At 34.6% G+C, this 72,089-nt stretch overlaps 1 protein-coding gene and 2 non-coding genes across 3 annotated transcripts; 2 read left to right on the top strand and 1 right to left on the bottom strand.

The window, feature by feature from the left end:
* Positions 1-28,199: 28,199 nt before the first annotated feature.
* On the top strand, positions 28,200-28,306 carry LOC128286230 (small nucleolar RNA R71). Its single transcript, XR_008276774.1, has one exon. It is a non-coding gene; the product is annotated as a small nucleolar RNA R71 (small nucleolar RNA).
* A 7,262-nt stretch (positions 28,307-35,568) lies between these two features.
* Positions 35,569-60,868, top strand: LOC108477608 (uncharacterized). The gene is made up of 6 exons (XM_017780128.1): positions 35,569-35,692; positions 35,812-36,068; positions 59,315-59,473; positions 59,549-59,755; positions 60,152-60,284; positions 60,375-60,868. Exons 1-6 carry the CDS (start codon positions 35,569-35,571, stop codon positions 60,866-60,868), a joined length of 1,374 nt encoding a protein of 457 aa, XP_017635617.1.
* Positions 60,869-63,988: 3,120 nt separating this feature from the next.
* LOC128285949 (small nucleolar RNA R71) lies at positions 63,989-64,095 on the bottom strand. Its single transcript, XR_008276496.1, has one exon. It is a non-coding gene; the product is annotated as a small nucleolar RNA R71 (small nucleolar RNA).
* Positions 64,096-72,089: the final 7,994 nt, after the last annotated feature.

Raw genomic sequence — 72,089 nt, 5'->3', positions numbered from 1 at the left:
AGAAAATGGTTGGTAGTGGTGGGTCTTTGGTAGTTAAGCAGTGGAAGAATTACACTCCTATCGTGATTCTACAAGAGAATTTGATTTATGATTAACTATTCCAAAAATAATATTATTTTAATAGATTTAATATTAAATTTAGTTTAATACTTATCTTAATAGTATTTTATTAATTTAATATTAAATTGATTATTTTAATATTAAATTTAATTTAATGTTTATCTTGTAGATAAGTATTCTATTAATTAAATAAGATTTAATATTAAATTTATTCTAATATTTACCTTGATAAATATTATATTAATGTAATATTGAAGTGATTAAATTTAATATTTATATTGATAAAGAGAGTCTTGGGTCATTATTTTTCACACACTTGAACTCAAAAGAAAATTGTAGAGAGAAAATTATCTGAAGAAATTATTTCAAAAAATTTCTAGAGATTTTTTTCTTATTTATAACTTGGCCCAAAAGTTTAGAGAAATTGCAAATTTCCCCACTGATAAGTTTTGTGAAAAAATTTCTAATTTGAAGTAAGCTTACACTCCGTGGATGTGAGTTTGAGGATAACAAAGAAGACTACTCGGTCGAAGCGTTCATCCTAGACGAATAAAAATGTACAATTTTGATTAAGTGCTTATTACTTTAGACATCACAACCAAGTTTTTATTTTGGAATTTTTTTAAAACTCTGATTTTTTCCTAAATTTATTTTCCAATGTGTTTTCCAAAATCGATTTTCCAAAAATTGGTAGCAGATCCAGGTTGTGCTATATTTATAAGTATAAATAGATAATCAAAATAAATTTCTCTTCTTCTTAAATGATTTGATTTCATAGAGAGTGAAATTCTTTAGATCTTATGCATTTTTGAGTTATATATGAGAATGGATGCGATATTATATATTTGTTATATTTTTTTCTACCAAGGTTGTGGTTTGTATAAATAGACTGGACTATCATCTCCACGTAAGACTATTTTGTTTTAATTGATAGAATTCTTATGAGCTAGAAATGGGCATAGGACTTAAATGTAATTTTTCCAAAAGAAGTCCATGACAAGAAGAAGATCGAGTGAAGGTGGTTGAAGACCCCAGGAATGCCTTGAGGCTAAAAACTATGTAATTTTACCTTTTCATTTATTTTCTAGAAATAGAACCATGGAAACCTTAGTTGACAATTTTATTTTATTTACCTATCTCCTTATATATCTCTTTTATAATTTTTTATAATATTTATACTATGTAATGTTATAATTGTGATATATATATGAGATGGTCCAAAGTTGATCGATTAAAAAAAAATAAGAAGTGTGGTAATGAGAATGTGCAAACCTAGGATTCACTTTTTTTTTTCCCTCAAAAGAAAATCTATGAAGAACCAAAATTGTTTTTTTTTTTTTTTTATAATTGATTGATTCTTGTGAATAAATGTACATGAATATTATAAAATTGCCATAGCATATGTTGGGAAGCATGTCATATAGATTAGGTAAGAATGCCATTAGGACTATTGTACGATCATTCTTGAAATATGAGATAAAAAAACCTTGAATGTTATTTTAAAATATTTAATGGGAGAAGGTCCTTGAACAAGACCTACAACCTCCATTGATGGTCCCTAAGTGATAGCATGATAAAGTTTCAAGTCGGTTCCTACTTTGGCCTCACCCCAAGGTAAACTTTATCATGTAGGGTCATCGGATGAGATTTCCTTTTAAAGACAACTAGTCAAGCATGACTCTCAGTGAGATTGTCCAAAGATAACTCAAAAAGGACATCATGTTCATGATAGGTGTTGAGTTAATAAGTTACACATTCAAGATCTTTTCTTAAATAGTTTTCCAAGAAACAATATTTAAGTTAGAGATGATGGTCAAATGTTAAACAATCATTTGTTCGTGTGGAGTTTTGAGAACTAAGATTGCAATATCCTGAATTAGGGCTTAATCGGAATAGTGGTTTCGTGACCACAAATCTGAGATAGAAATAATTATTTTACAATGATTTTGATGTTTATGATATGATTGCATGATTGTGTGAAAATTTCGTGATGAAATTCTATGCCTAAAGTGCTTAAATTGAAAGTAGGGACTAAATCGAATAAGTTATAAAACTTGCATTCTAGAAGTTTTTAGTATGAAGTTGTTTTGGAATATTAATGAGGAGGTCTTAAATAGCAATTTGACCAATTTTAAGTTCATGGAAAAAATTAGGACATAGAAGGAATTTTTGGAAAGTTTAGTAGTAAGGGTATTTTGGTCATTTAGTTATTAAAATGAATTAAAAACAAAATTAAAAGCCAATTTTTGTCCATCTTCTTCATTAGGCCGAAATTTCAAGGGTTCTCCATAGCTAGGGTTTGTTTCAAGCTTCCAAGCTCCATAGTAAGTGATTCCAAACCCCGTTTTTAATGTTCTTTACGTTTTTAGAATCCCGGAAGCTCGATTAAGCTTATGCTAGCAATAATTCAACCTAGGGTTTATATTTGGAAAAATACCCATAGGTGAAATTTGTGTATTTTGATGTTTTATGATAGAATATGGGGTTTTAAATTATGTTAGATAACTTGTGCTACACGGTTTTTAGTGAAAATAAGAAAAAGGGCTTAATCGGCAAAAATACCTAATAGTCACAAGTATATGTTAGAAAGAGAATTTGATGTTGCCATAGAAGGGAAAAGTGATCAGCATGTTATAAAACATAAGAATAAGAATAAAGTTTAATTCCTGAGCCTAGGGGAAAAAGTGTAATTATGCAAAAGTTTAGGGGCAAAAGTGTAATTTTATTAAAGTTCTTATTAAATGCTGTTTTGATGAATGTATGTATTAAATAAGATTAATTTGGTATTATAGATCAAGAAAAACGAGATTCAAGTCATGATCGAGGAAAAGAAAAGATTGTGGACTAAATTGCAAAATCTTTATATTTTGGTACCAAGGTAAGTTCATGTGTAAATAATGTAGCATAAATGTTATTTTTAAGTTATTAATGTTAATTATATGAGATGCTGATTTTTAATCGTGAAATATTATGCTTTGTGGTTAATGTTGAGTAATATGCAAATTATGTTTACTACTTGATAAATATGAATTGCTACCGAGTATCGGTTCCGATATTCCATGGAAGACGGCAAATGTGAGATCGAGGGAAAAAGCCCGTTTGAACCTTAGGAATAGATTAGGATACAAGTGACATGTCACTAGGATGGTTGAGCATCCGAACTCGTTGAGTTGAGTCCGAGTTCACTTATGGATGCAAATGTCCGAACTCGTTGAGTTGAGTCCGAGTTCGTGAGATGTAACTAGGCATCCGAACTCGTTGAGTTGAGTCCGAGTTCATTTATGGATGCGAATGCCCGAGCTCGTTGAGTTGAGTCCGAGTTCACTTAGGGGCGGGTTACATGATTTCTTGATTACATATGTGGCACTTATGTGCAAATTATCCATGTATCCGATTTGTATTCCGATGTGTTCAACGGGTGAAATTTCTAGTTTAATGGAAGAGCACTTAAGATATAAGTGACATTTTGGGTAAGTGTTGTGAAATGGACACTTTGGACAGGTATGTTCTTAACCCTCGGGTTGAAAATAGATACAACAACGATAAGGTGGTAAGATGATGAATGATGTTTAAAGATGTGATATATGTTTTGGTGGTACCATGCTAAAGTTGTTTGGTATATTTGTATTGTTATGTTACTTGTTATTTACATATGAACTTACTAAGCATTTATGCTTACTCCTTCCTTTTCATTCACTGTATTTTTGAACAAGCCAGCTCGAGAATCGGGATGGGTCGAAGGTTCGATCACACTATCCAAAGGACTTTTATCTTGGTAAATGGCTTGTACAACTACTTAAGTATGGCATGTATAGCAATATACCTATTCTGTGTAAATAATTTTATGATATGGCCATGTTTGGTTGAGAAAATGTTTGATATTGATAAGTCATGGTGATGGCTAATTTAGATCATGTTTGATATCATGGAAGTTTAACAAGTTATCTAGTTCATAAAAATTCATGGAAAGATGAAACTTGCCTTAAAATGTAATATTGTCAGCAGCAATGACATGAATTTGAAAAATCACTAAAATAGTATAAATGGAACTAAATGATGAGTAAGTTATGAAATTGAATCTTAATGAGTATATTTTCATATGGATTGAACAAAACAGGAATATAAATTATATTTTATGAGATATTTAAACTTTTACGAAATAGGGCCGAGTGATTTCTGGATCCCTGTTCGACTTTAAAAATTTATAATAAATTTTACTAAAATAATTAGAAGTTGTTATTTATATTTACAGATTCCTTATTGAGTGTAGTTTTAAAAGAAACAAACCTCATAGTCATTTAAATTTTGTACAGAGATATATCTGATTTGTAATACACAGAGGTCAGAGTAGTAGAACCCTGAAATAGGGGATACTTTAATTAATAAAATGTACTAATTGGACTAATAAAAAAATTATAGAAAAAAATTAGTAAATATATATATGAGTCTAGATTAAGGGAAAATTTGCGGATCTTGATTTTGAGTTTTGTAACTCGAGATATGATTTTTCTTGTAACTGTGACGCGAGTAGCTGGAAAGCTGTCAATGTAGAAACAAATGATTTGAAGTTCTTAAATTGATAAATTATGTTCGGTAACCCCTCAAGCTCAACTCCGGTGATGGTCTCGGGCGTGGGGGAGTTACATTTAGTGGTATCAGATCAGGTTTAGTCGGTTCTCGGACTACATGTTGTATGTACGGATTTTGCTATACATGCCATATGTATGAATTGTGATAGTGTGACGACTTCTGACCTTTTTAAATGATTTTTATATAGTAAATGGATCCCGATCCAGCTGTGGCAGATGAAGTAGAGAGTAATGCGCCATATCCGGCTGAAGGGGCAGGGCCGACTAAAAACCCACCTCCTACTGTTGGTCAGAGAGGAGGAGAAAGGGATCGGGAAGCCTTTCTCCAAATGATGAGTGCATGGTACACTGAGTTCGTTCGTACGAACCCAAATGTACGACCTCCCCTACCTCCCCAGTTCCTCAACCTATGCCTCCAATGCCTCAAGGAGTGGATATGATAAAATTTCACAGAACCCCGTTGATAGAATTCAGTAAACAAGAGGTGAAGAATTTAGAGCAAATATTGATGATGATGCAGGAAAGCGAGTTCGCTTGAAAATTCTCGTCGGTATTTGATGAATTATCTTGTACACCAAGAATGTTTGAAATGTGCTACATCTTTGTTGAGAGATTCAGCCTATAATTGGTGGAAGACTTTGATTTCGGTGGTACCGAAAGAGAGGGTAACCAGAATTCTTTCAAGAAGAGTTTGGAAGAAATATATTAGTGAAAGATTTATTGATCGAAATGTAAAGAGTTTCTTGAGTGAAGCAAGGTAATATGACGTCTCGAATATGAAAGAGAGTTTGTTCGATTGAGTAAGTATGCGGGAATATGTTCCTCTGAAGCCAAGATGTGCCGACGATTTGAAGACGGGCTCAACGAAGACATTAAAGTATTTGTCGGGATCCTTGAACTGAAAGAAATGGTAGTTCTAGTTGATCGAGCTTGTAAGGTGAAGAACTACTTAAAGAGAAGAGGAAGGTAAAGGTGAGACACGAAATTGGAAGAAAAGGCCAATGAGTAAGGCACCTTCACAAAGAACCCGGAAAGTCAAGAAATATGAATCCTCATTCCCAAGTTTCAATTGGGCAATCATATGGAAATTTTAAGAAGCGAATGTGGGTCCTAAATCTCGAATACTTCTGCAGCCAAGGTAGGGAACTCGAGATTTGTTAAACCCGAAAGTGCCGGTGTGGTAGAAATCATTTTGGTCCGTGCAGAGCAAATGAATGTTTTGGATGTGGTTCTCCGGATCATTTTACTAGAGACCGCAGAGAGAGTCGAGAAAGAAAAATTTCAGAGTGTAAAAGCTAGTGGTGCAAACTCGAGGGAAGGTATCCGAGAAAAGTGGAAGTGAATCAAGCGAGAAGAATGTAGCCGAGATGCAAGAGATTAAATCGAGGAAGAGCTCGGCTAGAACTTATGCTATTAAAGCACGTGAAGATGCTTCCTCACCCGATGTGATTACCGGTACATTTTCTCTTTATGATATTAATGTTATTGCTTTGATTGATCCCGGTTCTACTCATTCATACGTATGCATTAAACTGGTGTCTAGTATGAATATACCGTTGAGAACACGAATTTATGATTAGAGTGTCGAACCCTTTAGGCAAATGCGTGATAGTTGATAAAGTAAGCAAGAAATGCCCTTTAATGATTCGGGGTCATTACTTTCCGGCCGACTTGATGTTGTTGCCGTTTGATGAATTTGATGTTATTTTGGGTATGGATTGGTTGACATTACATGATTCTATAATAAATTGCAAAGAAAAGGTTATAGAATAAAAGTGTGAAAGTGGTGAAATTCTGTGGGTTGAGCCAGACAAATCAGAGGCATTATCTAGTATGATTTCTTCGATGTCGGCTCAGAGATATTTGAGAAAGGGTTATGAAGCTTATTTGGCGTATGTAATTAATACAAAAGAAGTTGAAAAGAAAGTTGAATCAGTGCCGGTTGTGTGTGAATTTGCGGACGTATTTCCAGAAGAATTGCCGGGTTTGCCTCCAGTCAGGGAAGTAGAATTTGGTATTTATTTAATACCGGGAACAGCTCCAATCTCGATTGCTCCATTGCTCCATATAGAATGGCACCAACAGAGTTGAAAGAATTAAAGTCGCAGTTGCAAGAGTTGACTGATAAAGGCTTTGTGAGACCGAGTTTTTCACCTTGGGGTGCTCCCGTGTTATTTGTGAAAAAGAAAGATGGTTCTATGAGATTATGTGTTGATTATCGGCAGTTAAACAAGGTGACAATAAAACCAAGTATCCGCTGTTTAGAATTGATGATTTGTTTGATCACTAAAAGGAGTGACATGGTTTTCAAAGATTTACTTGAGATCCGGGTATTATCACCGCGAGTAAAAGAGTCGATGTGCCTAAAACTACTTTTAGAACAAGGTACGGTCATTATGAATTTTAGTTATGCCATTCGAGTTGACAAATGCTCTCTTGTGTTTATGGATTTAATGAATCGCATATTTCGCCCAAACTGGACAGATTTGTTGTGGTGTTTATAGATGATATTTTAATTTATTCAAAAGATGAGACAGAGCATGCTGAGCATTTGAGGATAGTTTTACAAACTTTAAGAGATAAGCAGCTGTATGCTAAGTTTAGTAAAAGTGAATTTTGGCTCCGGGAAGTTGGATTTTTGGGTCATATTGTTTCAGGTGATGGTATAATGGTTGATCCTAGTAAAATTTCAGTCATTGTTGATTGGAAACCACCGAAAAACGTAATTGAAGTTAGAAGTTTCTTGGGGCTAGCTGGGTATTATCGGCGGTTCGTAAATGGATTTTCTATAATTGCTGTTCCTATGACTAGACTACTCCGAAAGGATGTTAAATTTGAATGGACAGAAGAATGTCAACAGAGTTTCGAAGAATTGAAAAAGTTATTAACTCAAGCACCGGTGTTGATACAACCCGAATCGTAAAGAATTTGTGGTGTATAGTGATGCTTCTCTAAATGGTTTGGGGTGTGTACTCATGCAAGTAGGAAAAGTGGTGGCTTATGCTTGAGATGCTTAAAACCTCATGAGAAGAATTATCCTACTCACGATTTGGAATTGGTCATGTGGTATTTGCTTTGAAGATTTGGCGACATTATTTGTATGGTGAAAAGTGCCGAGTATATACCGATCACAAAAGTCTTAAATACTTGATGTCACAAAAGACTTGAATTTGAGACAATGAAGATGGTTGGAGTTATTGAAAGATTACGAGCTTGTTATCGATTATCATCCGGAAAAGCGAATGTGGTTGCCGATGCTTTAAGCGAAAGTTGTTGTTTGCTTTGAGAGTTATGAACACTCAGTTGAAAATTTCAAATGACGGTTCGATTCTAGCAGAGTTAAGAGCAAGACCGATGTTTTACAAGAGATTTCAAGCTCAAAAAATGATCAAGATTTGCTAGCCAAAAGAAAATAAAGGTGAAGTCGATACGAGATCGATTTGAATCGGTTCGATGGTTGTTTGATGTTTAAAAATCGGATTTGTGTACCAAAAAATGATGAGTTGATTCAAAAGATTTTGCATGGAGCACATAATGGTTGTTTAGCGGTTCATCCGGGCAGTACGAAGATGTATAATGACTTGAAGAAAATGTACTGGTGGAGTGGAATGAAAAGAGATATTTCCGAGTTTGTATCAAAGTGCTTAGTTTGTCAACAAGTGAAAGCTGAACACCAAGTACCTTCGGGATTACTCTAGCCTATTATGGTTCCTGAATGGAAATGGGATCGGATTACTATGAATTTTATATTAGGGTTGCCGTTAACTCCAGGGAAGAAAAATGCCATCTGGGCAATAGTTGACAGACTGACTAAATCGGCTCATTTTATTCCTAAGACGTCTGATTATTCTCTTAATAAGTTGGCTGAATTGTATATCCGAGATTGTTAGACTTCATGGGATACCTTTGTCAATCATTTCGGATAGAGATCCGAGGTTTACCTCACGGTTTTGGCAAAAGTTGCAAGAAGCATTAGGTACAAAGTTAAATTTCAGACCGCTTTCATCCACAAACCGATGGACAATCGAGAGAGTAATTCGAGTCTTGAAGACATGCTCGATGTTGTGTATTGGAATTTCAAGGTAGTTGGGAAAAGTATTTACCGTTGGTAGAAATTGCTTATAATAATAGTTATCAGACAAGTTTGAAGATGGCACCTTATGAAGCATTATATGGTCGTAAATGTTGGACGCCATTGTATTGGACCGAACTCAAGGAAAATCGATTTATGGAGTTGATTTAATAAAAGAAACCAAGAAAAGGTGAAAGTGATTCGAGATTGTTTGAAAGCTGCTTCAGATAGACAGAAATCTTATGCGGATTTGAAACGAAAGGAAATGGAGTTTCAAGTTGGTGATAAGGTATTTTTGAAAGTGTCTCCATGGAAGAAAGTCCTTAGATTTGGACAAAAGGGCAAGTTAAGTCCGCGTTTTATTGGACCATATGAAATAATTGAAAAAGTTGGACCGGTAGCATATCGGCTAGCGTTACCACCCGAATTAGAAAAGATTCATGATGTGTTTCACGTATCTATGTTACGCCGGTATCGTTCGGATCCTTCACATATAATTTCACCGACAGAAATTGAACTGTGACCAGATATGACTTATGAAGAAGAACCGATTAAGATTTTAGCTCGAGAAGTCAAACAACTAAGAAATAAAAGTGTTGCACTTGTGAAAGTGTTGTGGCAAAAGCATGGGGTAGAAGAGACTACATGGGAACCTGAAAAACTATGAGAAACCAATACCCACACTGCTTTAGGTAAGATTTTTGAGGACGAAAATCCTTAAAAGGGGGGAGAGTTGCAATATCCTAATTAGGGCTTAATCGGAATAGTGGTTTCGTGACCACAAATCTGAGATAGAAATAATTATTTTACAATGATTTTGATGTTTATGATATGATTGCATGATTGTGTGAAAATTTCGTGATGAAATTCTATGCCTAAAGTGCTTCAATTGAAAGTAGGGACTAAATCGAATAAGTTGCAAAACTTGCATTCTAGAAGTTTTAGTATGAAATTGTTTTGGAATATTAATGAGGAGGTCTTAAATAGCAATTTGACCAATTTTAAGTTCATGGACAAAATTAGGACATGGAAGGAATTTTGGAAAGTTTAGTAGTAAGGGTATTTTGGTCATTTAGTTATTAAAATGAATTAAAAACAAAATTAAAAGCCAATTTTGTCCATCTTCTTCATTAGGCCGAAATTTCAAGGGTTCTCCATAGCTAGGGTTTGTTTCAAGCTTCCAAGCTCCATAGTAAGTGATTCCAAACCCGCTTTTAATGTTCTTTACGCTTTTAGAATCCCTAAGCTTGATTAAGCTTATGCTAGCAATAATTCAACCTAGGGTTTATATTTGGAAAAATACCCATAGGTGAAATTTGTGTATTTTGATGTTTTATGATAGAATATGGGGTTTTAAATTATGTTAGATAACTTGTGCTACTCGGTTTTTAGTGAAAATAAGAAAAAGGGCTTAATCGGCAAAAATACCTAATAGTCACAAGTATATGTTAGAAAGAGAATTTGATGTTGCCATAGAAAGGAAAAGTGATCAGCATGTTATAAAACATAAGAATAAGAATAAATTTTAATTCCTGAGCCTAGGGGCAAAAGTGTAATTATGCAAAAGTTTAGGGGCAAAAGTGTAATTTTATTAAAGTTCATATTAAATGTTGTTTTGATGAATGTATGTATTAAATAAGATTAATTTGGTATTATAGATCAAGAAAAATGAGATTCAAGTCATGATCGAGGAAAAGAAAAGATTGTGGACTAAATTACAAAATCTTTATATTTTGGTACCAAGGTAAGTTCATGTGTAAATAATGTAGCATAAATGTTATTTTTAAGTTATTAATGTTAATTATATGATATGCTGATTTTTAATCGTGAAATATTATGCTTTGTGGTTAATGTTGAGTAATATGCAAATTATGTTTACTACTTGATAAATATGAATTGCTACCGAGTATCGGTTCCGATATTCCATGGAAGACGGCAAATGTGAGATCGAGGGAAAAAGCCCGTTTGAACCTTAGGAATAGATTAGGATACAAGTGACATGTCACTAGGATGGTTGAGCATCCGAACTCGTTGAGTTGAGTCTGAGTTCACTTATGGATGCAAATGTCCGAATTCGTTGAGTTGAGTCCGAGTTCGTGAGATGTAACTAGGCATCCGAACTCGTTGAGTTGCGTCCGAGTTCATTTATGGATGCGAACGCCCAAGCTCATTGAGTTGAGTCTGAGTTCACTTAGGGGCGGGTTACATGATTTCTTGATTACATATGTGGCACTTATGTGCAAATTATCCATGTATCCGATTTGTATTCCGATGTGTTCAACGGGTGAAATTTCTAGTTTAATGGAAGAGCACTTAAGATATAAGTGACGTTTTGGGTAAGTGTTGTGAAATGGACACTTTGGATAGGTATGTTCTTAACCCTCGGGTTGAAAATAGATACAACAACGATAAGGTGGTAAGATGATGAATGATGTTTAAAGATGTGATATATGTTTTGGTGGTACCATGCTAAAGTTGTTTGGTATATTTGTATTGTTATGTTACTTGTTATTTACATATGAACTTACTAAGCATTTATGCTTACTCCTTCCTTTTCATTCACTGTAGTTTTGAACAAGCCAGCTCGAGAATCGGGATGGGTCGAAGGTTCGATCACACTATCCAAAGGACTTTTATCTTGGTAAATGGCTTGTACCACTACTTAAGTATGGCATGTATAGCAATATACCTATTTTGTGTAAATAATTTTATGATATGGCCATGTTTGGTTGAGAAAATTTTTGATATTGATAAGTCATGGTGATGGCTAATTTAGATCATGTTTGATATCATGGAAGTTTAACAAGTTATCTAGTTCATAAAAATTCATGGAAAGATGAAACTTGCCTTAAAACAGAATATTGCTGCAGCAATGACATGAATTTGAAAAATCACTAAAAATAGTATAAATGGAACTAAATGATGAGTAAGTTATGAAATTGAAGCTTTATGAGTCTATTTTCATATGGATTGAACAAAACAGGAATATAAATTATATTTTATGAGATATTTAAACTTTTACAAAACAGGGCCAGAGTGATTTCTGGATCCCCTTTTTTGACTTTAAAATTTATAATAAATTTTACTAAAATAATTAGAAGTTTTTATTTATATGTACAGATTCCTTATTGAGTCTAGTTTTAATAGAAACAAACCTCATAGTCATTGAAATTTTCTATAGAGATATATCTGATTCGTAATACACAGAGGTCAGAGCAGTCGAACCCTGAAATAGGGGATACTTTAATTAATAAAATGTACTAATTTTCCCTATAAAAAATTCTAGAAAACAATTATTAAATATATATATGAGTCTAGATTCAGGGAAAATTTACGGATCTTGATTTCGAGTTTCGTAACTCGAGATATGATTTTTCTTGTAACTGTGACGTGAGTAGCTAGAAAGCTGTGAATGTAGAAACAAATGATTTGAAGTTTTTAAATTGATAAATTATGTTCGGTAACCCCTCAAGCTCGACTCCGGTGATGGTATCGGGCGTGGGGGCGTTACAAAGATTCATGAATTGATTGGATGTAATCCATTATCTTACTAGTTAATCATGAAACCTTAAGGTGACATGATTGATGGGTGTGAGAATGATCGTAACAACATAGTTTCTTTCAAGGTTTTAATACAAGACACATGCATCATACTGCATTCTTGATATGTTGCTAAAATGAAAATATTTTCTTAATACAAAGATAGTAATTAGTGAATCTTTATTTTTTCAGTTCAAATATGTCTCATACTCCTCTTATTAGCTTTCTTACTAAGAATAAATCAAATGAGGATAACTTTTGAGAATGGAAACAGAACTTGCTAATAGTTTTTAGCTGTGAGAAACAAAAATTCATTCTTAATGAAACATGCCCTCCTGAAGCTCAGCCTAAAGCAAGAAATTATGGGAAAGATTTTGACTTAATTGCTTGATGTTATATGTTAGCGAGCATGAGTAGTGTGTTGCAAAAGCAACACTAGAATTTTCGTATCACCAAAGAGATCATGAAAAATTTAGAGGATTTTCTCAGAGGTTAAGTCGCATTGGCTCAATAAACCGCTATTACATATTTGATAAACTCTCAACAGAAACCCGACACTCTGATCAAAGAACATATGCTTAAGTTTATGAGATTCTTTACAGAAGCGGAGGATAATGGGGCTGAACTAGACATGAACACACATATTGAAATAGCGTTCAAATCCTTAACCAATGAGTTTCCTAGTTTTAGGGCCACTTACAACTTGGGAAACAAGACACTTACCTTAACTCAGCTTATGAATAAATTACGATCCTATGTATTTATGCTAAATAGAGGTAAACCGGTTTAAGAGAAACCTAAGAAAAACTTATTTGTAGGCCCCTCATCCTCTAAGGGGAAGTACAAAGCTACGGGAAAGAATAAATCGACTAAGTCTTCAGTTCCACCTCGTGTGGATAGGTAGAAGGCTAAGAAGTCAAAAGATCCTAAAAAGATCAAATGTTTCTTTTGCAACAGGAAAGGGCATTTTAGATCAAACTACTAGAAGTATTTGGATTACCTTACTAAAAAGGAAAATGTATGAAACTCTTAGTGGTTGAAGCTTTCTTAAGGGAAGAATCAATTGACAACTGAGTTATTGAGTCTAGAGCCACTAACCATGTGTGTGTTTTTTTATAAGTGTTCAACAAAATAAGAAGTCTACATGACAAGATCCTCTTATTGCGGATAGGAGATGGGAGCTTTGTTTCAACTTAAGTAGTGGGACAAGTTATTTTACATTTTGATAATTTTAGAAAGATTGTTTTTAAGAACGTATTTTATGTACCCTCATTTTAAGAGGAATTTAATTTTCGCAGCATGGTTATTTTATGACAAGTATACCATGACATTCAATAAAGGGATTGCTATTCACAAAAATCTTTCTTTAATCTGTAATGGATGGATGAGAAAAAATCTTTACATTATCTAGCCAAATAACTACTCGATACTTTAAACTAAAATAGTGAATAATAAGCTTAAAACTTCTCACTCTAAGGTGGGGTACCTATGGCACTTAAGGCTTGGCAATATTAACCAAAAAAGAATCATTAGACTCATGAAAGATGATCCCTTAAGTATGCTTAAGGAAGCTAGTCTTCTACAATGTGAATATTTCTTGAAAGGCAAAATGACTAAGAGGTCTTTTAATGTGAAAGGCAAAAGGGCCAACCAACCTTTAGAATTTGTACACACTAATATATGTGGTCCTACGAGCATTAGTGCCCAAGGAAGTCACAATTATTACGTGACTTTCATCGACGACTATTCTTGATATGGATATGTGTATCTAATGCACTGCAAAAGTGAAACCTTTGATAAATTTTGAGATTTTCATGCAGAAGTGGAAAAAAATTTAGGTTTATCCATAAAAAATCTTTGATCTGACCAAGGTGGGGAATACTTGTCTAACAAGTTCTTAGGATACCTTATAAAGAATGGAATTTTATCCCAGTTGATTACGCTGGGCACTCCATAGTAGATTGGAGTAGCTGAGTGAAGGAATAGAACCTTGCTTGACTTGGTTCGTTCAATGTTAAGCTATTCACAACTCCCTACTTCCTTCTAGGAGTATGCGATACAAATGACTTGCTATAATCTGAATGATCTGCCATCCAAGTCTGCTTGTAAGACACCTTATGAACTTTGGCATGTAAAGAAACCCGCTCTAAATTATATGGAAATGTGCCCATATTGTAGTAAACATATAACTGTTTTCTATTTATTTGAACGATAAACAAATAAAGTTAATTTCACATTTCACTATTATGTTTTTTGTATTTATGTCTTTTATATTTTGCATGCATAGCGAAATTGTGACAAGCAAATATTTGCTCATTGATTGTCTAAAGCTCAAACTGAAGATAAGTGGCATTGTAAAGAAAGTTTGCATTACGAGAATATGGGAAATGTGCCCATTTGTAATAAACATGTAACAGCCTGTTTTTAGTCAAATCAAAATAGTGGTTTCGGGACCATAAATCCAAAGTTTCATTTAGAAATTTTAAGGTCTACAGCATGAATATATGATTGTGTGAAAGTTTCATTTAGAAATTTTATTGTTTGGATGCTCAATTCGGTAAAAAGGACTAAATCACGTAAAGTGCAAAAGTGTTGTTCTATTAGCTAAAAGTGTCTAATAGCTATAGAACCATAAAGTTAAGGTCCTTAAGTGGTAATTAGACCATTATTATAATATTGGATGATGGTGCCTTGGTAAATTTGAAATAATTAATGTTTATTAAGGTTATTTTTATAATTTAGTTATTAAAGGTTAATTAAATAAAATAAAACAAAAATTTAGTTCATTATCATCTTCCCTAGCCGGTTCTATCAAGAAAATCCATTTTAGGGCTTGGATTTTTGGCAAGCTATTTTCCTTCAATTAGGTATGTATTTTGCTCCGTTTTTAATGATTTCTACATTTTTGAGATCGTTGCAACTAGGTCTAGCTAGCCTAGGGACTATTTTGCAAAATTTTTAAAGGTTTTGAATGTTTTTATTGATGAATAAGCATGTATTTTGAAGTTTCTTGATAGATTATTAATGCTTTTTGATAGATATACAAGTTTTGTTAAGTGATTGTTAGGGAAAATGCAAACTAGGGGCTAAATTGTGAAATGTGTAAATTTATTGCTTAAAATGTGTAATAAATGAAAAGTATGGGATACTAGGGGTAAAATAACAATTCGAATAGCATGGGTTGTGATTAAATTTCGTGAATTTGTAATTTTGTGAAATAAGGACTAAATTGTAAAAATGTTGAAATATTAAGGGAAAAGTGTAAATTGTTTTAAAGTGTGTTTTGGACTAAATTTAATAGAGGGATAATTAAATGAGCTGAATTTGATATTATATAGATCAAGAAAATTGGAATTTGGAATTAGACTAGGGAAAAGACAAAGTACTCGATTAATCGACCAATTTTATCGTTTTTGAACCTGAGGTAATTTCATATATTGTAAGCTTTAATACAAATGTATTCCATATGCTTTGATATTGCATAAATTGTGAATACGAGACTATGGATATGATCGATTGTGATTCAACGACGATTCGACATTTGAAATCCCAGTTGAACGTTAGTAATAGTTTAGGATACTAGTGACATGTCATTAGGGGATACATTGAGTTGGCTTCGGGTCATGATATTAGCACTTCGGGTACGAGTTATACCGATTTGGCTTCGGGCCATGAATATCGATTGATTTGGCTTTGGGCCATGATATCAGTATTTCATATATAAGCTACCCTGATTTGGTTTTGGACCACTGTATAGGTAGTTAGTGTGCGAGAGTCTTGAGTATCCGACTTCTATTCCGAATGGTTCAACTAGTAAGCGAAAGATGTGATCAAGTATGAGAATGATATGAGATGGTACAGGTACGTACGTGATATGTATAAGCTTTGGTTCGAAGAAACTTGTGAAGAAAGTGATTAATATCATAATTGTGTATATGAAAGGTTTGTTAGCTAATATATGCTAAATGTTGATATATATACATTCAAATTTTTGAATTATAATCATGATATTGAATTGAGTTTATTTTATACAAGCTTACTAAGCTTTATAGCTTATTTTGTTTATTTTTTCGTGTTTTATAGTGTTATCAAGCTAGCTCAAATTCGGGGATCGTTAGAGATCGCTTCACACTATCCACCTATTACTTGGTACCTATGAACTTTGGTATTTTAAGTATATGGCATGTGTAGGGACCTTGAGTCATTTTTGGTATATGTAGCATGATTTTTCCCATTTGTGTTGGCTTGTGAATATTTAGTGTTTCGTTTGGTTAGCCATGTAACTTGGCTTATTTTCGCAATTATGTGGTGTATGTATATATATGTATTAATGCCTCTTAGTTATGTGGTTCATTTTTTCTTGAGAATGGATTGTTAAACGCAACCTTTAAGATAGCTAATGGTTGATAAATTGAGAAGGGTTGCGCTTGTGATTTTAGGCTAAGAAATGCTTAGTTGAAATGATACATATGAATACTTTGGAAATTTGAATTGGTATAATTTGAATAGGCAAGAATATGTTATTATAAGCATGATAGATGTTGGCATTGAAATGGTATAAATTTTATTCTTGGTTGTGGATATTTTGGTTGTTTATAAATGCTATAAATTGTGCATTTGGTTTGATGTAGGTGTGTGCCAAATTTGGGGTGGCAAAATAGCTTGGTAAATAGCCTATTTTTGGCCACATGGTTATAGACACGGGCGTCTATCTTAGCCGTGTGTGACGCACAGTTATGTTACTTGGCCGTCTGTCCGTTGGTGTCGGATTAGAAATCAAGTCAGTATGCTCAACACTACTTCACACACGGGCGTCTGACTTGGCTGTGTGGCATAAGTCAGTATACCCTATAGGTTTGGCAAGGCCTAGCACACAGGCATATATGGCCATTTTTAGGGCACACGGGCGTGTGTGTTGGCTGTGTGACCCAAGTCAGAGAGTTACACAGGGTCAGGCACAGGCTGGGACACGACCATGTGCTACCATTTCGAATGTCCACACGGCCTATCACACGAGCATGTCTATTGGTCGTGTGAGACACACAGCCTGGCCACACGGGCGTGTGCCCTCTGTTTTGAGAAATTTTTTTCAAGGTTTTGTGAAAGTTTCCTAAGTTATTAGTTTAGTCCTGAACCACTTCCAAAGCATGTTTTGGGCCTCGTAGGCTTGTTATAGGGACATTGTGTTTATGTTTGAATAATGTTTGCATGAAATGTGAAATTATATATGAATTGAATTTTTAAATGTTTTATAAGTCCGATAATGCTCTATAACCCTATTCCAGCGTTGAATACGAGTGAGGAGTGTTACAAAACATGTAATTATTTTCTATGTATTTGAACGATGAATAAATTAATTTAACATTTCACTGTTATGTCTTTTGTATTTTTATCTTTCATATTTTGCATGCATAGCAAAATTGTGACAATAAAATATTAGCTCATTGATTGTGTAAGTTCAAACTGATGGTAAGTGGCATTGAAAGAACATTTACGTTGTGAGAAAGACAACTTACTTCAGTAGATAATCTAAACGAGTTTGTAATCCCTTAAAAGAATCAAAGTGAACACTTGATTCAAATACTAAGAAGGATTGTTATGTCGTTTACAATTCCAATTGAGGAGATGACTAGTCTTGGCTATCGTAGTAGTTGATTCCACGAGTAGAGACATAGATGTATTCATTGGTAGAATGATACATTAAACTGGACCCAAAATGAATTAATTCTGAATTCATTTCTGAATGAATTCAATTATGATATCAATGATGTGATTTACCTAAATCCTGAGTTAGTCACTGGCCATGCATATGTAACTCATGTGCTTTGATAAAAGTGGGGGCTTCTTCTATAAAGATGATTGAGCCAATAACTGGTATGTTGGGTACATGACTTGTGTATGGCATGGATGTACTAGCACTAGTGGAATTTATAGCTCAATTAGAGAGTTAACGATATCCTCTTATTGGCTTTGTGTGGATTGATAAATATGGAACGAGGTCACAGGTTGCTCATTCTTGAACAAACAATTTAATCATGGCCATTTGTTTACAGTGATCATATTAATAATTAAGAAGATACAATGGTGACAATGAGATAAAATATGATTGTATTAAGTGAGCAAATTTGACTAAAAAGAATCAAGGATATCATGTAAGGGTAACACAGACATGACGAGGTATTGGATAAACCAGTTGGATGAATTGTTTTCCTAAAGAGTAACAATAAGGAGTTTTCAATCATGGTACTTATTGTAAACTGACTTCATGATTAAGTAATTGTGAATTATCAGAATGATGCTTCTAGATAGAATTGCAATTACTTGAGCCTAATTATATATGTCCATTTGGTCCCTTTACTAGCTCAACAAAAGCTTGATCAGACAGCATTTGAATTAGAAAAAATTATTCGACTTTGAAAATAATTTAACTAAGTCAATTTATTTGATGTGGAATTAAATTAGGTGGTCGTAAGAATTTTTCAATCAGAAATTTTTCTTGAAAAATTAATTTGGAAAATTGAAGTGATTTTTGGGAAAATGAATTTTGATTAAGTAAAATTTAATTAATCAAATTAATTAAATTTAATATGATGTTTTGGAAATTAATTTTCAAGTCAGACAATTGGCCTAATGGGTAATTGAACTTATAAATTGGACCTGATATCGTAATTTGGGTCCGTAAGCCCAAAACCAAGACCCAAAAACTGGTCGAATCGGGCTTGATATGTAGAATCGGGCTGACAATCCAACCAGTGGCTGGATTGTATCAGTCGAGCCGTCACTGGCCCAGATCGAACCGACAGCAACCGAACATGCTCAGGGTGTCGGCAGCTATGATAGCTGCATTTCGGTGGCCGAAAATGGTTGGTGGTGGTGAGTCTTCGGTGGTTGAGCAGTGGAAGAATTACGCTCCTATTGGGACTCTACCAGAGAATTTGATTTCAGATTAACTATTCAAAAAATAATATTATTTTAATAGATTTAATATTACATTTAATTTAATAATTATCCTACTAGTATTATATTAATTTAATATTAAAGTGAGTATCTTAATATTAAATTTAATTTCATGTTTATCTTGTAGATAAATATTATATTAATTTAATATTAAAGTGATTAAGTTTAATCATAGTTGAACTTTCTAAGCTCTATATAAAGAGAGCATTGACTCATTATTTTTAACACACTTGAAATCAAGAGAAAGTTGTGGAGAGAAAATTCTTTGAAGAAATTATTTTAGAAAATTTTTAGAGATATGTTTCTTATTTACAACTTGGCCCAAAAGTTTAGAGAAATTATAAAATTTCCTAACTGGTAATTTTTGTGAAAATTTTTTTATTCGAAGCGAGCCCACACTCGGTCGACGTGAGCTTGAAGATAGTAAAGAAGACTACTCCGTCGAAGCGTTCATATTAGCCGAATTGAAAAGACAAAATTTTAATTAAGTGTTTATTACTTTAGATATCACAACCAAGTTCTTGTTTTAATTTTTTTTTAAACCCAGGCTTTTCCCTAAATTTATTTTCCACTGCGTTTCCCAAACTCGATTTTCCAACAATATTCAACCATTCAACCATCGCATGTTTAAGTATCAAACTTACCAAAACATTTCCTAAACATAAACTAAGTATATTATCTATCAGACCAAAATGAAGTATCAACCGAAACACCATGCCTAGCATAATATTTTTCTTAACTATGAAGTTGTAATGACCCTGTAGTCAGAGGTGTCAGAAAGTGTATTTTCAGGACTCTGTTTCTATAAACTGAACTCATAAATATTTTTAATAAATATTTACGGAGTTATATTACTGGTGAATTAAATTTTGGATAAGTAATTTTCATGAAATTAGGAGTTATTAAGGTACAGGGACTAAATCGCGTAGGTGTTAAAATCGAATTATAGATCGAAATAAATTAAAAGGGCTAAATTAACAATTATACCATCATTTTAATTATAGTGGAAGGACATTAATGTTATGTATATTATATATATTATACATTTAAGTTAACTTTAATATATATATATATTATAATAACTAAAAAAGAAAGAAAAAGAATTAAAAAGAACTAAAGTAAAATAAGTGAAATAAAAATAAAGTGGAAGGGGATGGAGTTATTTACATGCAAACATTAAAATAAAAAGAAAGAAAGGAAGAAAATAGCAAGGGACCACATGTTTTAGGGGGTTTGGAGTTCAAATCTAAAATTGGTTAGTGCAGTTTAGTCTTTTTCTTGTAATTTTTACGTTTTTGAAATTGCGGTACTTAGAACTAGCCTACCCATGTTACAATTTTTAGTTTTCTTCAAGATTGATGATGTTACCATTGTTAATTAGTTAAAGCTTTAGGGATTTTATATATATATATATATATATATTTAAGTTAGAAGTGGAAAAGGACTAAGTTGTGGAGTTAATTGTTAATTTTGAGCAATAGGGACTAAATTGTAAAAATTTGAAATTAAAGGATAGAATTGAAAATAGGGAGCTAAATTTAGGTTAGAGTAAAATTAGTTGATACGTGATATTCGTGATAGGTTTTAAGTATTTATATTTAATCGTTGTTGGAACTAACTATTATCACGATGAAGGCAAGTGTACCTATTGAATAGTGGTATAGCTTTAGCAAGACCGGATTGTTGAACCCAAAGGAACCAAGAGTACTAGTAATTACTTTCTTTTTATTATATAACCTAAAAATTAAGGGTTTTGTTTATCTAGGTTAATTAACTAAACTAAGGGTGCACAGAGAGAAAATTGGGAAAACGTTCTTAGGAAAACTCGATTGATTAAGACAATACCCAAGGAAAAATCCACCTAGACTTCACTTGTTATTTGACTCTGAATTAGACAATTTATTCATTTGACTTGATCTGTAGAAATCCCTAAGTTACATTATTATCTCTCTAGAGACTAATAACGTCTAACCCTAGGTTGATTAATTAAAATTCTTTCTAATTAACGCCCTAGTGTTGCATAAACTCGATCAATGGATCCTCTTATTAGGTTTTACCCTAATCCGGCAAAATCTTATCACCCTATCTCTAGGCGTGCAATCAACTCCGTTTAATTATGGAAAATTTACTCTTAGACAGGTTTTATTCCTCCTTTGAATAAGAGCGTTAACTTGAATCAATATCCTAAAATATTAAAACAAGAATTAATAACACATAATTAAGAACAAGTCAAATATTTATCATACAATTCAGATAATAATAACAAGATCCATTCTTAGGTTTTATTCCCCTTAGGTATTTAGGGAGTTTAGTTCGTAATTATAAAAGAAAACATCTCAGAAGAATAATGAAAACAAAACATAAAGAAAACACAAAACCCCTAAATGGAAATTGAAGGGAGATCTTCAGTCTTGACGATGAATCCGACTTCTGATATGGACCAATCGGCTTCCCTTGAGTAATTCCTTGCCTCCTACTCGGTGTGTCCCTTCTAAGTGCCTCCTCAGGTGTTTAAATAGGCTTTGGAATGCCTAAGAGCCCTCAAAAGTGGCATTTTCTGAATAGGACTATACTTGGGCTAGGGAAGGACACGCCCGTGTGCGATTATCCAGCCCATGGTCAAGGCTGTTGAATAGGCACGAGCGTGTATTCTACCCGTGTAAGTCGTGCTTTGATCCTGCCAAATGGACACGGCCGTGTGACACGCCCGTGTGAGGAATTCTAGGCCGTGTTGATTTCCCATGTGGGTTGATTTTCTCTGTTTTCGGCCCATTTCTCGCTCTTTTTACTCTCCTATGCTCACCTAAGTATAAAACATGAAATTAAAGAATTAGGAGCATCGACTTCACCAAATCTAAGGAGAATTCATCCATAAATGTGCTAAGCATGGGATAAAAATATGTATAAATTACGGTTTATCAAATACCCCGACACTTAAGCATTTTCTTGTCCTCAAGCAAAATCCTCAAATCACAATCAAAATAAATTCTTCTCAATTTATAATCCCTATCAATAATATGTCAAAATAATCCATAAGTGATCATACATTGGAAATTCAACTAAAAGTACATCAAAGTTTCAAACATTCCAAGTTGAGCATTTTATCATGAAAACATAGGTGTCCCCCCTCATCTAAGTAATCACCTTTGATCAAAATATCATAGAGTTTAATATCCTCACTAAAGGTTCACTCAAATCACTCGAGGTGTTTAAGGGCATCAAAAAAAGCATTCATTAGTCAATATGAAAAGTTATTACCATAGGCTTGCTTGAAAATCAAATCTCCACCACTATATATTGAGATGACACATCAATCAAAAAGGTCTTTAGAGGGTTGTAGTGTGGCTTTAGCTAGGGGGTGTGGTCACAAGCTGAAAGAAAAGGTTGGAACCGAGATTAAATTGAAAAATCACCTAGCTAGAAAAATAACTTGTCATCAGTTGAATACAAGTGAGCTTCTTCTCAGAATATAGATTAACACTTAATCTCAAAAACGACGAATTACTACTAAAATGTATGTAAGTATTTTATTTTATTTTATTTTTTTTAAGAACAAGTCAAATAACATAGAACATTGAAGAGTAAAACATAGCTAAGTAATTAATTCAAATCAAATCTCGACAAAAATAGGGATCAAATTAGGGGATTTCAACAATAATGGGTTATGGGTTAATATTGAGGGTAAATCAATTAATGGCTTGTTAGACTCAAAGGGGTTTACTAAGTGTTAATTATGAAGGTAGGCTTTTGTGGAGTGAGTGGGTTAAACCTAAGTGCCTTTATCATCTCGACATATCAAATCAAATGGTATGGTCTTGACATGCATAATCAAGCAAGTTCTAGAATAACAAATCAATACTGACGTACTCAAAGCAACAATAAAAGTGAGCATGAAAGAAATAGATGCTCTAAAGGCTCAAGATCTCACAAAAATTATGGCTTTTTGATGTTTAAACCTATGAATTTCAACTCAAGATAATACCTAAACTTGGGGAAAACAACCTAAAAGTTTTAAATTCTCTAATGTCTTAAAGGTTAAACGATCAATGCATAAATGCCTATGTTTTAATTAAAGACATATCAATAAAAATCATAACTTAATCAAAATTCATTCTAATAGTGGTATGAGAAGATCACATAAGAATGAGACAAAATTTAGGGATTTCTGATAATGATATAAAAGACCCCCAAAACTGAAGATCTACATTGCCCTCAATGTAAAAAGTTAGATTCATAATGATATAGATATAAGATCATAAGATAGCGAGAGAAGTGAAACTTCCTGAATGATGAATGGACTCCTTGAAATGGAGTTATGGAGAATAATCGACCAATGGGCAATGATAAAATTGGAGGAGGATACTCCTGTGGTGGTAAAGGTTGGGTTCCACAACCACAGTGTCCATCGAAGAGGTTATCGTAGTGGTCGGGCAGGACATGGTAGTCGTGGAGAACCTTTTCCAATAGAGTGTCAAGTTCCTAAGTGATGGCGAGCTTTGGAGCTCTTAATAACTGTGAAAAAATCAAGAACTTTTTTAGAAGATAAATAGGAGTGGAAATACTTGTAAAGAAATAGCCGAAAGCATAATTTGTTCAATATAAATTATAAAAACTAAATAAGAAAAATAAGCTTAAAGAGGAATAAAATAAGAAATAGTGTTAAAAAGATAAAAGTAAAAACATAAAAAATAATAATAAATAAAAGTTTTTAAGCATCTTCATCGCTAGATGGTTCACTAGGTGGGGGTGGCGATGAGATGTTGAAGTGCTGACAAATCTGATGTAGAGTCCCATCAATGTGATCAAAGCGCTGAAAACTTTGCTGCTCAAATCGTGTAAGGCGCTCAGAGATGTCAGACAGTGAAGCCGCCGCATGAACTGGACGATGAGAGGGTGGTTGCTGAGTCAGAGGGTCCTCGTGACGTGGACGGAGATCATCAGTAATGTCTTTTCGGTCCTCTTCCTCGGTGGACTAGATGAGGCGGTACTGAGGAGGGTAGGTGCCACATCATTTCTCGATCATCCTCATATGGAGCATGCTCGAGATGCCCTATGGGGACATCTGGCCGATGAGAGTGAGGGTGGACAATTGTGCCGCTGTGTTGAGGAGCCTGAAGTGCCGAGCCAATCGAGTTACATAGGGCCTGATCGAGATGACTTCTCTCCTATGTCGCTCCGTCTGATAGCGGATGGCGAGGGCGATGAAGTAGGTGAGGTCAACACGTGCCCATTCACCATGCACAATAGAAAGTAAGCGTCGTGAGTGTTGACGATGCCAGTGCTCTCTCGCCTCTCTGTCAGAGTGTGAGCCAAGATAGCGTGTAGGTACCTCAAAGATAGAGGGAGAGTCGATGCCTTGGAGTGACTAGGATTGTAGGTGGCCGAGGTAGGGACGAGGGCGTTCCAGCACTTTGAGGGTTAGTAGTGGATATGGTGATGGAGGCTGTCTAAGTCTTCCTCATCCATGAACTCCTCCGTGTATAGGCCCAATGCGATACCGAACTCGGGGACTCTCAACTGGTAGACTAGCCCGCCGAGACGGAACTGGACCATTCCAGGATCATTGAAGTTGGTCATGACGGTCTAAAGATGGAACTTCGAGCAGAGTTCCAATGTGAACTCGAGATATTTTGGCTTGACGATCTCAAAGAAGAGCCCTTACGGGTCAGTCGTCAGGACGGCTCGGACCGCGTCAGCCAATTGAATCTATTCAAGTGCGGCCCAGTCAATGCAGCGGCCCACACCTAGAGGTCAAGCTCATAATATCTGATATAATTCCTCTTGGGGTCCCAATGGAACCTAGAGGAACGGATGCCTAATCTCCGCGATAGGACCCGAGGATAACGCTGCTCCTTTCCTTTTCTTTGAAGTAGGGACAGCGATTTTCTTACCATGATTTGACATGATGTATCTGCAAGACAAATGAGGAGTATACCATAAACTAACTAATTCAAGAAGTAATCATGAATGTAGTTAAACTAACCAATCCAACCAACTGTCAAACACTCAACAGTTTAATCTAGATGATAGAAGTTTATATAGCAAATGACGTAAGAAAAGCATGATTATTTTCAACATGAAATGAATGAAATAGAATCTATAGGAACACAAGAAAGAATGAATGTACCAGAAAGTATTGACTAAAAAAGGCAAAGAATGAAAGCATATTTCTATAGTGAGAACTATGAATATTCATAAAAAATTAGCCAAGTAACACCATAAGAATCATAAAATTAGTAAAAGAGATGAAGAAAATAGAGAGAAAAAAGTAAATAAACGCAATATGTTGGTGGAAGAAGGAGCTTGGGTCTTCGGAGGAGAGCTGTCATCAGCGTACGGGCATGGCGAGGAGGGCATGTGAACTTGCAGCGGATAAGGTTAGGGATTTTGGGGAAAGGGATGATGAATATTGATGGGTTTATATAGATTTTGGGGTTTCGAAATTTTCAAATTTGGGTGTGTTTGACATTCGGTCCACGCCCATGTTCCTTGGGCATGTTGGTGCACATTACCGTGTCACACGACTGTGTCCTTCTTCATTCGCTTCTCCCATGCCCGTGTATATAGGTCCACGCCCATTTTAGTTTGACAGTGTTTACCAGGAGTGAATGGCACGGGCGTGTCGCATGCTCGTGATAAATTCTCAAGTTCAACCACGGTTTCAAAACACAGGTGTGTCACATGCCCATGTTGTTTTGGCAATTTTGCCCACGGCCATATCGCATGGCCGTGGCAACGTACCGCATCCCGTGTTAGGGAAAAATTTTGCCTTTTTTTACACGATCGTATTGCACAACCGTGTCTCCTCCCGTGGTGTTAGCACGGCCTAAGGCACGCCCGTGTGCCTGGCCATATGGATTAGAAAACTTGTGTTTCAATGACTTAGTTAGTGATTAATGTTAAAGACTAAAATTTTAAAGAGGTTAACATCGTTAATGCTCGGGTTGCCTCCCGAAAAGCGCTTATTTATAGTCTAAGCTCCACTTACCTCTCTTGTTGCATGATCATGGTGGTTCAAGGAGTTTACACTCCTCATCCCTACTATCAGTTTTATCAACATAAGGTTTAAGACGAGTACTATTTACCTTGAATGTGCCAAATTTGGGATGAATTACCTCGACTGTACCGTATGGAAAAATGCTAAGTACCGTAAGAGGGATTTCTTCATTTGGTTCAGAAGTGGTAATACGAGGGTCTGCTACGTCTAATAGCACTTTGTCTCCAACTTTAAGTTGATTGGGGGAAGAATTTAGTTTGTCATGGCGTGGTTTTGGTTTATTGTGTGTTTTCAGTTTATGTGTCTGCCATTCATCTAGTTCCTCGATTTGTAGCCCTCGTTCATCATAGATAGGTCCTTTGTTGTTGCTTGAGCATGGCTCATGTATGTTCTTCGAACCTATTTCCTGCAAAGTAGGTTGCACCACATGGTTAGTTTTAGTAGGATGATTTATACCACTACTTTTAATTTTTGATGCGTTACTCGAATTACGAGCTTGAAGGGTGATTATTTCGTCTCCCATACGAAGTGTGAGTTCACCTGTACCAACATCAATTATTGTTCTAGCAGTTGTTAAAAAGGGCCTCCCTAAAATTAAAGGAACGTTACTATCCTCTTCTATGTCTAAAACAATGAAATCAACTGGGAATATAAATTTGTCAATTTTAACGAGTACATCTTCAATAATCCCCCTAGGAAATCTAATTGTTTTATCGGCTAATTGAATACTCATCCTAGTTTGTTTGGGTTTCCCAAGACCTAGTTGCTTAAACATTTTGTAAGGCATGACATTGATACTAGCCCCTCAATCAGCCAAAGCATTATTAACATCTAGGCTACCAATTAAATGGGGAATCATAAAACTCCCTGGATCTTTTAATTTGTTGGCCAACTTATTCTGTAGTATGGCTGAGCAAACCACATTTAGCTCCACATACAATGCCTCATCCAACTTCCTCTTGTTTATTAAAAGCTCCTTGAAGAATTTGACTACGTTTGGCATCTGCGAAGAGCTTCAATAAATGGCAAGTTAATATATAACTTCTTTAATAATTTAAGGAATTTATGAAATTGTTCTTCTATGCGGTCTTTCCTTATCGCGTTTGGGTATGACACACGAGGTTTGTATTCTTTACTTATCGATTTTTGGTCATTGTGGTCCACCTCACGTTTACCTTTACTTAGCACGGTTTCTTGCCTCAATTCTGGTTCAGGTGCAACTAACCCTTCCTCATCATGAATGGTAATTGCATTGATTTTCTTCTTTGAGTTAGATTCAGTGTTACTCGGTAGGCTACCTTGTGGTCGTTCAAATATCAATTTAGCGAGCTGACCTATCTAAGTTTCGAGCCCTTGGATCGACGCTTGTTGATTTTTAAGTGCTGTCTCAATATTTTGAAAATGAGTTTCTGACACCGAGATGAATTTTGTTAGCATCTCTTCAAGGCTCAGTTTTTTCTCTTGTTGGTTGGGTAGTTGTTGCAAGCCTGAAGGCGGTGGTGGTTTCTGATTTCCTTGGCCTCCCTATGAAAAATTTGGGTGGTTCCTCCAACCTGTATTGTAAGTGTTACTATAAGGATTATTTTGAGATCATGGATTATTACCCATGTAATTTAACTGCTCATTCTCCATGTTGTGGCCATAGGGTGGGTATTCTGAATTGCTTGATCCACCTCCACTTGCTTCGCATTGCATTACTGGGTGAACATGTGAAGATCTGAGAAAACCGTTAAATTTTCTGTTCAAAAGTTCTACCTGATTAGAGAGCATGGTGACCGAATCGACGTTAAAAACACCGGCTATTTTCGTTGGTTTTGTCCTCATGACTTGCCACTGATAATTATTCAGCGACATCTCTTCTATAAATTCATATGCATCCTCAGGTGTCTTATTATTGATAGTTCCACCAGTAGCTGCGTCAATCATTTGTCCAGTTGAAGGATTCAGGCCATTATGAAATGTTTGAACCTGTAGCCAGAGTGGTAACCCATGGTGAGGGCACCTTCTCAATAGATCCTTATACCTCTCACATGCATCGTAGAGTGTTTCTAAATCTATATGTAGAAAAGAAGAGATATCATTACGTAATTTGGATGTTTTAGCCGGCAGAAAATATTTTAATAAAAACTTTCATTCATTTGTTCCTAAGTAGTGATTGACCCTCGTGCCAACGAGTTCAACCACTATTTAGCCTTATTCCTCAACGAAAAGGGAAACAGTCGAAGGCGAATGGCATCATCAGAAACACCATTGATTTTAAAAGTGTCGTAAAACTCTAACAAATTTGCCAAGTGAGCGTTGGGATCCTCGTCCTGCAAACCATTGAACAGAACAACTGTTGGATCATTTGAATATTTATGGTTTTAGTTCAATATTATTTGCAGCAACAGCAGGCCTAACTATGCTCGATTCAGTTCCTGTTAAAGAAGGTTTATCATAATCATACATAGTACGTAGAGCAGGATTCTGATTAGCAGCAATCGCAGGAGGTACCGGATTTTCTTGGTTTTCAGCCATCTCCTCGGTTGTGGTTGAAATATCGTCCTCTTTCTATTCTTTTGTGTATCTTAAGCTTTGCCTTATTTCTTTTCGGTTTCTGCGAACTGTGAGATCGATCTCACTATCAAATAGTAATGGTCCCGACGGGTTTCTTCTAGTCATACACTATAAAAACTTGCCAGGAACGAATAATAGAAAAATTAGAAAGGAAAATAAAAATTTAAATAAATAAAGTAAAATGGCTAAAGTAATAAAAATCGAGTGTTCCTAATATCTTAGTTCTCTGGCAAAGGCGCCAAAAGCTTGATACGTGATATTCGTGATAGGTTATAAGTATTTATATTTAATCGTTCTTGGAACTAACTATTATCACAATGAAGGCAAGTGTACTTATCGACTAGTAGTATAGCTTTAGCAAGACCGGATTGTCGAACCCAACGGAACCAAGAGTACAAGTAATTACTTTCTTTTTATTATCTAACCTATAAATTAAGGGATTTATTTATCTAGACTAATTAACTAAACGAAGGGTGTACAGAGAGAAAATTGGGAAAAAGTTCTTGGGAAAACTCGATTGATTAAGACAATATCTAAGGAAAAATCCACCTAGACTTCACTTGTTATTTGGCTCTGAATCAGACAATTTATTCATTTGACTTGATTCGTAGAAATCCCTAAGTTATATTATTATCTCTCTCGAGACTAATAATGTCTAACCCTAGGTTGATTAATTGAAATCTCTTTCTAATTAATGCCCTAGTGTTGCATTAACTCGATCTATGAATCCCCTTATTAGGTTTCACCCTAATCCGGCAAAATCTTATCACCCTATCTCTAGGCGTGCAATCAATTCCGCTAAATTATGACAAATTTACTCTTAGACAAGGTCTATTCCTCCTCTAAATAAGAGCATTAACTTGAATCAATATCCTGAAATATTAAAACAAGAATTAATAACACATAATTAAGAACAAGTCAAATATTTATCATACAATTCAGATAAAAATAACAAGATCCGTTCTTAGGTTTTATTCCCCTTAGGTATTTAGAGAGTTTAGTTCGTAATTATAAAAGAAAACATCTCAGAAGAATAATGAATACAAAACATAAAGAAAACCCAAAACCCTTAAATGGAAATTGAAGGGAGATCTTCAGTCTTGATGATGAATCCGGCTTCTGATATGGACCAATCGGATTCCCTTGAGTAATTCCTTGCCTCCTACTCGGTGTGTCCCTTCTGAGTGCCTCCTTAGGTGTTTAAATAGGCTTTGGAATGCCTAAGAGCCCTCAAAAGTGGCATTTTCTGAATAGGACTATACTTGGGCTAGGCAGGGACACGCCCGCGTGCGATTACTCCAGCCCGTGGACAAGGCTGTTGAATAGGCACGAGCGTGTATTCTACCCGTGCAAGTCGTGCTTCGATCCTGCCAAATGAACACGACCGTATGACACGCCCGTGTGAGGAATTCCAGGCCATGTTGATTTCCCATGTGCGTTGATTTTCTCCGTTTTCGGCCCATTTCTCGCTCTTTTTACTCTCCTATGCTCACCTAAGTATAAAACATGAAATTAAAGAATTAGGAGCATCGACTTCACCAAATCTAAGGAGAATTCATCCATAAATGTGCTAAGCATGGGATAAAAATATGTATAAATGACGGTTTATCGTTAGTATAAAAATTTGAGGTTAAATATGGATTTTTAAAATTAGTCTTGGCATAGGGACTAAGTTGGAGATTAAGCAAAATGTGGTATAAATTTTGAAATTTAATAAAAATTGAGTTGTGTATTATTAATTTATTTAATTACTTAATTCTGTAGCAAACGCCTTTCGGAGATCCTCGAGTAAGAAGAGGAAAGACAAGGTTGACGTCGAGTAGCTTGGAATACACGGTTTGTGTTTCTATAATCCAAACGAAATTGTGAATTATTGCATATTGAGTTGTTTGTGTATGGTATGTAATTGGGGTGAGAACTCTTTTACATTTGGGCTGAATTGAATTAAATGATGATTTAAATGACTCGATTATGAATATTGAGATATGTGATGTTCCTATGACTGTCGAATTGAATACATGTATTGAGAAAATGTGGTTACTATGAAATTGAATGTATGCTTATTTGTGATAATGTACATTTATAAAGCTAAGACATTGGTTGTATTGAAAGGTAATATGAAAGCCTATTAATTGTTTCAGGTTAAGTCGGATATAGATGCCATCCTATAGGATAGGAAGAGTACAGGGAGTACTTCGACTTCGAGTCGATGAAGCACTGGGTTCCAATTTACTTTGGTTTAACCGATGAAACACTTGGTGTTAACTTATTATAACGTGGAGCGCAATTACTTGCTTCAGATTTATTTGGTGAGGCATAGGGTGCCAAACTAGTGTGTTGGTTGGATCTATATATCCGTCCGAGTCTGAGTCATGTTAATAAGGGAAAATAAATGATAAAATCAATGTGCTTGATATTTGAAATGACAAAGGATGAGATGTGAAATGAAATATGAAATGGTGGATTTTGTTGTGAATAATGATGAATTATGAGTAATAAACTCATAGATTGGAAATGGAAATGAATAATGCCTTTCTTTGAGATGATTTATTAGATGCCTTATGCAATGCTATTGCCATATATTAAAATGTGTTATATATATTGGATGTGAACAAAAATTTAAAAAATTAGTATGATGAACTTGATATTCTATATATCATTTCTTTATTGCATTTTATATTTTTATTTTTATTTTTTACATGAAGTTTTAATTGTTCAGATTATAGAAATACCACTGAGTTATACTCAGTGTACGTTTGTTATTCTCATGCACAAGTTAGATATCTAGTAGATCTATCCTCGACTCAACATCCAATGATGATCTCGAACTCAAATATTGGTGAACGATCTCTTTTTGTTTATTTTGGCATGTGCCTAGGTTAAATATGATGGTTTGGGTTATTTAGTATTACGGTGGTCCTCTAAGGTATGTAAATAATTATATATATTTGTGTTTGATGGAAATGGTAAATTTAGTGAATAGTTTGAAAGTGTTTTGCTTTAGCTTATGGCAGGTAATAGGTGAAAATTTGTATATGTCTTGATTATGTGTTTATATGTGATCTTGTTTTAGACCTTGGTGTATTGTAGTCTTGTCGTTCTAGTTGATCACTTCATATAAACCTTATAAAGTGTTTGAGTTATGGTATAAATGAATATGTTTTAGATGGTAAGAGGAATGGTAAGTTGATATAAGTCAATATTTGTTTCTTTGAGCTTAAATGCAAAACATTTGGTCTATGCTTGTGACATGAGAACATAGCCTTCATTTTGGATTGATTAGGTGTTTCAATTGAGGTGCCATATGAGGCACATTGGTTAGATATTTGGATGTTAGCATAGGTAAAATTATAGTATTTTGCTTCATGGATGAACTTGGCATGAAATGAATTTGTTAAGGATGAGATTTTACACTTTTGAAATAAGGTATCGACATTTTGACATTTGGTATTGATACACGACCATATGAAAATTTTTTAAAACAAACAGAATGCTAAATCTATATAAATTTTTATTTGAATATCGATACTTTTTCATATAGTATCGATACCATATAATAATTATCGATACCTAAGTTTTGATATAGCGAACAAAATCATAAATTGGTATCAATTTTTTGTAAGATACCAATACAGTATCGATACCAACTTTGAAATACCGATACTAACTTTTAAACTTTGAAATTTTACTCTTTAAACCCTTTTCATGCCTAAGCTATTACAAATGGATTCTTATTTTATTGAAATTACTATGTTTGAAAAATATATAAATCGGTGTATTATGTATAATCTTATTATCTGTGTGTTAATAGTAGTAGTTGAGATTTAAATACTAAATACTAAATTATTTGTATTGAATAGTATGGATTCGTAACATTCTATTGCCCAGTTCCGGCGATCGGAATGGGTGAGGGGTGTTACATTTAGTGGTGTTAGAGCTTCAGGTTTAGATGACTCTTGGACTAAATCGAGCTCAGAATTGAGTCTAGAGGTACATGCCAAAGTTGAGTCGAGTCTGAGTCTAAGTCGAGATTTGGATGCTGATTATAATTGTTTCTGTTTTATAGTTAAAATATGTCGTATGAACTAATAACGAAGTTGATTAGGAGATTCATATTGGCAATGATTCTACTGAGGAATTAGATGAGACTGAGTCGTTGTCATTGAATGTTAATTCAGCTAGTGTCGACTTCTTGACATTATTAGAGTTAATAATGATGGTTCAGGTGATTCAAATTTACTTTGAGCTATTGCTGATGCACTTCAGTGTGTTGTGGGAGTTACTCCTACTGTTGTACCTGTACATGTTGTTCGATGGGCTCCAATTAAAGAATTACGAAGATATGCTGCTATAGAGTTTCTGGGTATAAAAGGGGTTGATCCCTCGACTGCTGAAGTTTGGTTGGAATCAACTAAATGAATTTTGCTTCAACTTGAATGCAGCCCCCGAGCATGTGTAATCTGTGTTGTTTCTCTACTACAATGAGAAGCATATACATGGTGGCAGATGGTAACACGTCACGTACCTGCGGAACTAGCAAACTGAGAGTTCTTACAAAAGGAATTCCAGAAGAAATATGTTGGGGACTTGCATATCAAAGACAGAAAACAAGATTTTCTATTGTTGAAGCAAAGTGAAATGTCGATGGCTGATTATGAATGAAAGTTTTTGGGGCTCAGTAAATATGTTGTTGAATTTGTGCCATCTGAAGCTGAGTGTTGCAAAAGGTTTTTACGAGGGTTACATGATGAGCTTAGAGACAGTTGGTATCACATCGAATATCAGAGTTTGTTTATTTGGTCGAGTGAGAAAAAATGGCGGAACAAACTTTGGGTCTTGATAAAAAGACTGAGACTACAAGAACTGCTGGTAAACGGACAAGAACTATTTGTTTGCATCCACAATCAAAGCGAACTAAAGATTCTTCTGGTAATTGGAAATCAACCTTTAAATTTGACAGATTTGACAAAAATCGAGATCGACAACTGACTGTGTCTATAGGTAGTGTGCTAGGTTTGTCTCGAGATGTTGAGATACCGGATTGTGAGCATTGTGGGAAGAAGTATTGAAGTGAATGTTGGAAATTGACACGAGCCTATTTACGATGCAGATCACAAGAACATTTTGCTCGTGAGTGCTAGAAAGGTGATAATGCTACTCTTGTTTCTACTCAGAGGTCTGTACCTACATCTAGGGGTCATCAAACAAGTGATGGTGGTTTTGTTTCTAGAGGTGGTACTAAAAAGGGGAATGATGTTGTTACTCATTAGTCAGATGCCAGAGTACCAGCTCGTGCTTATGTTGTACGAACTCACGAGAAGGGCGACGCTACTGATGTTGTAGCAGTTATCTTTTTACTTTTCTTTGCACCTGTTTATGCTTTGATAAACCCAAGATCTTCACATTCTTATATTAAATCTGAATTGGTCAAGTTGGGAAGTTTAAAATCTAAGACGTCTAGAGTATCTATGGTTGTGTCAAGTCCTTTGGGGCAGTCTGTGCTAGTTTATCAAGTGTGTAAGCGATGCCTATTAGAAATTCAAAACATATCTTTTCCTGTTGATTTGTTGATAATGCCGTTTGGAAATTTTGACTTGATTTTGGGTATGGATTGGCTTACTAAGCATGGAGTATTTTAGACTTCTATAAAAAGAAGTTTGTAGTTCAGGGTGCAAACAGTATTATGATTGAGGTGAATGGTGTTCGAATGAGTGGTTCAACTCATTTCATTTTGCAGTTTGAGCTAATCAACTCCTCAATTAAGGTTGTGAAGCTTTTTTGGCCTATGTCATTAACTCGAATGTTGATGATAGTCAGATCAGTAAGATTCAATCTGTCTATGAATGTCTTAAGGTGTTTCCCAAAGGATTACCAGGATTGCCACCAGATCGACAGGTTGAGTTCGCAATTGAAGTGTTTCCTGGTTCGGTTTTGGTGTCAATATCCTCTTATTTTCTATCACCAATGGAGCTAAATGAATTGAAATAGCAATTGCAAGATTTATTGGACCACAACTTTATACAACCTAGTATATCGACCTGGGGAGCTCCAGTATTATTTGTTAAAAAGAAAGATGGTTCGATCCGACTTTGTATAGATTATCGAAAATTGAATAAGTTGATGATCAAGAATTGATACCCCCTACCTTGTATTGATGACTTGTTTGATTAATCGAAAGGAGCTTCTATCTTTTCCAAGACCGATTTGAGATCAGGTTACAATCAGTTGAAAGTAAAAGATAGTGACGTACCTAAAACAATGTTCTGTACGCTTTACGACCATTATGAATTTTTAGTAATGCCTTTCGATTTGAAAAACGCTCCTACGACATTCATGGATTTCATGAACCGTATTTTTCAACCTTATTTGGATCAATTCGTGGTAGTTTTCATTGACGACATTTTGATCTATTCAAAATCTGAAGCGGAGCATGAACAACATCTACTGATTGTTTTACAAGTGTTACGAGAAAAACAGTTATATGGGAAGTTTAGCAAATGTGAATTTTGGTTGTTCAAAGTTATGTTTCTTGGGCGTGTTATTTTGACTGATGGGATTAGAGTAGATCTGAAAAAGATCGAGGCCATTGTTTAGTGGAAAGCACAAAGAAATGTGTCGAAAGTTCTCAGTTTCCTTGGTTTAGCAGGTTACTATAGAAGATTCGTAAATGGATTTTCAAAAGTAGTTATGTCGATGACAAAAATTTTACAAAACAACATTCAGTTTATTTGGAATAATCGGTGCCAAGAAAGTTTTGAGAAATTAAAACATATGTGACTGAAGTGCTAGTTCTAACCATGCCTGAATCAGGAAAAAAGTTTGTGGTATTTAGTGATGCTTCTTTAAACAGTTTAAGATGTGTTCTTATGCAAGAAGGGAAGGTGATTGCATATGCGTCTCATCAGCTAAAAACACATGAACGTAATTATTCGACACAAGATTTAGATCTAGCTATTGTGGTTTTTACTCAAAAAATGTGGAGGCATTATCTGTATGGTGAAAAATGTTACATTTATACTGATCATAAAAGTCTTAAATAGCTCATAACTCAAAAAGAGTTGAATTTGAGACAAGTCCTTGGATTAAACTTCTGAAAGATTATGATTGTGTCGTTTATTACCACCCTGCTAAAGCTAATGTTGTGGCTGACGTGTTAAGTAGGAAGGCAGTAGTTGAGTTGTGTACAATGATTTCTCAACTCAGTAATTGTGATGATGGTGGGTTGTTGGCTGAATTGAAAGTTAAACCAGTGTTGTTTGATCATATCAAGAAAGCACAACTTGTTGATGCTAAATTGGTGAGAAAAAAGGAAATGGTCCAGAATAGCTTGTTGGAAAACTTTAGCATTGATGATTGTGATTGTGATTGTCTGAGATTTTGGAATCAAATCTGTGTCCCAAATGTTGTTGAATTAAAAGAGTTGATACTTCACGAAGCCCACGACAACCCTTTTGCTTTTGCATCTCGATGGAACAAAAATATATCGTGATATTTGAGAGTTGTGTTAGTGGCTCGGGGTAGAAAGAGAAATAGTTGAGTTCCTAGCTAAATGTCTAACTTGTCAGCAAGTTAAAGCAGAACATTAGGTTCCCACTAGTTTACTTCAACCTATTTCTATTACTGAATGGAAATGAGAGCGCATAACAATGAATTTTGTAACAGGGTTACCGTTATCTCTGAGCAAGAAGAATGCAATATGAGTTATATGTTATTTACTTACAAAATCAACCCATTTTATTGTTGTCAAACAGAATGGACACTTCCGAAACTTGCTAAAATTTACATTCAAGACATTGTCTGATTACATGGTGTGCCTATGTCGATTATCCCTAATCGAGATCCCCTATTCACTTTGAGATTTTGGAAATAGTTGCATGAATATCTTGGTACGAGACTTAATTTCAACACAACTTTTCACCCTCAGATAGACAAACAATTTGAGTATGTTATTTAAATTTTAGAAGATATGCTTCATGCCTGTGTAATTCATTTTGAATCAAGTTGGGAATGTTATTTACCCTTGGCTAAATTCGTGTACAATAATAGTTTCCAATTGAGCATTCAAAAGACTCCGTATGAAGCTTTATACGGTCATAGGTGTCGAACACCTGTTTGCTAGTCAAAGTTGATGAAAGAAAAGTGGTTGGCCTTGAATTGATACATGAAATAAAAGATACAATTAAGATAATCAGAGATGGATTGAAAACAACCTTTAATAGATGGAAATCGTATGTAGACTTGAAACGTCCAGATATTGATGTTTCTGTTGGTGACAAAGTATTTCTAAAAGTTTCACCTTGGAAGAAAGTCCTACAATTTGGCTGAAAAGGAAAGTTGAGTCCTCATTTTATCGGACTATATGAGATCACAGAAAGAGTTGGACCTGTTGCTTATTGGTTGGCATTAACTACAGAATTATAGAAATTGTACGATGTTTTTCATGTGTCGATGCTTGGGACGTATCGATCAAATCCGTCTCACATTATTTCAGCAAAAGATGTAGAAACTCAATTTGATTTGTCCTATAAAGAGGAACCGGTTGAAACCTTAGCTCGTGAGGTGAAAGAATTGTGTAATAAGCATGTTCCATTAGTGAAAGTCCTGTGGCGTAGTCATAGTGTCGAGGAAGTGACTTGGGAGCTAAAAGAGACGATGAGATCCCAATATCCGCATTTATTTTCAGGTAAATTTCAGGGACAAAATTTATTTAGGGGGTGAATTGTAACGACTTGATAGTCAGGGGTGTCAAAAAGTGCACTTCTGGGACTCTGTTTCTATAAACCAAACTCGTAAATATATTTAGTAAATATTTGCAGAGTTATATTAGAGGCAAATTAAATTTTGGATAAGTAATTTTCATGAAATTAAGAGTTATTAAGGTACATGGACTAAATCACATAGGTGTTAAAAATCGAATAATAGATTGAAATAAATTAAAAGCGTAAAGGTGCAATTATACCATCATTTTAATTGTAGTGGAAGGCCATTAATTTTATGTATATATTATATATATTATACATTTAAGTTAACTTTAATATATATATATATATATTATAATAAAGAAGGAAAAGGGATTAAAGTAAAATAAGTGAAATAAAAATGAAAGTGGAAGAGGGTGGAGTTATTTACATGAAAACCTTCAAAGAAAAAAAAGAAAGAAAGAAAATAGCAAGGGAAAGCACGACATAAGGGGTTTGGAGTTCAAATCCAAAATTGGTTAGTGCAATTTAGTCCTTTTCTTGTAATTTTACATTTTCGAAATTTTGGTAATTAGAACTAGCCGACCCATGTTACAATTTTTAGTACTATTCAAGACTAATGATTTTACCATTGTTGATTAATTAAAGCTTTAGGGATTTTATTGATAGATTTTTAAGTTAAAAGTTGAAAAGGACTAAGTTGTTGAGTTAATTGTCAATTTTAAGCAATAAGGACTAAATTGTGAACATTTGAAATTAAGGGCTAAAATTGAAAATAGGGAGCTAAATTTAGCTTAGAGTAAAATTAGTATAAAAATTGAGGTTAAATATGGAGATTTAAAATTAGTCTCAGTTTAGGGACAAAATTGAAGAATAAGCAAAATGTGGTATAAAATTTGAAATTTTATAAAAATTAAATTATGTTTTATTAATTTATTTAATTATTTAATTTCGTAGCAAACGTCATTCCAAAATCCTTGAGGAAGAAGGGGAAAGACAAGGTCGACGTCGAGTAGCTCGGAATATATGGTTTGTGTTTTTATAATTCGAACTAAATTGTGAATTATTGCATATTGAGTTGTTTGTGTATGGTAAGTAATTGAGGTGAGAACTCTTTTACATTTTGGTTGAATTGAATTAAATGATGATTAAAATTACTCGATTGTGAATATCGAGATTTGTGATATTTCTATGACTGTCGAATTGAATACATGTATTGAGAAAATGTGGTTACTATCAAATTGAATGTATGCTTATATGTGATAATATACATTTATAAAGTTGAGACTGGTTTTATTGAAAGGTAAAATAAAATCCTATTAACTGTTTCGACTTTGAGTCGATGAGGCATTGGGTGCTAATTTCTTTGGCTTAACCAATGAGACACTGGTTGTCAACTTATTATAGCGCGGAGTGCATTTACTTACTTCGGATTTATTCGATGAGGCACAGGATGCCAAACTGGTGTGCTGGTTGGATCCATGCATCCGTCCGAGTCTAAGTCGTGTTAGTAAGGGAAAATAAATGATAAAAATCTAAGTCCTTGATATTTGAAATGGAAAAGGATGAGATGTGAAATGAAATACGAAATGGTGGATTTTGTTGTGAATATTGATGAATTATGAGTAATGAACTCATGGATTGGAAATGGAAATGAATAATGTGTTTGTAAGAGATGCTTTATTAGATGCCTTATGAAATGTTATTGCCAAATATTAACATGTGTTATATATATTGGATGTGAACAAGAATGAAAAAATTAGTATGATGAACTTGATATTCTATATATCATTTCTTAATTGCATCTTACATTTTTATTTTTTACATCAAGTTCTAATTATTCGGATTATAGAAATACCACTGAGTTATACTCAATGTACATTTTTTTCTCGTGTGCAGGTTAGATACGTAGTAGATCAATCCTCGACTCAGCATCCATTGACGATCTCGAACTCAAATATTGTTGAACGATCTCTTTTTGTTAATTTTGGCATGTACCTAGGTTAAATATGATGGTTTGTGTTATTTAGTATTATGGTGGTCCTTTAAGGTATGTAAATAATTATATATATATTTGTTTGATGGAAATGATAAATTTATGAATAGTTTGAAAGTGTTTTTCTTTGGCTTATGGCATGTAATATGTGAAAATTTGTATATGTTTTGATTGTGTGTTTATATGTGATCTTATTTTAGACCTTAGTGTATTGTAGTCTTGTTGTCTTAGTTGTTCATGTAACAACCCAAACTCGGCCCAGACGTTACGACCGAATCTGGCGTGTCACATTGAAGCGTTACTAGAAAAGTCATGTTTTATCTAAAGTCTTTCTTAGTGTCTAAAGAATATCTTCGTTAAAGATTAAAGTGAATGGAAGCTGTGCACCAGGTAGGATGTCAGAAAAGAGAAGGTGAGTCAATTAGACTGCTTAAGTACCCAGCTCTCCACGGATCCAATCCTAGACATGCACACAACTATTGCCACACTTTAACTGTGTGATTGTTCATGGAAAACCAATTCGTTTAAAACCATTTGAAAAGGTTATTAATTTTGAAAGCGTTTTTGTTGCGGAAGCTTTCCTTTGTTATCGCGATATTTTGAAATCAAGTAACCCTTTTAAAATGCGCATTAGAGCTATTCAGTTTCAAACAATTAAAACAATATCATATCTAAGCTATCAAAACATACTAAAAACAATTAAAAATAATTTAAGCAGCCTTATTATAAATTAAAACCCGAAAACATAAAGGAAATAATCTAGAATAAAAGTGAAGGCATAAACACTTATTTTAAACAATCCACATGGCCACTCTGAATCCTTCCAGCTCCAAGTCCACCGATCTAAGGCTCACCTACAAAGATGGGAAAAAGGGGGGTGAGTTTGGAAAACTCAGTGTGTAAAGTAAACCCAAATAGAGCCTAAATCAGTTCAAGCTCTACTGGGCCTAAGCCCTATTCAGAAATCAGAGTTAACTGGGCCTTAGCCAATATCCATATTAATCTGGGCCATAGCCCCTTACAGTATCAGAGTATATTGGGCCTAGCCCATATCAGTATCAATCTGGGCTGTAGCCCTATTACAAGTTGAGATATATTGGGCCTTGCCCATATTAACACAGTTGGGCCCATTTCAATACAGTTGGCCCATAACAAAACAGTCTCATATGATTAATGCATGATAACCCCATCCAACCCTGCACTTGCCTCCGTCCATCCTTACACTTCCTGTGGGGAATAAATCACCCACGCTATCCCTACAGTTACAGTGTTAGCACCGATTGCGGCACTAACTATAATTCGTAGCAAAGCTACTTATATCAGAATATGTAACACATCTACCAGAACGGATTCTTCCTCCATAACAAAACCCAAACCCATGCAGTATGACATGTATGTAGAATATATATAATTAACAAGGCATGCTTCAGAAAGACAGTCAGATTATAGCGTAAGAACAGTTATTTACCCTCGAGGGGCGTAATCGTAAACTTACCCCTTTAAGGGTATTATGGTAATTCTACCTTACAGAGGTATTTCAGTAATTTATCAGTCTTTTTAGGGTTCCATGCTCATTACAACTATTAACGTATTAACAGAACCACTTACCGAGCGTTTTTTACCGAATGGGGCCCGTTGGCCCATTTAACCCAATTTCGGCCCATTGGAGCCCAAATTCATCGAGGTGCACGAAATTGCGCACTTTGCAATCTTACTGTTGAAGTTACCAAAATTACCAATACAAACAATCCAACGAGCACTCGCACGCTCGCAAGTTCTCGAAATGCCGGCTTTTCGGTATTTCAGCTTTTTGGCTTTTACCGATCTAGTCTACTAGTGGGTGTCGTTTACACACCTGATTTGCGACAACTGCTACCGAAATCTCCCACGATATCCTAAAATCATCACTAGACATATCAGATCCAAAATACAATGGCAACCATCATAAACTTACTTACCATAATCGGCCATCCATACCTATGGCCCTTGAGATCCTACCTTTGTCAAAACTAGTGACTAGATCTCGATCTAGTCGTTCCACTTGTCCAAGCCTTTGATCATCAGCCTCTGGATCACACTAACACCAAAACAAATCAATTGTTACAACCCTTAGAGCCTTAAGCTCCAATCGACAGCCTCCCTATGCCTTTAGGGATTTCGGCTTTTCTAAAACCCGAAATAAAGAATAAATTTGAGTACCTGCCTTAGGTTCTTTCAACCAAAACGATTCCACTTTAGTTTCTACTCAGATCTAATGCAGATCCAGCCCTTAAACACTAGCAGAAATTGAATCTTAGAGATCTAAAGATTTGGCTATATATCCCTAAAAACTATGGTGTTTTCGGCTTTTGGAACTGTGAAGAGTAAGATGATTTGGTATGGTGGTTTTTGTAGTGGTACTGCCGACAGGGGTTGAGGTTTAGAGGATGTGAAAATCGGCCAAAAGAGATGAAGAAAATAGGAGGATTTTGGCTAGAAGAAATCAGCACAAGAAAAACTTTCGGGATTTCAGCTTTTATGGCAATCAGCTGTAGAGGTTTAGAAAAGAATGGGAATGAAAGAGGAGATGAGTAGAATGGTAGGGATGTTTTGGCCAGAGAAGAAAACAAGGAGAAAAAGAAAATAGAAGAAGAGAGGAGAAGAGAAGGAAGAATTCGGCTCTCAGGAGATCTAACTTTGCGTTTTCGACTTTTTACGACACTGAGAAGAGAATAGAATGAAAGGGAAGGCTCTAGGTGGCTAACCCTAATTCGGCAAAATAAAAGGAAAATAAAGCTTGCCCTAATGGCCATTCAGACCCACGGCCAAACCTTCCTAAAGCCCTAGCCGAATTTCCACTTAAGCTCTATCACATGCCCAACACATGCACACAAGAATAAAAGTAACAACACGCTTACCTTGTGACTTGAACTCTGGCTCCCTCTAAGCATCCACATGTCACTCCCCAAACACCTAAGTGGCGCCACATGCCACTTTACCACAGATCTTTTTGTGTCCTATTTTACCACCTCAATTTTAAAAGCCCATATCGCTAGAACCCTTTCTCTTTAAAATTAAAAATTCAGGAATTGCCTTAAATTAAATTTACTCTTGGGCCTTTTAAAGGCCCACCAACATACTCAGACCCACACCAGACAGTCAAAACACTGTATTTCTAAAATTCATTGGAAATCACAGAAATCTATAAAATCTCAAAAATTGAGGCATTATAGTTCACTTGGTATAAACCTTATAAAGTGTTTGAGTTATAGTATAAATTAATATGTTTTAAATGGTAAGAGAAATGGTAAGTTGATATGAGTCAATATGTGTTTCTTTGAGCTTAAATGCAAAACATTTGGTGTTTGCTTGTGACATGATAACTTAGCCTTGGTTTTGGATTGATTAGGTGTTTGAATTTAGGTGTCATTTGAGGCACATTGGTTAGATATTTGGATGTTAGCATAGGTAAAATTATAGTCTTTTGCTTCATGGATGAACTTGGGATGAGCTGAATTTGGTAAGGATGAGATTTTACACTTTTGAGATAATGTATCGATATTTTGGCATTTGGTGTCAACACCTAACCATATGAACCATTTTTAAAACAAACAGAATGCTAAATTGGTATTGATTTTTATTTGAATATCAACACTTTTTCATATAGTATCAATACCAGATAATAATTATCGATACCTAAGTTTTGAGATAGTAAACAGAATCATAAATTAGTATTGATTTTCATAAGGTACCGGTATAGTATCGATACCAACTATGAATTATCGATACTAACTTTTAAGCTTTGAAACCCTTTTCTGCCTAAGTTATTATAGATAGATTCTTATTGTTTTCAAATTACTATGTTTGAAAAATATGTAAATCGGTGTATTATGTATAATCTTATTATCTGTGTGTTAATAATAGTTTAAATTTAAATACTAAATATTAAATTGTTTTCATTAAATAGTATTGATATGTAATATTCTATTGCCCGGTTCCAGGGATCGGAATGGGTGAGGGGTGTTACAGAAGTCATTAAGCATAAAACCAAAGCAACTTATCAAGTTATCAACCACATGACCATTGCCATTATACTTATACATGTTTACACAATCTTTAAAAGGCTAACAAGAAACCAAATGACCATTATAAGCATTAAACATCCAAGGTATATGTCAAGACCAAAATGAACGATTCACCAACATTTGAGTTTGAGATTGCCGCTAGATGTTGAGTTGATGATCAAATCGATAAGTACCTAACCTGTGCATAGGAAAACAAACTGTATGCTGAGTATAACTCAATGGTATTTTTTATAATCCGAATATTAAACATAATATTATTAACACACAAATCTGTGAAAATGTGAAAATGTGAAAGTACACGTAAAAACTGTATATCTGTGTGTTAGTTATTACATACTAATGCATAAGTTAAATGTAACTAACAATATACATTTTTTACGTGTACTTTCACATTTTCATAGCTTCACTTTCTAACCCAAATCAAAGCATTAACATGGATCATCACCCTTTTAACTCAAATTCATTGAAAAATCATCATTAATTTATCATTTCATCTCAAGATTCATTATATGCAAACTAAGTTCATAATAAACTTTATTTCAGTTAATTTCACAAGTTAAAATTCTGGTTTCCACTTTCATTTTTCCCTATTAATATGACTCGGATGGATATGTGGATCCAACCAACACACCAATTTGGCACCCAATGCCTGACGAATAAATTCATAATAATGAATATCGACCTGCGCTATTTGATAAAATCGACAATAAATGTGCCTAACACTAGTCGGTATAACCGACAAATGGGGTGCCCAGCACTCCTCAACACGTAGTCGTAGAACTCTGAACTCTTCATATCCTATTATATGTCAATTATACTCAACCCTACCTGAACATTTAATCGGGTAACAGTTTCTCACATTTCATTCATAAACATTTCTCCATCTAGATATCACAAATTCACCAATTCAATCATCCTTTCATATACATAACAAAATGTCTCATTTCCATATCAAATTTAATTTCACATACAATATCTATTATTTTTACAACTATGCAATTCAATCCTTTGTCATCAATAATAATTTGATCGAATCATCCCAATTCAAATTTAGCATTTCACAACATTATTCCAAAGGACCAACTCACCTTATCTACTTACCAAATAATGCAATGTGTAAATGCAACAATTGAAATAGTTCGGATTGTAGAAACACAAACTATAAGCTCCGAGCTATTTGTCGACAACTTTGTCTTTCCTTTTCTTTTTCGAGGAATCCAGGTCAATGTTAGCAAATTGAGATTGGAATATTAAATCCCTAGGCTGTGCGTTCTCCTTTTGTTTCTTTTTTCTTCGAAATGAGAAGGAAATGTAGAGAATTTTTAATTTCTCTTTCAATCCACTTTGGTTGTTTTATTAAGCTTTGTTTATTTGTTTTATTTTCATTAAATTTTTTTATCAATTTTTTCTTTAGTTTAGTTAAGCTACTATCCACTATTATTAGACCATTAGTCTATTTGCTTCAAAAGTCCCATAATCATGTTCTACCCTATAATTTAATATTAATTCACACTTTTATCACTTACGTGATTTAGTCATTGTACTCTAATTAAACACTATTTTGACAAAATTACCTATCTGAAGTTTAATTCACTCTTAAAATTATTTTGTAACTATTTATGAGTCTGGTTTACGAAAACGGGGCCCCAAAACCATACGTTTCGATACCACTGACTTTCAAGTCGTTACAATAGACCACTAGTGTAATAACCCGTTTTTAGTCAAATCGAAGCAGTGGTTTTAGGACCACAAATTTGAAGTCAAAATATTTATTTTATTATTATTTCAATGTTTACAACATGATTTAGTGATTGTGTTTCGTTAAGAAATTTTAATGTTTAATTGCTCAATTTGATAAAAAGGACTAAATCGCGTAAAGTGCAAAAGTGTTGTTCTATTAGCTAAAGGTGTCAAATAGCTATAGAACCTTAAATTAAGGGTCCTTAAGTAGTAATTAGACCTTTATTATGGTGAGTGGAAAACATTGGACATCTATAATATGATTTTAATTCTTTATTATTAAGGTTAATTAAGTAAAATGTTAACAAACATAAAATAAATAAAATACAAAATCATAAAATGGTGTCCATCTTTCATCTACAATTGAAATTGAAAGAAGAAAAAGAAGACATTGTTGAGCTAGATTCGGCCAACCTTATTTTGTCAATTGTAAGTCCATTTTTGTCCCTTTTTTTAATGATTTCTATGTTTTTGTGATCGTTGCAACTAGTTCTAGCTAGATCATGGACTATTTTGCAAAATTATTAAAGATTTTGGAAGTTTTCATTGATGAAAATATGTGTTCTTTGATGTTTGATGATGAAATATGAAATCTTGTTGCTAGATTTATATATTTTGTAAAGTGATTTTAAGTAAAAATGCAAAATAGGGATTTATTTGTGAAAATGTGAAAATGTGTGGTTATGTGTGAAAATTTGATAAATTTGGGCTACCAGGGGCATTATAGTAATTCGGCTATCATGGGTATTAAAGAAATTTCATGAATTTGTGATTTTGTGTAATAAGGACTAAATTGTAAAAGTGGTGAAATTTTAGGGGTAAAAGTGTAAATGTGCTTAAATGTGTGTTTTGGATTAAATTGAATAGAAGATTATTAAATAATTTAATTTTGAATATATTTAGATCAAGAAAAGTGGAATTCGAATCTAGATCGGGGGAAAACTAAAGTTATCAACTAATCGACTTATTCCGTCGTTTTCACATCCAAGGTAAGTTTGTATGTTATAAATTTCATTATAAGTGTATTTTAAATGCTTTGATATTGAATAAGTTGTGAATACGAGACTTCAGAAAAGTTTGACAATGACTCGATGGTAATTTGGCATTCGAAATCTCGGGTGAACCTTTGAAATAGTTTAGGATACTAGTGACATGTCATTAACGAATACATTGAGTTGGCTTTGGGCAATGATATTAGCACTTTGGGTGCGAGTTATACCAATTTGGCATCAGGCCATGAATATAGACTGATTTGGCTTCGGGCCATGATATCAGTACTTCGGATACCTTGATTTGGCTTCGGGCCATGGTATAGGTACTTAGTGTGTAAGACTCTTGAGTATCCGACTTCTATTCTGAATAGTTCAATGGGTAAATGAATGATATGGTTGAGAATAAGATTGGTACAAGATGGTATAGGTATGTGCATAAACCAAATTAGCTTTGAATCAAAGAAATGGTGAAGAAAGTATATAGTTTTGTGAATGAGTAATTGAAAGGTTTGTTAGTTGATGTGAATTCATGTATCCATAATCAATTGTTGAATTATATGGTTATGATTATATCGAGTTTATTTCATACGAGCTTACTAAGCTTTATAGCTTACATAGTTTATTTTTCTATGTTTTATAGTGAATTCAAAGCTAGCTTGGATTTAGAGACCGCCAGAGATTTCGTCACACTATCATACAAAAGATTTGGTACCTTTAAGCTTTTGTTTTGAGTATATGGAATGTCTAGGGACTTTGGTCATGTTGGTTATGTTTTGGTAATGATTTTGGCCATTTAAATTGGCTTGTAAATGCATATGTCTTGGTTTTTATATAATAGCCATTAGAGTTGGCTTATTTTGAGATAAATTGCTTGTGTATATGTGTATGTGCTTATAGTTTATGTTACATAAATTGAGGTTGGTTTTGGTGATGCTTATTAATATTTGGTATTATGGAAGTTGAATGTTGATATTGGTGATGTTATTTGTTTGTGATTCAAAGTAAAGAATGTATGTTTTAAGTAGCCATATTGATGATTTAAGTTTATGAGATTTTGGGTATAAATAGATTGGTCTATTTTGCAACTTATGTGTATTGATAAATGTAGTATAGAATATGCATGAATTAGGTATGAATTGGCTGGTTTAAATGCCTATTTATGCTATGTGACAGTGCAAATTGATGTGTTGTAGGCACATTCAAATTTGGGTGGCAAATTGGCTTAGTAAATAGCCTATTTTTGTCCACACGGGCAGAGACACGAGTGTGTGTCTCAGCCGTGTGTGACACAAGGTTATGTTACACGGCTGTGTGTCCCCTGGTATTGAAATTGAAATTAAGTTAGTATGCTCCACACTGCCTCACACACGAACGTGTGACTTGGCCGTATGCCATAAGTCAGTATACCGTACAAGTTTGGCACAGCCTAGCACACGGCATGGCATACGAGCATGTATGGTCATTTTTAGGGCACACGGGCTAGTCCCAAGGGCGTGTGTATTGGCCATGTGACCAAAGTCAGAGAGTTAAATGGGGTCGAACACAGACTGGGACATGGCTATGTGCTCCCATTTCGAATGTCCACACGGCCTGTGACACGGGCGTGTCTCACATCGGGCCACACGGGTGTGTGTCCCTTGCTTTGAGAAAAATTTTCAAGGTTCCGTGAAAGTTTCCAAAGTTGTTGATTTAGTCCCAAACCACTTCCAATGCATGTTTAGGGCCTAATAGGCTCGTATTAGGGACAAAATGATTGGCTATGAATGAAATGTATGTGATTTGATTATTTGTATATGAAATGTATGTTTGAATGTATTATAAGTCTAGTAATGCTCCGTAACTCTATTCCGGCGTTGAATATGGGTGATGGGTGTTACAACTGGTAGGGCATGTTAGTTGTTAACCAGAGTGGCATGTGTGTTGGGTCTCTGGTAGGGCGTGTTAGTTGCTTACCAGCCTGATGATATGAGTGCTGCCATCAATAGGGCATGTTAGTTGTTAACCATGACAAAAATCCCTGAACTTATGGGAACATGCATGTGTTCGAAACAACATGGATTATGATATCTATTTTGATATGTAAATATAAGATTTAAGGTTAGCACAAGGAAGGGAGACAAAAAGAGTAAGAAAATGTAAATTCTGATTTTTTGTTTGTAATGCATGTTATCTATATCTAAGAGAAAAATGAGGCACTGAGAAAGAATGTTTGATAATGAAATTGTAGTGTATGATAATATTGCATGAGGAGTGGTAAATCTTAATCCTATTACTATGTTGAGTATGTAGCATATACGCTTAGTTGTTGTGCTTGGCATTCAATATATGTCCTAGTGAAATCGAATTCGGTAGGCATGTAAGTACTAGTCAATAAATATGCCTAAGATGATAAGGGTAAGAGTTGGTAGCATTTGTATTCCTTAATGGAAGTATTTGTTCTGTTGATGTTAAGGCAACTGTTCTTTGTAAAAGTAGTTGTGAATTGCATTCGACAGATGAGAAAGTCCGCTAGAGGATACTGCCCTTCAGGGATAAGTATCCGTCATTGTTATATATAGGAGGGTATAAGCTCAATTGTCTTGGTGTGATGTCTGTTGACTTATTGCTATTTATATATATGTATATATATATATGTTTAGTAATCATGTTCATGGAACTTGTTTAGAAAGGGTTGAACATGTACATTTCTGGAGCTCACTAAGTTCTTTCGAACTTATCCCCTTCCATTTTCCAAGTATTACCATGACGTTGAGGGCTCGTGGAAGGGACTTAGCCAAAAGATAATTGCCTCTGTTGTGAGCCTCACTTATGTTTGTTTTGTACGATGCATATCATTTCATTTTGGGCAAGCGGTGTGTAACTCTATTTTGTAACTGACATTTGTAATAATTTGCATCTTTCGCCAAATCAGTGTTTTAAGAGAATGTCTATATACTCTTGAAGTATAGGTTAAACCTTTGTAAATTATGGTTTGTTTGATCATCTTTTAGTCGTATATGCCAATTTTTTTTAAATTATATTTAACTACCAGTGATACACTTGAAACTATTGTGTGAGAAATAACTTACTTTGCGTTTTATATAAACCTGTCGAATTTTGTAAGACTTCTGCTGAAAGTTCATTTTCAATTATGTTTTATATTATATGGCGTATCCCTGATTGTTTTGTCATTTAAAAATTTTGAGTTAACGCCCTAGTTAAGTGATTATACGTCGAAACCTTAATAAAAGTACAAACCAAGTTTAAATCTACTTTCAGTTTAGCGCCTCAGTCCACTAGTAGGGGTTGGGGTGTTACACAACATTTAAGATAAAAGATATATTTTATTTCCTAATTCATTTGGGGAAAATATGATTGGAAAGTTTTGTCAAACATTTTCAAAGCATTTCAAATACTTGTAAAAGTACTCAAAAACATGTTTTAAATGTGTCTTGGAAATTTTACATCACAAATCTTTGAAGATTCATCATGTGGAGCAACAAATCTGTAAAGATTCGATCAGATCGAACCAAACAATCGAATCCTGTGAAATATGGAGATCGAATCAAGACTGATTTGAAGACTTATCTTGAAGATCTTTGATTTATTTTGGGCTCTAAGTAAAGCATTTTTATGAGGCTATTTTAGTAGGATATTAATTGTAATTTATCTTTATCATAGCAAACCATTAACTCTTATATATTATAGGCTTGTGTAAAACCAACAAAAAAAAAACCTAGTGGATTCTTCACTAGGGCATCCTAAAATTTGGATCACTAGTTGTATTGATTTAGAGATAGTGGATTCATCTCACTAAGCTAGCCTTTGCAAACATAGGGAAACTAAATTGCATAATCAATTTGTCATCCCTTGTTTCTTGTTCTATTTTTTGCCCATTTCCACAACCATTTTTTCTCATATCCTGTTTCTTTCAATTATAAATTTGTTTAGGTCAACGATAATTTAAAATTTTGAAAAGTATAAAGATTAACAATGACCAAATTAAAATATATGGACTAAATCCACAAATTTTATAAAATACATAAACTAATAACAAAATTCAACCTTAATTTAACATCAAAACAAATCTCAAAATATCTAGTTTGCTGTCCTCTAACCATTTCCTAGTAGGGACTCCCTTCCTTTATTAAGAAGCCACCCATCCATCCACCCAAGAAGCATTAAGTATTTTAATAAATTTTTGGGTAAATAGTATTCTAATAAATTTTTATATGAAATTAAGAGTTGAGCCCTTCTAAAATGAAACTTTTTCCAAAGAGTTTTAAAAGTAGGATATACAATGATGTGGGTGAAATTACCCTTCTAATTTTTTATTTTTTATTTTGCTAAGCAAAAAGATAAAATTATTATTAAAAGAAATAGGAAGCAAGATGCCATAATACAGCCGAGAAATCTTACACAGATTATATCTCAAACCAAAAGATAACCCCTACATACCCTTGTGATACAGTACCCAACATACACTCTGAGATAATAAAAAACAAACACCATAACCACAAAAGAAAAGAAAATAGCATAAAACCAAGAAATCAAAAGCTCTGATCAAAACACCAGGCGATTGCATCCACCATGCATCACTTCACTTTCACAAGACACTCCTAAATACAAAACTTCACATAAGCTCATTTGAAAATTCCTCCATATGCAATGGACACTATCGATCATTTAGAGTCCCAAGACAAATTAGCAATTGGATTAGACTCAACCATAAGACAATAATGCTCACACACACTTTTAAACATCCAAAGCATCCAAAGTCTGTAATAGTCATGAAGCCAAACAAAAAACACAACACTCCTTGATCAGCTACCAACAACAACAAAGAGAGAAAAATACACTCTTTTTTGCAAAACACATCAGCAATAGTGATAATCTCGCACCATAGAAAACAAAAACTTGATATCCCCAACTTTTATCAAACTTAACCGAGACCAAAAGCATCAACAAAACCAATACCAAAAGCATCAATAGTACTAATTTAACAGTTGATCAAACAAAAAGACTCTCCATCTAATAGCAATCCCAAGAAAAATAAACTCAACAGCTTTACAACGTTAGAAGCCATTGCAAAAGCAGCCTATACATCAGCTTGTTTCTTACTCTGAAAATAACTGAAACTCTGTCCAGCTCGCAAGTTGATATCAATTCCTCGTAACTTTTTTTTGCAATTCAATGATCTTACTTACAACTACATTTTCATCACCAGACACCACTAACCCCAAATCCTTTCCCAAATTCCTCATCTTAGTTGCGATTCATAATGTCCCTTTCCTAAAGAAAAGCATTCACAGTCCTACTCTTCTCTCAAGACACAGTGTACATCTTTTTACTTTTGCTCTTACTCATCTTCTTTCCCCTATTGTCTGTCTTCATTCAATTCTTACCCTCGGAAAGAACAACAGTTTCCTTCAACGATCTCCATTTACCAGCCCTAGCAGTGGTAGAATTAAGATCAAGCCCAACCAAACTCGCTATCTCCTTGTCTAAATCCATACCTTCTAAACTTGTCACCCTAGTGATTTCCAGTATCATAAACTAGTAATCTTCGACCATCAGTCCAAAATCTATATGTTTTTTGTTGAAGTAGATTTCGGGCTTTGGTGAGTAGATCAATTCATACTTGCATTTGATAATAAATAGGATTATTATAACACTTGTCAACATATTTTGTCAAGTGTAATTAAGTTGCTCACTGTGATCATTTTTAAGATAGTCCAAATTTGATATGGTTGATAAATTTTTTCTCGCTCAGCTATACCAATAAGACTATAAATTTCAAGATGAAAAAGTAAAAAAGTCATCTTTATTTACCATATCTAAAAATATAGATTTAATAAATGAAAAGAAAGTTTTGAACTGTTATTTCTTTAACAAGCCTCATTCACTGTAAATTATATCAAATTGTTCATGATTAAGTTTAAATTTTATAGTAGGAAAATTTTCTTCTAAATAATTTTTAAAACCTAAGCTTGAAAATATTCAAAAAGGCTTTTTGAAACTAAGCTTTTTGGTTGCAAATGGCTCCATTTATTTTAGAAAATATTTCTATAGGTAGGATGATTCTAGTCTTATTACATAAATATAATCTAAATATTTTATTTCTAACCGGATTAATTGTTCCTTGTTAATAAAATACTGTGATATATTAAGAAGATTGTTTATATGTCCTTAATATTTTAAAAAATAATTTCTAGTTCTTCCCAATCACAATAGAAAATAGATTTTAACAATAAATCATGAGCTTCTTGTTATTTAGTTGTTTTTTCAACTAAGAATTGTGAAAGCTTAGTAAGAGCTCTTCTAAAATTTGCTCTTTGCTCAGTAATATAGGTTTTTCGATATTTCATTAATAAAACTATATAAATCTGAGGTAAACCACTATAAAAATCTTTTATTTCTTGTATTTATGTTGGTTTCAAACAAATTTTCTATCACACAAAATTTTTCTGCCCCTCGAATAATTTCAACATAACTAGTTTGATATACTGAATTTGGATCTTGAGACCATGGTAGTTAACTTATCGATTGTGGTGTAATTGAAAATTTGGTTGAAATTCCAACTAGTTGTCTTATAATTTGATATGGAATAGAATATCCTTGATTAGGATAAAATGGTACTTGAGAAGGTATTGACATAAATCCTTAAATATGATATTTTGATTTGAAGGTGTTCCCTTTGTTGGGCTTTTTATTAACGATTTCTAGAGGTTGTTTACCTCTATCCATAAGGCTTACTAAGATAATCGATAATATAATTGTCAATGCCTTTGACATACAAAACCTAAAATTAAAAGTACTTAATTCATTATACCATCTAATTCTTCTTGGTACAATTTCTAAATTTTTGTTAGTAAGAAAATGTTTAACAATCTAATTATCGCTTTTATGAAATTTTTCGGTGCTAAATATATAAGGAAAATTTTTATTCCTTTCTTTATAGCTAATAATCCTTTCTCAAATATGACATAATTAATTTCATTTGGTTTAAATTTTCCTAAGCTACATATGCATATTACTTCTTCGTTATTTATTGTTCTAGCTTTTAAAATATATCCCTAATAATTTTGTAAGGCATTTGTTTCCAAAATTAATTTATCTCCTTATTTAGGTAAATAAGCTTTTGGAATTTGAATTATTTTATATTTTAAGTTTTTTTTATAATTTCTGAGTCTTTTTAGACCAAGTAAAGGGTTTATCCTTTTTTAATTTTTCATATAACATACTTATTTTTTCTTATAGGTTTGGAAAAAAATTCTTCCATAGTTTATAATGCCTAAAAATTTTTCAAGTTGCTTCTTATCTTCAATCTTTTCAGAAATTATTTTATTTTTACTATAATATGGTCTTGTAGTTTAAGACCATCTTCGATAATTTTAATCCTAAAAATTCTATTTCTATTTTTTCTAGCTCTATTTTCTTAGGGCTTAATATGATTCCATGTTTTATGAATTCTTGAGAAATAATATTTAAATCTTTTCTATGTAACTCTTGAGTATCTGAAAATATCAAAAAATAATATATATATATATATATATATATATATATATATATAAACTACACAAAATTTCTTATGTTTATTAAAATTAGAATCCATCCATCTTTGAAATATTTGTGGTGCATTACATAATTCAAATGACATCACTTTCCATTGGTAGTGTCCGTTGGGTGCATAAAAGCTGTTAAATGTTTAGATTCTTTTGTTAGCATGATTTGCTAGAATCCTGATTTATAGACAAACTTATTAAAGTATTTTGCTTGTTTAACTGGATTAATTAATACATCTTCTCTTAGAGTGAAATAACCATCAAAATAATATATTGATTTAATCTTTTATAATTAATGACCATCTCTTTTATTTCGGCATGATTTCTAACCATAAAGGTTAGATTAGAATGTAGACTATTAATTTTTCTATCAATCCTTTAACATATAATTCCTTAACTTGTATATTAAATTCTTCTATATCTTGTTTAGTATAAATAATTAGTTTAATAATTTTACTGCGATTTTCCAATTTTATACTACATATCTAGGGCTAATTTGCCATAATTTTAATGGTTCTTCACTAAAGTTATTATATAATATATTAAACAACCAATGACTTATTTCTAGTTGTTTAATTTGTTCCTTTCTTAGTGGTGTAAATTTCTTGTCACATATAAATTTATGGTTTTCTACTAATGGTATTTTTTATAGAAGTTTTTTTCTACAAATAACATAATTAAATTTTTATCAATAGAAAATGAAAAATGTTGATATATAAAATTATTAACTAATAATATGTCTCCATGCATTTCGGAAAGCATAATAAATTAGGTATTACAAATCTTACATTATTTACGTACATTGGTACGTTTCTAGCTTTATATTGAATAATGGTTTCGTTACATAGGTTCCTACTTTTCTAGAGGAATAACATTTTTTCTGCAACTACTACTCGTAACTCCAGTATCTAGTAAAGCATGTTAATATATGTAATTAGATCTCTCATTCCAAGTTTCATTTTTCGGAGTATTATTGAAGTTTGTATTTCTTCCACTCTAGCGTTTCTAGAAGTTCTGGATTGAAAATTTGAGAATGTAATTACATCTCTCATTCCAAGTTTCATTTGTTGGAGTATTATTTAAGTTTGTATTTCTTCCACTCTAGTGTTTCTGGAAGATATAAAACTTCTACTTGGTTTTATAGGAAAAATAGGAATATGAACTATTTTCATTCCTATGGGTGTTGAAGAATTTGGAGTTTCCTCATCTTCATCTATTTGTATATTTAACTGTAAAACCAGATTATTGTTAGTATTTGTTACTGTCGCATTTTTAAATTATATTTTATCTCCAGACACTACACTTTCTGTTGTACTAACTGGCTTAGATGTAGATGTACTTGGACTATTAATTTTTCTATAATCCAATCTCTTGGAATAGACAGATCTCTTAGATGTAATAATTTTGGTTGTATTTAAGTAGTAATTTTGTTAGGTTCAAAGAGTTCAATAAGTTTGTTATTAATTTCTTTGATTTCTACTTCTGTTGTATTAGTATATTCATTAATATAATTCCCATGATTGCTAGATCTTCACTAAACCATTAATTTCAGAATTTTTGTTTGAATTCGAGACATAAACATTATTCTATCAAAATATTTGTAATAGATATAAAGTAATTATGTTTAACTTTAAATCCTATTACTCTTGAATGCAAATTTGATTGAATTCCTTCAATAAGTGCTTTTACTAGACTTTCAAATATTTTATCTAATAATATTGCTATTATTGGTATATCATGTCATCTTCTAAATAGAGCTCTTATAGTTATCATTATAATGCCTAAATATATATATATATATATATATATATATATATCTAACTTGGGGATATTTCTTTTAATCCTCTTAATTTTCTCTTTAGTGAATAATGAAATTTCTATTAATCCACCTTTCGTATCCTAGGCAATTATATTACCACTAATTTTTTCTATGTCTTTGACACCAAATTTTATGTCTAGATATTTTTCTTCTCCAATTATATTTCCTAATTTTATATCTTGTTGTTCATTATTAGGAATTTCTTCTAACTGATTATTATAACTACTTCCTATATAAACATAAATATATATTCTTCACTATCTCGATCACAACTGCTTATGATATTAATTAGTATAATATTTCCTCGGATTGATTTCCTCTTTGAGCAAATTTCTAAATTTTGTTCATAAAGTGTTTTAATATTTTTCTAGCACTTTTCCCTTTATTGGGACAATTTGGTGCTATATGACTTTCTTCATCACATAAAACATTTACATTTTTTCTTTTTAGGATTTTTAAAATTTTTCTTTTAATAAATCTTTTATTATTATTATTTTGATTTTTATCGGTTTCCAAGGTTTCCATCTAACTAGTTTATATCTCTTATTTTTCTTTGTATGTTTTTTATAGGTATTAGGATGTATTGATTTACATCCTAATTCCCATTCATTATCTAAAATTTTTGTACAATGTTTATTGTTTAGTTTATGCTTACTTATTTAGAAGTCTTACTTTTAAGCAATAATTGATTATTCTTTCTTTTGCAAAAATAATTCTATTTCCTATAGCATCTATATCTACACCAAATATTTTGCTATGTTTTTGTAAATATGAATCGTATTTTTTTATACAAATCTCATCCCATGGTGGTGGTAATTTATGAAAAGATTTTTTTCCAAAATTTAATATTTTCATTTTTAAAATTTTCTAATATTCATGAAGAATTTTTTAGAAAAATCTTCTAAATATCTAATCTCATATAATTTAATTTTTGACAACAGATAACTGGATAGACCATCTTAATCTTTTTTATCAAGATAACCTCGAAATTCTATTTTTAGAATATAGGAAAATCCTTTTAATATATCTTTGAAAGTTTGAATCTGATTGATTAACTATCTTTTTTGTTCACTTCCTTTTTTTGATTCTTCCCATCTTCTTAAAAATTATAAAACATCTCCTTAAAATGTTCCAACAAAATATTTTAAAAAAATTTCTTGTGACCAATTATTGTTGTTTACAACTATAGTCATAGACTGTGCCCAATCATCTATGGTTTTTTCATAGTCTATTATTGAAATATTTGTAAGATCTAAATATATTCCTCCTTGAGCAGCATTTCTTTTATTTATATCATCTATTCTATGTCGGACAAGTTGGGTAGATGACTATTCTAAATTTTCATATTTTATTTCATTAGTAGTAATATTTTCAGTTTGATTACTAAACATTCTAGTTGTATTTTCTACTTGTTCACAATTTCTATTAAAGAATATTAAATAATCATCATTTAAAATATTTGAATCTGATTTTATTTTTCCATTAAGATATTGATCTGTTTGATCGGTTCCCATTGGTTCTAATATATCTTTATTTTCATCTTCATCTATTGAAGAATTTTCTCCATCGATTTATAACTTGTAACTTTTATATCTTCTAGTTTATAGAATTATTAGAACTACTACTACTATCTTTAGAATCATAGTTTAGCATATAATGATAATTAAATAACACAAATAACTCTTTATGTTTTTCATAAAGTTGTTTTATAAGTTTTAAATATTCTATTCTTTTAGTTTTATCAAATGCCTTAGTAAATTTATTTTTCCAATGTATTATAAGTTCTTATAAGATTGAATGTCATATTTTTGTTGATATGTAAATTTTCTTTTTGGTTTTTAGATTTTTATGCATTTCATCTTTTGTAGATGATTTTTAGAGAAAGTGTCTTCTTCTTCGACAAAACTAATATTATATTGTTATTACCATAATACAAAGGTCGTAAATCTATTTATTGTTCTATATTTTTATTAATAAGAACTTGTTCTAATTTATTATTAACTTCAGATGAGATATTTTTAAACTTGTTATTCAAATCTAATTCAACTGCTTCTCCTAAATTATTTATTTGTTGTTCTATTTTATTAACTTTATTAAATAACTTATGAAAATATATAGAAGTAATATCAATTAAACTATTAAAAGCTTTACTAATTGATGAAATATTATTTCATTTTTAGAGTCAATATGCATAGTGTGATTGCAACTTTTATCCCTATATAGACAACTTGTTTCTTCCATGACATTTATTTTAGGTACCTAAAACCGCTTTGTTATCTATTAAATTTCTCTTACTATAAAAACCAATCGTCTCAACTAAGATAAAAACAAGAAAAATAAGACATAATAACATATATATGGGTTTTAAGATAAATAACAATGAAATAAATAGAAGTGAGAATAAATGATAGAACTTACAATGTATACTAATATATTTTTTCTTTAAAAATTATTACACTAAGCTTTGGTACTAATTACAGGATGAGGGATGAAGGAAAGATTAACAGAATGAAACTACTAATAAAGATAGTTGGGCTACCCAAACCCTCAATCCCATTCAAGGCCTCATTCTACACAACCTCATTGGGGCTAGAAATAATATCACGACCCATATTAAAACATGGACCCAAAAAAGTTCGCTATCAAGTGGTTCACCCGTGAAACCTTCAACACTCCCATCCTTTTTAGTATTTGAACCACCTTCCTTATCTCTCTGCCTAACCTTTGAACATGTGATATCACGCCGTCCTATTCACTAATAGCATTGGCAGAATATAAGGACAACATTTTCTTCAAACAATGTTAATTGTCAACCAAAGCCACAACTGCCAAATTTTCAAGGTTAGTCCCTTGAGGACTTGATTGCACCATTTCAGATCCCTTATTGTTTGCCACAAACACACTTCTCCTTTAATCTTCATCATCCTCACTACAGTACTCAAGCTTGACCCACTTGTATCGAAATCATAACTACAACGCTGTTTCATCACCTTGGAATCAACTTCAGAGACCTGAAAAAAAAAAGGTCATCACCGACTCTTAAGCTAATAATCTCATCGATACAATTGAGATATGGTGTAATAATCTGGACAAAACCTCTATCAAATGGTCGAGGTTATATTGTCTCTTCATCAATACACACCAACTTCCTCCAATTTTCAGCAATATTCCTAAAGGTTTGTTCAGTTCAAGAATAGGGAAAACTGAGCAAGAAATCTAGATTCTGTGATTCTTAAGATTAATTGATTAAGACCAAACTTGTTTCTTAACAAACTATTTATGAAGAGCCTTCCACTTATTCAACTTGTAAAATCAAACAGTTCTTCAGCATAAAAAGCTGACAGGAGCATAGACCCAAAATATCTAATGATAGTAAAGCCATCAAGACCACCTTCTTTCATACGTATTGTAGGTTCTTCAAGCCTAATGAAACTTTTGCACCACCCGAAGTTGCTGCTCTTAATAAAACCTAACTTTACATCATCCACCTCTCTAACGACCACCATCTTTTGTTTACCAACACATATCCTGAAACCAAAGCCTCTTCAACTTCATTCCTATTTGCTTGAAGTATATGTGTATTCTTGCCTTTTTTGGATGCTTCACCTTTTGAAATGCCTCCTTGTTTCCCATCATCCAAAAGCTTTTTCCTCTGAATAGATGATCTTTCATTGAATCTCACCAGATAGATTGACCTGCTTAAGAACTACGACCGTACGATTGAATACCATCCTGGTAAGGCCAATGTGGTGGCTGACGCGCTGAGCCGTAAGGTTATGACTGATTTGAGGGCGATTTTTGCTCGCCTTAGTTTATTTGATGATGGAAGTTTATTAGCTGAGCTTCAGGTTAAGCCTACATGGATTGACTAGATTAAGGGTAAGCAGTTGGAAGATAAATCTTTAGGTCTTCATTTTCGGCAGATTGAGAGTAGGCATACTGGGGACTTCGGACTGAAAAGCGAATGGGTACTCTATTCCCGTGGGAGAATCTGTGTGCCGAAAGACACTAAATTGAGGCAGTTGATACTGACAGAGGCACATAGTAGCCCCTATGCTATGTATCCTACTGGGAATAAAATGTATAGAGACCTTTATGAGTTATACTGGTGGCCAGGATTTAAACGAGAGGTTACCAATTTTGTGAGTAAATGTCTAACTTACCAATGGGTTAAGGCTAAGCATCAATTACCTTTGGGGTTGTTGCAGTCAATTAAGATTCCACTTTGGAAGTGGGAATGAGTGATTATGGATTTCATTAGTAGGTTACCCCTTACACCCACTAAGAAGGATTCTTTATGGGACATCGTGGATCGATTGACCAAGTCTACCCATTTCATACCATTTCGTGCTGACTACTTACTATAGAAGCTAGCTAAGTTGTATGTGTCGAGATAGTGAGACTACATGGGGTATTAGTTTCGATCATCTTTGATAGGGATCCTCTCTTCACGTCTCGATTCTGGAAAAAAACTACATGAAGCTCTGGGTTCAAGGTTAGACTTCAGTACTGTCTTCTATTCTCAGACCGATGGTCAATTCAAGAGGGTGATTCAGATATTGAATGATGTGTTGAGAAGCTGTGTGATTGAATTTCGAGGCAGTTGGGAGGAGTATTTACTATTGGCAGAGTTCACTTATAATGATAGTTACCAGTCTAGTATACAGATGGCACCTTATGAGGCACTTTATGGTCGTAAGTGTCGCACTCCTTTATGCTGGATTGAGTTGGGCGAGTGACAAGTTTTAGGTCCTGAACTTGTTTCTGATACTGAGGCTAAGGTCAGATTGATACGGGATCGACTGAAAGTGGCATCCGATAGACAAAAGTCTTATGCGGACTTGAAGCGTTGCGATATCAAGTATTTTGTAGAAGACTCCGTTTTTCTTTTGGTCTCTTCATGGAAGAAGGTATTGAGATTTGGTCGTAAGGGTAAGTTAAGCCCTAGGTTTAGTGGACCCTATCGCATACTGAAACGAGTGGGACCTATTGCTTACCAGTTGGAGCTACATCCAGAGTTAGATCGTATTCATGATCTGTTCCACGTATCGATGTTGAGACGCTACTACTCTGATCCCACGCATATTGTTCCTATAGTGGAGATCGAGGTTAGGCCAGATCTGACCTTAGAGGAGGAGCTGGTTCGGATATTGGATTGTGACGTAAAGATTCTGAGGAGGAAATATATTCTGCTTGTTAAAGTCCTATGGCGTAATCATAGCACAGAGGAAGCTACGGAGTAGCCTAAGGATACGATGCGTCAGTAATATCCTAATCTACTCTGATGAGGTAAATTTTGAGGAAGAAATTTCTTTTAGGGGGATAGAGTTGTAACGTCCCAAATTTTACGTTTCTGTTTTTGCGAATAATTGACACAACTGTGTATCTGCTTCAGTGGTTAAGTGTTCTAGGAGTGTGTGAGAGGTCCCAAGTTCAAGGCCTAGCTTTGGAAAATTTTGGATTTTTCCTGAATTAAGCCTTAACTACTAGTCGGTAGGTTTATATTAAATTACTGGTAATTTTATATCAGAATGGGCCTGCTGATCTGGTGGTTAAGTCGAGTGTTGGAGTGTTGGAGGTCCTGTGTTCGATTCTTTGCATTGGTAAGGGATATTATTTTTTTGACTAGTTCTCGGCTAGAGTTGTATTGTGGTTGGACTCTAAATCGTGGGGTGTTGGACAGAGAAAAGTAAGGGGAGTTGGGATAGTGGGTTATCAGAACTTTTCTGTCAGTTTTCTTTTCTTCTAATTTCGTTCTCTTCTCCCCTCTCTTTGCCAAAATTCCATCTCTCCCTCCCCTCGTTTTCTTTTGTGTGGTTTTACTCAAGTTCACCTCTTTTGTTGTACTGCGTGTAATCCTAGTTCACTGCAAGTCGTTGGGGTTTAAGGCTTCCTTCGTACTGATTCGTAGGGAGTCAATTTGAAGCGGTTCTGGAGTGCTTGTGGTTGAGTTAGCAATGAAATCAATACAAGTGTGTACCCGATTGCATAGAAAACAAAGTTTCAGTGAAAGTCGAAAACCTCACTGTCAATGCCACACGAATGTGTGGTCACTCGTGTGGTAGGCTGTATGATAGAACACGGGAGTGTGATCGACAAGCGAGGCTGTGCGCACCAGACACAATCGTGTGATGGCTAGGTGGGCCGTGTGTGACACACGGGCTCAACCAATTTGGGCCGTGTAGGCCACACGAGTGTGTGGGAAGCCAAGCCCTGTGATCTACACAGCCAAGGTCAAATTGGGCCGTCTAGGCCACAGGGGCGTATAGGTGATAAACTATAATATATACATATTTTTACCCCATGCTCGGCATATTTATCGATGATTTTTCCTTGGTTTTATTGAATTTGATGCTCCTAATCCTTTAAATTCTTGTTTTATACTCAAGAAAGCTTAGATAACAAAAAGAGCGAGAAACGGGACAAAAATGGACAAATTGGGCCTAAATCAGTGTTTCATAATGCCTAGGCACTTCCACATGGGTGATCCACATGCCCGTGTGTGACACACGAGTGATCCACACGTCTGCGTGTGACACATGGGTAGACCACATGCCCATGTGTCATGGCCGTGTCGACATTAATCCAAGTGAGAATTACACACGTCTTGAGCACCTTGACACGGGCGTGGCACACGGCCGTGTCCCTGTCAAACCAAAGTCTAGTTCTACTCGAAAAAGGCTTATTTCAGGCTAATTTGGGCATTCAAGACTCTATATAAAGACCCTAGAAGAGGATTAGAGGGGGACGGAGAGTGGAAGGCTGAAAATTACTCAAGAACAACCATTGGAATCGCCCCGGAGCAAGGATCTACATCAAAGCTGAAGATTTCCATCCAATTTCTTAAAGTTCTTTGGGTTTCTTTATGTTTTGTTGTTTTCCAAACTTTGAAATGTTTTCCATTTTTATCATGAACTAAACTCCCTAAATTCCTAAGGGAGATGAAACCTAAGACTAATCTTATTACTCTTTAATTTATATGATAAATATTTGTTCTTATTCTTAATTGTGAATTTTAATCCTTGCTTTAATATTCCAGGATATTAATTCAGGTTTTTGATGTGCTTATTCAGTGGAGCAAAAGTCCCTGTTTAAGAGTAGATCATTCCTAATTAAACGGAGTTGCATGCAATCCTAGAGATAGGACGACATGGATCTGTTGGATTAGAGTCAAATCTAATAAGGGAATCTATAGATCAAGTTAATGCGATAATAGGGGTTTTAATTAGAAAGAGATTTCGATTAATCAACCTAGAGTTAGTTGTTTTTAGTCTCGACAGGGATATTAACATAAATCAGGGATTTCTATGAAATGAGTCAAGTGAAGAAATCGTCTAAGTCAAAGGTAATAAGTGAAGTTTAGGTGAATTCTTTCTTGGGTATTGTCTTTTCAATTAGTTTTTTCAAAAGTATTTTCCAACTTTAATCTCTGTCGTTACTTTAGTTGATTAGATACTTAGTCTTAGATAAAACATCCCCTAAATTTTTAGGCTAGATAATAAAAAGATAGTAATTACTAGTACTTTTAGTGCTCGTGGATACGATATTTTCGGTCTCACCATAACTATACTACTGTTCGATAGGTGCGCTTGCCTTAAGTCAAATTTTTTAGTTAGTTTAGCAACCATCAAGTTTTTGGCACTGTTTCCGGGGACCTAAGATATTAGGAACACTTAATGTTTATTACTTTAGCCATTTTTTTAATTATATTGCAATTTAATTTTAGTTTTCTTAAATTACTAAAGTTTCTTTTATTTACTTCTGGCAAGCTTTTGTAGTTTATGACTAGAAGAAACTCGTCAGGAGCTCTACTTTTTGATAGTGAAATCGAAAGCACAGCTCGCAGAAACCGAAGAGAAATAAGGCGAAGCCTACGATACATAGAGGAAGGGCAAGAGGACGATATTCAAACCACAACCTAGGAGATGGCTGATAATCAAAATAATCCGTTACCTTCTGTGGTTGCTGCAAACCCAGTAAATCAAGATACTGCTCCTCGTACTATGTATGATTATGCTAAACCTACTTTAACAGGAACTGAATCGAGTATAGTTAGACCTATTGTTGCAGCAAATAATTTTGAACTGAAACCTAACACAATTCAAATGATACAAAAGTTTGTTTAGTTTGATGGTTTGCAGGACGAGGATCCAAACATTCATTTAGCAAACTTTCTTGAATTCTGCGACACTTTTAAGATCAATGGCATTTCTGATAATTCCATTTACCTTTGGTTGTTTCAATTCTCATTGAGGAACAAAGATAAACAGTGGTTGAACTCGTTACCACAAGGGACAATCACAACTTGGGAACAAATGACTAAAAAATTTTTACTAAAATATTTTCCGCCGGTTAAAATGGCTAAATTAAGGAATGATATTTCTTCTTTTGTGCAGATGGATTTAGAAATACTTTATGATGCATGAGAGAGATACAAGAACCTATTGAGAAGGTGCCCTCACCATGGTTTACCCCTTTGCCTACAAGTCCAAACTTTCCACAATGGTTTGAATCCCTCAACTAGACAGATGATTGACGTAGCTACTGGTGGGAGTATTAATAATAAGACACCTGAAGAGGCTTATGAGTTTATAAAAGAGATGTCACTGAATAACTATCAGTGGCAAGTCATAAGGACAAAGCCAACAAAAGCAGTCGGCATTTTTAACGTCGATTCGGTTACTATGCTCTCTAATCAGGTAGAACTTTTGAATAGAAAAATTGATAGTTTACTTGGCTCCTTACAAGTTCATCCAGTAATGCAGTGCGATGCAAGTGGAGGTGGAATAAGCAATTTAGACTATCCATCATACGACCCTACCATGGAAAATGAGAAAATGAACTATATGGGTAATAATCCTCAACCTCGAAATAATCCTTATAGTAACACTTACTGTAACACCCCGAACCCGAGACCATCGCCGGTGTCGGACACGAGGGGTTAACAAGCCAAATCCACATGTTTAGCCCATCAATTTGACATTTCGGTCAAATGGAAAACTGCGTCATTGTCACCTTAAAAATCATATCTTGAGTTTCAAAACTTGGAAACTGTTTTCATAAATTTTCCTGAATTTAGACTCATATATCCATCCATGGATTTATTTCTAGAATTTTTGGTCGGGCCAATTGGTACAGTTTATTAGTTAAAGTTACCCATGTTACGAGATCGATCGCTTCGACCTTTGCGCGTTACAACTTGAATATCTCTCATGCGGCTTTAATACTGGTGCCGTTTGTTTCTAATGAAACTAGACTCAAAATGGAATCTGTAAATATAAGGCATGACTCCTGATTCTTTCTGGATAATTTATAGTAAATTTTTAAAGTTATGACGGGGGACCCGAAACCGTTCTGCCCTGTCTCACAATAGCATTAATATCTCTTCACATGTAACTCCTATGACCGTTTCGTTTCTTCCATATGAAAGTAGACTCATCAAGGTTCATTTACATAACTTATTCACTATTTAATACCATTCCTACAAATTTTGGTGATTTTCAAAACCACTCCACCGCTGCTGCCAGCATCTGCTTTTCAAGGTAGGTCTGATCTATTTGTAGTCTCCATGATCCAACTAGTCTTGCCATACATAGGTTCACCTATGACCATTTTAGCCATTCAATGGCTGATCATGTGACCAACACTCCCATTTCCAATCCATAATTATATCATGAAACCATATATATATATATATACAAATCACAAATGGTCTAAGTTCAGTACTTGACTTCTACGAGCCATTTTCGCATGGCCGTACACATATACATCACAACACAATTGAACCGACAAGGGTAGTCCTATACATGCCATTTCAAAGTTCAACCAAAAATTATACCAAAATGGAGGCTTTGATAGTGTAGATGACTTCGACTTTAATGATCCCGAATCCGATTGCTATCGAGCAAAATCTATAAAACAGAGAGCCAAAGCAGCGGGTAAGCATTTTTATGCTTAGTAAGTCTCAAGGAATAAAATCAGCTTTAATTAAAGCAATACATTCACATAGCCAAATGCATCATTTCATTAATACACATTCACATAATCATTCTTACTTCACACTTCATCATTATATACTTTCACAAGGTATCAACCACTTCAATAGTTGATATTCGTTAGTCGATTGAGCGAATGTTGCTCAAACATGTCGACTTTTCCAATGCACATATAAACATACCTTATTCTTTGGGCTTTTCGAGCGTACTAATTGAATTTATTACAGCAACCAACACTCACCTCCAGCCCAAGCTTCTTGAATACAACCGGATATAACCACGTGCACGAATGCCTTGGTCTTAGCCCGGATAGAACGACTTGCACGAATGCCTTGGTCTTAGCCGGATGTAGCCGCTAGCACAATTGCCTTGGTCTTAACCCGGATATAATTTCAACATAAATGTCTTGGGACTTAGCCGGATATCATTCAATTGCTCATGCACACATACATCAATAATCATTAGACATTCATGTTTCATTTTCGTTACTAAGGCTCAAACACAAAGGTAATCACTAGCATAATCGCCTTGGGACTTAGCCCGGTATCATTCAAATACTCATACACACATAAATCGATAATCATTACACATCCATATTTCATTTCACATAATTCAAGTAGGGTCACTTCTTGAGGACTTACCTCGGATGTTGTCGAGCGGCTTTTACGGCTATTCGATCACTTTTTCCTTCCCCTTGTCCAATTGTGGCCCTCTAAGCTCTTGAGCTAATTCAAACAAATTTAATTTATTAAAACCTCATTATGCTAGCTTATGGCGAATATGACAAGGAGTTTAAATGGTCATATGGCCACCCTTTAGCTTGAATACACAATGGTCATGCACATTTTATACTACATCAAGCAATTCAATACAATTCATTCAAGCATCAAGGAAAAGCTAAGGCCATCAATAGGCTACCTAAGGCCGAATATACATGTCCAATTTGAGGCCAATTATCCACTTAATACCACACAAAAAAAACAGCATGCATTTTACTAGTTAATGTTTTACATATTGTGGCTCAATACTTATAATATAGCATCAAGCACTCATATGGCCGATTATACTTGCAATTTCACAAACATTCTTCAACATTTTCTTCTTTAAACAAACATATTCATCACTTACTTCATAACCAAAACATCATGTGCAAACATATATATACATATATGTGCATGGTCAATTTCAAGGTGCCCATAGCCATCCAAAACACAAATTTTAACTATCATGCAAGAAGCATGAACCATGCTCATGAATGCATCATGGTCGAATACATCACAACCATGCCCTTTCAACTTCAATCATGGTTAAACAAAAAGAAAACTCAAAGTCTTACTCAAGATGGCTACAAAGAAATTTCAAGAGTAGACAATCCATCTTTGCATGCATCATCATCAAGCTTCACACTTAGCATGCAATGGCTTTATCACCATATTCACTTGGGCGAATTTCATTCCCATGACATAACAAAGATTTGAACCATGGGCTAACAAGAACATCAATCTAGCAACCAAAAACATGCATGAATCTCATGGCACAACCTCAAACATACCTTACTCTTGATGCAAGTATAGCCAACCTCTTCCTAATCCTCTTCCAAACCAAGTATGAAGCAAAACTCCTTCCTTATCCTTAGTATTTTCGGCCAAAAGGAGAGTGAAAATAGATGAACAAAATTTTTTTTTTCTTTGTTTTGTTTCTCTCATATACGGCACAAGGGGAAAGCATCCACACTCATTTTTTTTCATTTCTTTACCCATGCTCTTATTTTATTATTTCTAACATCCACCATAGCAAAACATGTTTAAGACATGTTTTCTTTTGCCTATCTTCATCACCATGGCCGGCCACTTCCTTCTCTTTGGGTAAATTGACATGCAAAACCATTCTTTTGCATGCATATACTATTAGACCATTGAAGATTGGCCTATCACCTTTCAACAATGTTTCATATAAGTCCATCTTAATAAATTCACATAGAAATGATCAAATTAATGCATGCAACTTTCACACATGCATTTGCTAACATCATAAACATAGAATATAACTTTTAATTACTTATAAGACTTGGTTTAATGGTCTCGACACCACTTCCCGACTAGGGTCAAATTAGGGATGTCACAACTCTCCCCCACTTAAGAAATTTTCGTCCCTGAAAATCTTACCGGTAAATAGGTTTGGATATCGCTCTTTCATAGAGTTCTCGGTCTCCCAAGTAGCTTCTTCTATCCCGTGCTTGAGCCATAACACTTTCACTAGCGGAACCCGCTTGTTTCGCAACTCTTTCACTTCCCGTGATAGGATACGAATCGGTTCTTCCTCATAACTCATATTAGCTTGAATTTCAATTTCTGATGGACTAATCACGTGCGATGGATCGGATCTATAGCGTCGAAGCATCGAAACATGAAAGACATCGTGAACCTTTTCGAGTTCAGGGGGCAAAATCAAACGATATGCCACTGGACCGACTCGCTCGGATATCTCATATGGCCCAATGAACCTCGGGCTCAACTTGCCCTTACGGTAGAATCGAGTATCTTTTCCAAGCGATACCTTGAGAAACACTTTATCACCCACGATACTCGATATCCTTACGCTTCAGATCCGCGTCGACTTACGACGATCGGAGGCTATCTTTAGACTTTCACGGATTACTTTCACTTTCATTCAGCATCTCTAATCAAATCCACCGAAAATCTTGCTTTCACCGAGCTCGGTCCAAAACAATGGTGTACGGCATTTACGACCGTACAAAGCCTCGTAGGGTGCCATCTTAATACTTGATTGAAAGTTGTTGTTGTGGCGAATTCAATCAACGGAAAATACCGTTCCCATGAACCACTAAACTCGAGGACGCAACATCACAACATATCCTCAAGTATCCGAATTATCCGCTCGGATTGACCATCGGTTTGGGGTGAAAGGCGGTTTGAAATGCAACTTGGTACCCAAACCTTCTTGCAACTTTTTCCAAAATCGCGAGGTAAATCTCGGATCTCTATCCGACCACGATGGAAATAGGCACCGTGTAATCTCACAATGAGAAAGCGTACAATTCGGCTAATTTGTCCATTGAAAAATCCGTGCGTCGCGGGGACAAAGTGAGCCGACTTAGTCAATTTATCTACCACGACCCAAACCGCATCCTTCTTACTCGTGACAATGGCAGTCCGGATACAAAGTCCATTGTGACTCGATCCCATTTCCACTCGGGTATCGTGATTGGCTGAAGTAATCCTGAAGGCACTTGATGTTCCGCTTTCACTTGTTGACGTATTAAACATCTCGAAACAAAGTCGGAGATGTCTCGTTTCATACCATGCCACCAAAACCGACGTTTCAAATCGTTGTACATCTTCGTACTCCGGGTGGATTGCCATTCGGCTACAATAGGCTTCATTCGAATTATCGAAATGAGTTCAATTCTTTGGAACACACAGACGACTTTTGAACCTCAAACAATCGTCATTATCGATTTGAAACTCCGAGTCCTTGTTCGGAACACATTCAGCCGTTTTGCGACCAACTCGTCGTCGACTTTACGAGCTTCTCGAATTTGATGTATCAATAATGGTTTGGCTTTCAATTCAGCTACTAACACCTTTGTCGGATTGAGCAGACAAGTGCACATTCATCGCTTCGAAGCGAATAATGATTTACGACTCAAGGCATCCGCAACCACATTCGCCTTTCCCGGTGATAGTCAATGACCACTCATAATCCTTTAACACTCGAGCCAACGTCTTTGTCGCAGATTTAAGTCTCTTTGGGTCATCAAATATTTGAGACTTTTGTGATCCGAGTACACATGGCACCTCTCACCAAATAAGTAATGTCGCCAAATCTTTAAAGGCGAATACAATGGCGACCAATTCGAGATCATGGGTGGGATAATTTTTCTCATGTGGCTTTAATTGCCTCGACGCATAGGCCACAACTCGACCTTCTTGCATCAATACACAACCTAACCCAAGTAGGGAGGCGTCACTATAGATGACAAACTCTTTGCGGATTCGGGTTGCACTAGAATTGGGGCTTCATCAAATAAGTTTTCATTGATCGAAACTTTTCGACATTTCTCCGTCCATTCGAACTTAACATCCTTTTGGAGTAGCCGTCATCGGCGTGGCTATCGTTGAGAAACCTTTACAAATCGTCGGTAATAACCTAAGCAAGCCCCAAAAAGCTCGAACCTCAAGAATATTTCTGGAGGCTTCCAATTAAGTATGGCTGAAATTTTATTCGGTCGACTCGAATACTCGATCACGAGATACCACATGACCCAAGAAGCTAACCTCTCTTACCGAACTCACACTTGCTTGAACTTAGCATATAATTGCTTATCCGTAAAATTTGCAGCACTAACCTCGGTGTTCAAGATGTTCGGTCTCATTCCTTGAATAGACCAAGATGTCATCAATGAATACGACTACGAATCGATCCAAATATAGTCTGAAGATCCGATTCATTAAATCCATAAATACCGCAGGGGCAATAGTAAGCCCAAACGGCATCACTAGGAACTCATAGTGACCATATCTCGCTTCAAGGCGGTCTTGGGTGCGTCCGAATCTTGGATTCGCAATTGATAATAGCCCGATCTCAAATCTATTTTCGAGAACACCGAGTATCCTTCGTTGATCGAACAAGTCATCGATACGTGGTAACGGATATTTGTTCTTTATCGTCGCTTTATTAAGTCGACGATAGTCGATCTACGACCTCATGGTTCCATCCTTCTTTTCACAAACAACACCGGCGCACCCCAAGGCGAACAACTCGGGCGAGCAAAACCTCTATCCACCAATTCTTGCAACTGAGCTTTCAACTCCTTTAATTCCGTTGGTGCCATAAGATACGGAGCTATCAAAATTGGAGTGGTACCAGGTACCAATTCGATGCCAAAATCTATTTCCCGAACAGGTGGTAAACCCGGCAATTCTTTAGGGAAAACATCCGGGTATTCACAAACCACGGGCACAGATTCGGGTTTCTTTTACGATTCCTTGTCATCGAAAGCACGTCGCAAGGTACACTTCGCACCCTTTTCTTACATATTTCCGCCAACATTGCGATATTACATTGGCAACCCCTTTAAGTCCGTAGACTCAACCCGAATTATCTCATTATTCGCGCACCTCAAATCGATAGTCTTGCTTTTGCAATTTACAACCGCATCGTGCATGGTCAACCAATCCAAACTAAGAATAACATCGAATTCATCGAACGGCAAAAGCATCAAGTCCGCCGGAAAACAAGAACCTCGGAACACTAGGGGACTTTTCTTGCACACTTTGTTGACAAGCACGTAATGACCCAAGGGTTTGACACCGAATTACAAACTCGATGAGACTCAATAGGCAAAGTCTTACTGGATGCTAAGGTTTCACATATATAAGAATGAGTAGAACCAAGGCCAATCAAAGCAATCACATTAGTATTGAAAAGAGTGAAAGTACCGGTAATGACATCTGGAGAGGCAGCATCCTCGCGTGCGCGTATGGCATAAGTCCTAATAGGAGCACGAGCCTCAGATCTGATGGTAGCATCTCTAGATCCTCTCTGACCGCCACTGACATTGCCCATATTTCTAGGTGGCCTACCTCGAGCGATGGTAGCACCGGGTTTCCACTTTGACTTACATTTTGTTCAAGCATCCTCGGGCAATCCTTCATAAAGTGGTCGGCCGATCCACACTTATAGCAGGAGCGATCACGGAACCAACAGCTCCCCGAATGCCATTTGCCACAATGCAGACACTCCGCCCTCTCGGCGATCATTTCCACCATGGCGATCGAAGTGACTCGTGTGGTCACGAAGGTCGATCGCGTCCTCGTCTAGAAAAGCCGAGCGCCTCTAGACCGGCTCACATCATCTCAAAATCTCTTCGATGCTGTTGAAGAGACTTTCCGAGGACCTCTTTCGAATTCTCCGTTCCCACATCACTTTTTGTTTCTCCTTTCTAAGCTCTTGACTTTACAAGCTCGCTCAACAAGTACTACGAACTCTCGTATTTTGAGAATGCCAACGAACATCCTTATATCATCATTCAGCCCATCCTCGAAGCGTTTACATAATAGCTTGGACGAAATGCATTCTCGCGCGTCGGCTAAGCCTCACAAATTTTCGTCCGTAGTCGATGGCGACATAGAACCTTGCTTAAGATCAAGAAATTCCCTTCGCTTTTGGTCGATGAATCTCGTGATATACTTTTTGAACTTGGTTTGAAAGAATTCCCAAGTCACTTGCTCTCTAGGCACCACAGTCGTCGAGTACTCCACCAATAGTAGGCGGAATCGCATAGCAAGGAGATGGTACACTTTAGGCACTCATCGGTGTACAAGATAGCTCATCGAGCACCGGATAGTGTTGTCCAACCAAAATTCAGCTCGCTTCGGCATCATCATCATCCGTAGCTTTGAATTCAAGTGGCCCCATGTTTTCGAATCCTATCGATTGGGGCTTA

Source organism: Gossypium arboreum, chromosome 12 (genome assembly GCF_025698485.1).
Source record: "Gossypium arboreum isolate Shixiya-1 chromosome 12, ASM2569848v2, whole genome shotgun sequence".
NCBI classification, from domain to species: Eukaryota; Viridiplantae; Streptophyta; class Magnoliopsida; order Malvales; family Malvaceae; genus Gossypium; species Gossypium arboreum.
Note: the sequence above shows the minus strand (reverse complement) of the source record. Positions and strands in the feature narration are given on the sequence as shown.

Excerpts from the sequence above, each read along its gene's own strand:
- LOC108477608 (XM_017780128.1), top strand. The coding sequence starts at position 35,569 with ATGCCTGAATCAGGAAAAAAGTTTGTGGTATTTAGTGATGCTTCTTTA. Across the intron at positions 35,693-35,811 it reads TCAGCTAAAAACACATGAAC|CTCATAACTCAAAAAGAGTT; the intron begins GTAATTATTCGA and ends AGTCTTAAATAG. Across the intron at positions 59,474-59,548 it reads GTTTATTAGCTGAGCTTCAG|ATTGAGAGTAGGCATACTGG; the intron begins GTTAAGCCTACA and ends CATTTTCGGCAG.